Genomic DNA, 72,089 nt, shown 5'->3' with positions numbered 1-72,089 from the left:
TTAAGTAGTTCTAAGTTCTAGGGGACTGATGAACATAGATGTTAAGTCCCATAGTGCCCAGAGCCATTTTTTGAAAAAGCGCGTCACTGGATTCAGTGTTCTACCTCCAGCACATTCTAACTCTAGCACTTCCACTGAACAATATTTCCCCATCTAGGGATGCTGCGATACCCCCCCGTCTAGAGGGTTTTAAAAATACCGTTTTAAATGGTTTTACTGCACCTTCAGGCTGAACGTCAGAAGGGACCATGCAATATCAAGTGAGGTTATTACAGATTCTAAATGCAGATATATCTGTGTGAAACATCGTAATCAGATTCCTATAAAGACGATTGTCCTCAGCAGCTAGCGAGTCAGAATGCTTCATTAAAATTTTGGAGGACATCGTGCATGTATCACTTGATCTAAGTGACAGAGGAAAATTCCAGTTTACCAGCTATATAAGGAATCACGTGATTAAAAGAGGTGGAGCCTACTAGGGACCAGGGAATCGTCATAAATTGATTTAAGTAGTTTCTGAAAGTTATCTTGAGCTGTTTGGAAACTTACTGCTTATTTCACGGACCTTAGTTTTTCTACTCAAATCAGCTGGAATAGAAAATCAGCCACCATAACGGTGTTGCGTAGATGACTAAAATGTTGAGAAAGATAATAAAATATTTTTGCTTTACAAATGCAACAGCAAACAGATTACACACTATCTGAGCGGTCGCCAGCAAACACTCACATCTTGGCTCTTTCCACACATTTTCTCCTTGCGAATTTGCAGAGCCAATAGTTAGTGTAAATGACCAGATAACGCAACCTAAAAAATTTAGTAGAAGTAAGTCTACTTTCCACCAGATCGTACGAATGTATCATTGAATAATTTAGCTGTAAGATGTTTAAGTAAGCATTAAAGAGACATCATTCCAGTTCAGGTTGATTAAACATTAACAGCCTGTAGCCTTCAACAGTTATCAGAAGGGAACAGTGTTCACGTAGCAATAGGAGGCACCAGTACTGCTTGCAGGAAAAAATGGCTCAAATGGCTCTGAGCACTATGGGACTTAACTACTGAGAACTTAGAACTACTTAAACCTAACTAACCTAAGGACATCACACACATCCATGCCCGAGGCAGGATTCGAACCTTCGACCGTAGCGGTCTCGCGGGTCCAGACTGTAGGCTTGCAGGAAGGCTCTTACAAGCTTCTGAAAGACGACAAAACGCAACAGAATCAACTTCTTTCTATTAAAATCTGACGAGCAGAGTATCACAAATGAAAGAATAAATTTCGAACTCTCCGGCTGCCGTGCTCCGTTCAGTTAACGTCAAAAATGTGAAATCTTCCGTTTCCACCCTCATCCTCGTTTTAAATGGTATAATCCGATTTTCCGCAGTGAACAATGGCGACGAGGCCCTTTTAAAGGGCTGGAAAGATTATCCATTTCCAATACCTGGTGCCGTTCAGCTAACGGGTGGGGTCTCTATAGGAGGCCGCTTTGTGGGCGAATTTTATTGGATGTTTTGCGTCGAGGCCGGTGTGACGTGTAGCGTACACAAAGCCGGCGCCAGAGGCGCCGCGGCTGTCGACGGGAAGTGTCAGTTAAATTTTGTTTAAAAAAAAGGAGACAATGCCTCTCTTCACTACGACGAGCCCGTTCATTCATTTGGAAGGAAGGGAGATACATTCCGAAAAATCAGTAGCAGTTCCGAAAAACTGAGAAATGTTACTTTCATTGTGAACAGTATATGTAGCGGAATGTTAACTGAGTTCGCTCAATTCTTTTGACACTAGAGAAGAACAAGCCAGCACACTGTTCCACATACAAAATACGAGCGCACAGAGTATCAAACCAGGCTTGTGGTTGTATTGAAGTGAACAGACTTCGTCATTGTTAACGGAGAGAGAACCGATGAGTCGAAATATGATTACCAACTCCCACCGCGATACTGAAAGCCTCCTTTGGATGGCGGAGAGGCAAGGAAAGTATACGGGGTGTTTTTTCTACTATGTACAAACTCTAGGGATTGATCGATGAGAGGATACGGAACAAAAAAGATCTAATGAACTTATGTCCGGAAATGCATGTTCCCCATGCTTGAGACTATTTATTCAAAGAGAACTTCGTTGCGAAGACTGTCTAATACGCGCCGTACCACGCTGCCACAGTTACAGTATGCATGGTTTCCTCCTAGAAAGCCGGCCGCGGTGGCCGAGTGGTTCTAGGCGCTTCAGTCCGGAACCGCGTGACTGCTACGGTCGCAGGTTCGAATCCTGCCTCGGGCATGGATGTATGTGATGTCCTTAGGTAAGTTAAGTTTAAGTAGTTCTAAGTTCTAGAGGACTGATGACATCAGATGTTAAGTCCCATAGTGCTCAGAGCCATTTGAACCAGTTGAACCTCCTAGAGAGTGGTACTGTTCCTCATAATCCATGCCCTAGCGCCCTTTCCTGTCGTAGAAATTGGTAAATGTTGTGTCTGATTCACTCCTCTTGCTGTCTCACCTTGTAGTGGATGTGATACAGCGTTGTACACAGTGTTTTCGCGTCCGAAACGAAAGCTTGCCAACATGGTGTTCACTTACGAAAAGGCAAATGGCAACATGTTGTTGTTGTGGTCGTCAGTCGTGAGACTGGTTTGATGCAGCTCTCCATGCTACTCTATCCTGTGCAAGCTTCTTCATCTCCCAGTACCTACTGCAACCTACATCCTTCTGAATCTGCTTAGTGTATTCATCTCTTGGTCTCCCCCTACGATTTTTACCCTCCACGCTGCCCTCCAATACTAAATTGGTGATTCCTTGTTGCCTCAGAACATGTCCTACCAACCGATCCCTTCTTCTGCTCAAGTTGTGCCACAAACTTCTCTTCTCCCCAATCCTATTCAATACTTCCTCATTAGTTATGTGATCTACCCATCTAATCTTCAGCATTCTTCTGTAGCACCACATTTCGAAAGCTTCTATTCTCTTCTTCTCCAAACTATTTATCGCCCATGTTTCACTTCCATACATGGCTACACTCCATACAAATACTTTCAGAAATGACTTCTTGACACTTAAATCTATACTCGATGTTAACAAATTTCTCTTCTTCAGAAACGCTTTCCTTGCCATTGCCAGTCTACATTTTATATCCTCTCTACTTCGACCATCATCAGTTATTTTGCTCCCCAAATAGCAAAACTCCTTTACTACTTTAAGTGTCTCGTTTCCTAATGTAATACCCTCAACATCACCCGACTTAATTCGACTACATTCCATTATCCTCGTTTTGCTTTTGTTGATGTCCATCTTATATCCTCCCTTCAAGACACCATCCATTCCGTTCAACTCCTCTTCCAAGTCCTTTGCTGTCTCTGACAGAATTACAATTACAATGGCCTTGTAACAATAACCAACACGGCCTTGCTGTGCTGGTACTGCGAACGGCTGAAAGCAAGGGGAAACTACGGCCGTAATTTTTCCCGAGGGCATGCAGCTTTACTGTATGATTAAATGATGATGGCGTCCTCTTGGGTAAAATATTCCGGAGGTAAAATAGTCCCCCATTCGGATCTCCGTAATGAATAGGAAAATAGGAATGCGGGTAAGCTACTACAAACAGCATAGTGAACGTATTATTGTGGCCAAGATAGATACGAAGCCCACACCTACTACAGTAGTACAAGTTTATATGCCAACTAGCTCTGCAGATGACGAAGAAATTGAATAAATGTATGATGAAATAACAGAAATTATTCAGATAGTGAAGGGAGACGAAAATTTAATAGTCATGGGTGACTGGAATTCGAGTGTAGGAAAAGGGAGAGAAGGAAACTTAGTAGGTGAATATGGATTGGGGCTAAGAAATGAAAGAGGAAGCCGCCTGGTAGAATTTTGCACAGAGCACTACTTAATCATAGCTAACACTTGGTTTAAGAATCATGATAGAAGGCTGTATACATGGAAGAACCCTGGAGATGCTAAAAGGTATCAGATAGATTATATAATGGTAAGACAGAGATTTAGGAACCAGGTTTTTAATTGTAAGACATTTCCAGGGGCAGATGTGGACTCTGACCACAATCTATTGGTGATGACCTGTAGATTAAAACTGAAGAAACTGCAAAAAGGTGGGAACTTAAGGAGATGAGACCTGGATAAACTGAAAGAACCAGAGGTTGTACAGAGTTTCAGGGAGAGCATAAGGGAACAATTGACAGGAATGGGGGAAAGAAATACAGTAGAAGAAGAATGGGTAACTTTGAGGGATGAAGTAGTGAAGGCAGCAGAGGATCAAGTAGGTAAAAAGACAAGGGCTAGTAGAAATCGTATCAGGAGACATATCTCCACCGACAACAACCACAGCATTCAATGTTTGCAACACTGTTTCGCCATTTGTCTGAGACAGGGTCATTTCAGGAAGCAGGAAATCATGAAGGACGTACCCGAAATGTTCGGACACCGTACTTGGAGGAAAATGTGATTAACATTGTGGAAGGCGACCGCCGTGTCAGTACCACTCAGTTCGACCGCCAGTACGGACAAGCCAGACGACCGTGGGGAACAGTCTCGATGACAACTGTTACTACCCTTACCACTAACAGCGTGTGCAGGGCTTACTAGCGACAGACTTTCCACATCGGGAGCAGTTTTGTCACTGGTTTGTCACCAAGTAACAACGATTCTGGGATTTGTATCATCCGTTCTATTCATAGATGAGGCCACCTTTATGCGGAGTGGTATCTTCAACTTTCATCTGTGGTGTAGTATACAGAACCCTCATGGTACCTTGACAATGAGCCATCAGCGTTGGTGCAGTTGGGATGTGTGGGCCGGGATAATTGGGGTCTGTATTTTGGGACCAGTCTTCCTTACACGTGGCCTGTTCAACAATCCGGGACTACCGACGTTTCTTGCGACTGACATTTCCTCCCCCTTGCTGGAAGAAGTGCCATTGATAGTTCGAAGGGTTATGTGGCTGCTTCATGATGGTGCTCCAGCCCACTTCGCCGTCAACGTCCGGGCGCATCTGAATCGTGTCATCCCTGATCGATGGGAGAGACGAGGGAGCCCAGTTGCATGGCCTTCTCGTTCATCGGATCTCAACCCGTGCGATTTCTGGTTACCATTTCAAAAGTATCGTGTATGTGGAGCCCATTCCAGATGTAGAGACACTGGAGCAGAGTTTTAATGCTGCCTTTGACACTGTTCGGATGTAGTCTAGCCGATGTGGACGTGTGAGACAGAACATACTCGTATGATAAATCAGTGCATTGTGAACGTGACTGGATGGAGCTTCGTGGCTTCGTTTGGTATCGTCGGTTCAGAATTTTGTGAGAATATTAATCGCCGTGCAGTGATGGTTATTAGCGATCGCTACGTCCAAATTTGCAATGAGTTTCATCTTCCAAGGTTGAACAACGACATATCGTTCCAATAGGAGGAGGTAACAGCTCGGAGAACTCGCCAGTCCGTGAATTTATAGCGGCGTCATTTTGTCGGTCGATTGTTTCCAGATATGGACATTCACTGGCCAGCACGGTCGCCCGATTTAGCTTCCGCTGACTACTTCTTAGTCCGCAGCTCGTGGTCGTGCGGTAGCGTTCTCGCTTCCCACGCCCGGGTTCCCGGGTTCGATTCCCGGCTGGGTCAGGGATTTTCTCTGCCTCGTGATGACTGGGTGTTGTGTGATGTCCTTAGGTTAGTTATGTTTAAGTAGTTCTAAGTTCTAGGGGACTGATGACCATAGATGTTAAGTCCCATAGTGCTCAGAGCCATTTGAACCATTTGACTACTTCTTATGGGGATACTCGAACAGCCCAGTACACGCTACACGCCCACATAGCATGACTGATCCCTTGGGAAGGATACATACAGCTGTGGAGGAGATGGAACACGTTGAATCTGGTGATGGAAGCTTTTGTTCACACTCTGAAGGAATGCACGGAACTTGACGGCGTGTATAGAATTATATTCAAAATTAAGTAAAGAACGTATGTGATATGTAATGGCATGTATTTTTATTTGTCTGTAGCTTGTGTTTCTACAAATTTCCTAATTTGTTAATTGTTTCAAAGTTCTGTCCTCTTCCTTCTGGAGGAATAGTGGATTTCTTCCCCTACTGTCATTTTTCTGATCGTTATGGTAACAATAACATATCATTTTCTCAGATGGCTTTCTTGTTACAAACTTTTTAATGAACCTGTTGCTGGTGTTGATACACCGCTTTTATCAGTTTTAGCAAGTGTTCAAGTCGATAAATTCAAAGGCCATATTGATCAGCTATAACTAATTTATGTAAATTTTTTTGCAGTTATCCAGTTTCGCACTGGATATGTGCTACAACGAGAAAACAGAGGTTTCGTACACTGCACTGGAGTGCGCTTTAAACATAAATTTCTCCGTCGGACTTGTAATTTTGCGTGACTTAAAGAGGAAATGCTGACTTTTATTAAATGGTGGCACGGTAATTAGCATCCCCTGGTGAGTGGCCTCACGAACGGACTCTGCGGTCAGCCTCCATGCCGAGCAAACTTGCGGGCACCTAATTAGAGCCAAGTTTGATGCACCATAAGAAACGCCTGCAGAAACAGCGGTAGCGGACGCGGCAGGGTTCTGCTGTTTGTCGGCAACACTCGAAAAGTTTTAACGACCAAACAATTCCGGCTCAAGTTCTTCCCATGCCTCTGCTAAATGTTGTTCAACAGAAATATCCTGGTATCTAGAGGAACTCGAAAGTGATTTTTTCTGTGTTTTTCAAAAGCTTATACTTGTAAAACGAAGAAAAACAGTTGGTAGACGTCTTACTGCGTACTTTCTTGAGTTGAAGATAATTGTAAGTTAGAAACGTAAATACAACATAGCTCTCGGGTACTTTAGTGGACAGTGAACATTCGCATAACTAGAGACTGAGAGCGTATGGTTTTCCGAAGCGCGTACATAACTTCTAGTGAGCCATATATACTATCGCAGTGTCACAACGGTTAACTATCTGGATTTATACTCCGAAAGGGAGTGTTTTTCATACATTTTCATCCTTGTTCAGTCCGAGCTTCTCCTCCCCCTATAATAACCTCTACATCGACAGTTCAAAACATCCTTAACTTCCACTTTCCTGAATCACTTAACGGGTTTATGACACTAGATAGCTTTCTCGCAGTGGCTTAATTACTGCCCTTGCGACTTCAGAATTTGGTTGTACGGTGAAATCTCGGCAATACGGTTTCTGATTAAACATAAATCCCGAAGATAAATTATCGTATGTTTGCGACACGTTTTTGCTGCTCGGTCTGGTGACATTCGCTTTTCACTTGATCCCTTGTGAAGCATATGATGGAGCATTAACGTTTATTATTTGACTGGTGTTGTAAGTTTTCTAAAAAGGCTAATAATCAGAGTAAGTGTCTTAAGTATGATTTTTTAAGACAAATTTATTACTTTTATGTCTCTGACTTAAGTCTGTCTGTATATGTAATGTAACTTCATGTTTAGAAGTGACTGTATGTAACCATTATTCATACAGCATATGAAGCTTATGTGTTTGAAGTACCTACGTGCATTATTACTTTGTACGCAGTCCTCATGAACAATATGCATCTGGCCCATCACAAGTGATAACTATAGTGCTGTCTAAACTTTATGCATAATCGCAATGCTTAAATTTACAATGGAAAACAATGCCACAGCCACTGAGCTAAACAACATCAAAATGTGAATGTAACCTGAGTGGACAATCGCTGTCGGCTAAGTGCACGCCACAGTGTTCAGCTACGACTCTAGTAATCACCTTGGCGTATCTGTGCGGCGGCGGATAATTAAGCTACGCCACGCAACTGCTTGCCTAAAGCAAATCACACTGTTTTGTCGTCATTTAAATAATCCTGCTATGTGCAATGCAAGATACTGCGCCAGCTTAACGTACATTTAACAGTAGTACCCCGCTAACTGCAATACGAGTCCGAAATACTAAAAACTTTTGAATATCAAGCGGGATGTGGATACTTAATGTCGAACAGTTTGAAGAAAAAAACTAATTGAACTTTAGGTTTGTTTCAATCAGCGAAATGAAATAGGTGTGAACAAGGCTCCATTACTGATCATTGTTACTATAATGTGAACACCGAACCAAAGGTCTCCAATATAATACTTCAGGCAAAAACTTCAAACGCCCATTCAATTAACTCTTTAAACAGAATTTACATTCAGTATCTAAACATGAAAAGATTCATTATTGTGTGGTGTCACCGCCAGACACCACACTTGCTAGGTGGTAGCCTTTAAATCGGCCGCGGTTCGTTAGTATACGTCGGACCCGAATGTCGCCACTATCAGTGATTGCAGACCGAGCGCCGCCACACGGCAGGTCTAGAGAGACTTCCTAGCACTCGCCCCAGTTGTACAACCGACTTAACTAGCGATGGTTCACTGACAAAATACGCTCTCAGTTGCCGAGACGATAGTTAGCATAGCCTTCAGCTACGTCATTTGCTACGACCTAGCAAGACGCCATTACCAGTTACTATTGATACTGTAAAACATGTACCGTCAAGAGCGACGTTCATCATTAATGGATTAAAGTTAAGTATTCCGCCAGCTACGTCCGTTTTTCTAAAGTCTAAATTCCTTGTTCTGTTCCAGACCTCACGCCAGCCTGCGTGAGCTAAAACGCGTGCCTTTCGGCTTCCTCTAATAATACGGTGTTGGCTCTCCTGCCAATCCACAACATATTGCTTTCCTAATTTCGTATATTTTCCAGATAGTGAACAGTATCCTAATATCCAAACAATGCAAGTTACGAAAATTTACAAAGCGAAACTGAAAATCTTCCCTTAGGCGACACTTTCTGCAGAGCAGGCGCAGGCCGATGGATATTAATTTATTTAACAAATTCGAAACTACAAGTAACAGAATTCCGAAATTAAACCTCCACAGCAGGACATTTGTCTACTTTACTGCTGCAGCTGGAGTCTAGCACATGAGCCTTGCGTGGATCCCAGAGGCAGAGAGGACAGCGCAGTTGCAAGCTAAATGCATCAGCCGGTAAAGTAACGTGCGAGCTGCGAGGTTCTAATACATGCTAAACATTCCGTAATGTTAGTATGTACGCGACTGCATTAGACATGGTGTTTATTACGTTCCGTGGAAAAGAGTCTGCATTGAGATGTCTACAATCGCGGAGAGATATGTAGCGCATTATTTAATTCCGTGGTAAACGTACGGTGAGAAGATTATCGTCGGAATTGTGCACGCCTAGGCGCCAAAGCGGAAGCTGCATAGATCTGCATTACGCCGGATACTCGGCCCTCTGCTGTTGCAGTAGCAGTGAGATAACGCTTGGACAAGCGTTTCATCAGATAATAAGTGCCTAGAATCGTCGGTACTTAGCGCTGTGGTCGATTCAGGCGAACGTGAAGACCAACTGATAACTCCCGCACGTCATATCCAGCGAACGGGAAACAACGCATGCCTAGCCCCGAGCGACTAGTATGTCGGTTACGTATAGTGCTGTTTCCATCTAAGTCTGCATATTTCAAGTTTTCAAGTGGTACTTCCTCTAGGACAATTCGGTCAGAAAGTTTCCGATAACGATTAAGATTTCTTCAGTGAACTAAGGATGTATTACACAGTCTCCTGTACTCCCACATCAAACATTCATGCACTTTACTATCCGTGACGTCGAACCTACTACAGGCCAGTACGAATTATCAGTGGCGCAATAATGAAAATTTCTTAAATTCAAGTTTCGAAGATTTGTCGTGTTTTATTTTTTGGTGAAAGGAATTTTTTGAAGAAGAAAACTACGGTCTTGATATCTCATCGGAACGGAGCGACCGCATTCTATTCATCTCGGCAATCCCGCTGCCCAATCTGCTGATTAAAACGCACGTGATACGGGTGGAAGAACCCTTTTGTGCGGAAAAGGGAAACCATGCTGGACTGTCGTATTCTAGGTTTACTCACAGGATAACAAGTAGATTAGAATAAACGTCTGTCAAGATATTTGCCCTCTGCGTAGCATCCCAGTGCCTATTCGACAACACTTTTTATACATCGTGTCGAAAACCTTCTGCCGGGATACCAGAACCGTGCTCTTCCCCTCCTTACTGCAATCTGCCTAAAGAAATTGTTGTCGTGTTCTGTCCGAAGACTGGTCTCATGCAGTTCCTCATTTTAGTGTGCGCTGCGAAAACCTCTTCATTTCTTCGTAACTACTGCACCCTCAATCTTCTTGAGACTGCTTATTGAACTCGAGCCTTGCTCTTCCTCTAAACCCACACACACACACACACACACACACACACACACACACACACACACACACACATTCATTTCCTTCCATAACCAAACTAATGATTCGTCGATGCTTCAATGTGTCTTTCACCCGTCCCCTTCTTTTATTCACGTTGTGTCACAAATTTCTTTTCGCCCCACAATTCGATTCAGTTCCTGCCCGTTAGTTACGCTATCCACCCATTTGAGAAGCTTCTACTCTTTTCTTGCCTCATCTGTTTATCGCGCACGTTTCAGTTCCGTACAAGACTGCACTCCATACCAATACATTTAGAAAAGTCTTCCTAACACTTACAGTTTTGAAGTTCCAACATACAAATAGAGCATAGGACCAGAAACTTCTCTATAAAATATTTTTATTTTCTGTCAGTATCTGCCACAGTTGCAATGAAGTTAGGTCGTTGTGGTGACTAGTTTCGGACCACTACGTCTATTTTCACACCAAACTTGCGTTTAATTGGAAAGAAATCACGTTATATACTAAATATGAAGCTTAACATTTTGTATTCATGTAACGATTTCTAGCGACGTGTAATAATGAACATTTGGTTACCCACACGTTCATTGGTGGACTCTGTAATTATACTTGTGGTTCGAAACTAATCAGTACAGAGAAATGACTATTATAATATATCCTGTGCAAGCTTCTTCATCTCCCAGTACCTACTGCAACTTACATCCTCCTGAATCTGCTTACTGTATTCATCTCTTGGTCTCCCTCTACGATTTTTACTCTCCACACTGCCCTCCAGTAATAATCTGTTGATGTCTTGATGCCTCAGAACATGTCCTACCAACCGATCCCTCCTTCAAGTCAAGTTGTGCCACAAATTTCTCTTCTCCCCAATTCTATTCAATACCTCCTCATTAGTCATGTGATCTACCCATCTAATCTTCAGCATTCTTCTGCAGCACCACATTTCGAAAGCTTCTATTCTCTTTTTGTCCAAACTATTTATCGTCCACGTTTCACTTCCATACATGGCTACACTCCATACAAATACTTTCAGAAAAGACTTCCTGACACTTAAATCTATACTCGATGTTAACAAATTTCTCTTCTTCAGAAACGCTTTTCTTGCCATTGCCAGTCTACATTTTATATCCTCACTACTTCAGCCATCATTAGTAATTTATCTCCCCAAATAGCAAAGCTCCTTTACTACTTTAAGTGTCTCATTTCCTAATCTAATTCCCTCAGCATCACCCGGCTTAATTCGACTACATTCCACCGGCCGCGGTGGTCTAGCGGTTCAGGCGCTCAGTCCGGAGGCGCGCGACTGCTACGGTCGCAGGTTCGAATCCTGCCTCGGGCATGGATATGTGTGATGTCCTTAGGTTAGTTAGGTTTAAGTAGTTCTAAGTTCTAGGGGGCTGATGACCACAGATGTTAAGTCCCATAGTGCTCAGAGCCATTTGAACCATTTTTTTGACTACATTCCATTATCCTCGTTCTGCTTTTGTTGATGTTCACCTTATATCCTCCTTTCAAGACACTGTCTGTTCCATTCTGCTGCTTTTCCAAGTCTTTTGTTGTCTCTGTCTGTGACGGATATTGGAACAAAATAAAAATACCTGTATTTGTTTTGGATGTGAACAAATTTCTCTTTTTTTTTTCAGAAACACTTATCTTGCTATCGGAAGTGTGCGTCAGACGTGTCTCGGTGTGCGAAATATTTCTTTCCCCACGTAACCATCTTAACTATACAAACAGAATAAAAAGCTACAATTGTTCTTTACCGATGCGTGACGTATTTCCTTACTCGTTGTCGCAGAAAATTACTGCTATGGTGCACTGAAGACACTTTTGACGCTCGTTGGCTTGCGCCAGACGCTTAGTGAAGAGGCGGCAGCGCTGAGAGGGTGCCGGCTACCTGGTCGGTGCAAGTAATGCTGGGCGAGGCGGCGGCCATTGCATCGTGTTTGCGCCAGCAGTGTTTGAGCAAGACGTTATCCCGGCCGTGTTTGCCGCTCAGCCGCCGACGCCGTCTCGCGCCGCCGAGCACACGGCAAACAGCAAACGAACGGGAGGCGCCTCTCTCCGATCGCCCCCGCCGGCGCAAACAACACTGGATCCCGGCCGCCGCCGCCCTGTCACGTCGCGCAACCTGTCCAACGACGGGCCGCGCTGTTGAGAGTCTACCCATTCCTAGGCGCGAGTGTTCGTCAACAAACGCTCCAGGTAACTTCCTCCCTGAGATGGCACACCATGGCCCTTTTCGGAGAATGGAAATGTCCTTTTCTTTAAAAAAAAAATTAACATAGATTCGGTAAGCAGAGAATATGGCAAGATCGTCATACGATTCCTCCGTACTATCACAGCACGAACGCCGAAATGGCAGGTACTGAGATAAGAAAGAGAAAGAAAAGCAACTAAAACCGCTGAGTATTGGGAAGGCATCTAGCGCGGATGAGCTCCTACAGACACTGTGCGAAAGAGCGTGCGACTCCAGAAACAGTAGTATATCGTGGGTAGCTACAAGAACGGAGGGTACCAAGTTCAAATGGCTCTGAGCACTATGAGGACTTAACATCTATGGTCATCAGTCCCCTAGAACTTAGAACTACTTAAACCTAACTAACCTAAGGACATCACACACATCCATGCCCGAGGCAGGATTCGAACCTGCGACCGTAGCAGTCGCGTGGCTCCGGACTGAGCGCCTAGAACCGCTAGACCACCGCGGCCGGCTGTACCAAGTGATTGGCAAAAAAACAGTCATTCCAGTTTTAAAGAAGCATAATCGAACGGATGCAAATAATCAAAGGTATACTGGGTGTAACTAATTCCCTTTACAGGTTTTGAGGACAACAAAAGACGAAGAGAAAGTCTAGGAGACGCGTGTTCTAAAATGCGTACCTTAAGTGGTATAAGCACTTGTTCAACGTCGATACTGTAAATCACATCTCTTCTTCTGTAAGCTCTTAGGTCTTCTACTAGAGGCTCCACATTTTGGGAGGAAGTAATATGGACCAAAATAAGAAAAACGACCAGTAAAAATGGACTCTAAAGTGCATATTTTAAGAGCTATGAGCACTTCTTCAATAGAAGAGATGTCTCACAGTGGCGAAGATGAGAAAATGCTCACAGCTCTTAAGACATACATTTTAGAGCCCATATTTATCAGACTTTCTTTCTTGTTCTGGTGTAAGGAACCTGTCCTTGAAGTCTGTAAAGGGGATCTAGTTACACCCTGTAAATTGCTGACATCAGTCTATTGCAGAATCATGGAACATGCTGTGCGAGGGGGGCGGCAGGACCATAAAATTGACAAGTTTTGTATAAATGATACGATCAGTTTCGAAACATAAATGCCAGAAAAAGTTTCTGTTTATAGGTTAAACTTATCATATTCCAGATAACTGATGGTTATCCATTCACTTCTATAAATAAATGAAAAGTCTCTGTTCTCTAGATTCCAAGATGTGTGTGGGAGGGTAAGCGCCCCTATTGTCCTATCCCCTTGTGGACGGCTATGTATTTTGTTCAAAAATGGTTCAAATGGCTCTGAGCACTATGGGACTAAACATCTGTGGTCATCAGTCCCCTAGAACTTAGAACTACTTAAACCTAACTAACCTAAGGGCATCACACACATCCATGCCCGAGGCACGATTCGAACCTGCGATCGTAGCGGTCGCGCGGTTCCAGACTGCAACGCCTAGAACCGCTCGGCCACTCCAGCCGGCTGTATTTTGTTAATGGTGCAGCTACTGCTCCAGCTGTACTCTTCACGCAGTATTACTAGAAGTGTGCACTGCACTATCGCATTGACTAGTGCATTTTGATGGATCGTGTGGGAGAAGATTCAACACCAGTCCAAGAGTGCATCTGCTTTGTTCGCCGTTTAATGTTCGCATTAGTTCACAACGTATTAACGCCTACTGCATCTGCAAATGTCCTGTAAGGCCGAAATCGGTCAACCGCGTAAGCTTTAATAAAGTTAATACACGTCAATAACAGCCGAAGTCGAAACCTTTTGAAATGTCTTCATTCTGGGAACAAATGTATGTTTGAAGTACCCCTCATGCAGAAAATGATCTATCATTGACCGTTTCAGTTGCTTGTAGTTGTCACATCCTATCCGCTTCTCTATATTCTTCAAATACTTAAGGCTTTACAGCATTTTCCCTTCAAAAATATTAATCATGAAGGTGTTGTCTGAAGACACGTCTAGATAATTTTATTTTTTCATTTCCGTTTCCTGTAATAATCTTCTTTTCGTTTACTTCTCTTATGAATTCCACGTTGGTTTTTCTTTCCATCCAGCTCCTTCTTGTCATTTTACGTCACGTCTATATTTCAGCAGCTTAAATCCTATTCCTTTCCAATTTACCCAGAGTCAAGTTTCCACTTCCACAGAGCAGTATACTCCATAAAAACGATTTTTCAGAGGGTTTCCTGACATATCTATTCGTGTATTTGCTTAATTAGATGGTTTTCTTACTCATAAATGCCTATTCTGCCAATGCAGTCCTCCTCTTCATCTCCACTAAGCATGTACTGTCCTCTGTGATTATACTACCGACATAAAGAAATTATTTCGCCTGATCAATTCTGGAGTCATCAACTTTTATATTGGTTTCAATTCTCCCATATTTTTCCGTACTACCGTCACCTCTGTTTTCGGTTTGTTCACTTTTATTTTCCATAGCTTAAGAGTGTCTGGCAGGACTTGCAACATACTGTTCATGTCTTTTTCGGAGTCTGCAGCTATCACGACACTATCACAAAATTTTATGTGATGTATCCTTTCACACTGCCTTTAATTCTCTTATCCTTCTTTATGAATTGAGCAGCTTCCGCCGGCCGGTGTGGCCTAGCTGTTCTCGGCGCTTCAGTCTGAAACCGCGTGACCGCTACGGTCAAAGGTTCGAATCCTGCCTCGGGCGTGGATGTGTGTGATGTCCTTAAGTTAGTTAGGTTTAAGTAGTTCTAAATTCTAGGGGACTTATAACCTCAGATGTTAGGTCCCATCGTGCTCAGAGCCATTTGAACCATTTTTGAGCAGCTTCCTCATGAACACGTTACATAAATATGGAGAAATGGGACATTTTTGCCCAACTTCTCTCCTAATCCTGGCCGCTTCCTCTGCTTTACTGATGTTTACTTTTGTGTTTTAGTTCTGATACTATCAATTAATCAGTCTTCTTCCTTCCAGTTAAGTCCTATTCTTTTCATAGTTCTAAAGAGGAGCTCCCAGTTCACATTCCCAAAAGCTTTTGCTAGTTCAATGAAAAGATACGCTCTTCTATTCATATCCACCCTTCTCTCCACTAGCAGGTGCAAAGCCGAAATTACTTCTATTGGTCTTCTGCCTTATCTAAATACAAATTTGTCTTCCCCCAGCACAGTGATCTACCTTTCCTTTCATCCTGCTCTTAATTACAATAATAAGTATTTTGAAACTAAAAATAGGGAAAGATGCTCTAGCCACTGATATGCGTTTATTTTCGGTATGCCTTGCAGCTTTCACACAATGCTCTTCTGAAGCGCCTGAGTCATTTGAAATAACCCTGCATTACCGTATTGTTTATTACTATCTTAAAACTCGTAAACACTCTTGTTACGAAAATAGATGGAACAAATTGTTTTGAGAGATTCACAATATGATTTCTACTGTTTGAATTCTCATAAAGATCGGTTGTTCAAGCTCTTAACTCACCCTATGCTTTTAGCATATCACGTTTACAGATTATATGTTGTAGAAAAGTTATCACTAACTTTTCAAAGCTTAGAGTAAAATATTTCAGAAAGACCAACTAACTTCGTTCATAAAAAAGTGAGACCCTCTGTTAAAGCAGATAAAGGAAACAATATTTCAGATAGAGAACTGGCCCTGTCCGATTGCGCCCTCAATAATTGAGTCTTGCTCTGATTGGACTCGGCCAGGTTTTATTCACGCTTCTTCCACAGGCTTCTCATGCTGTTTGCTAGTACCGTATTTAGCTCATACGGCAACAAATGCTGATACCTATTTGTTATGCAAAGTCTGGTGATCTTTTTTCCTTGGAAAGTTAGGGCAGAAAAAAACTAAAAAACTGAATGTCTGTATATAACAGATACATCACATCGAGAAGAAAATACTTTTCTAATTCTCTGGCCGAAGATTAGGAGAGAGTTTCTTCTTTAATACCACTAACATACACCGTCGGAGATTTAAGATTACAAAGATGTATAGTTTGATTGTCGTTTACTTTACTTTTCCTTTACATAATCTTAGTTTCTGTAGAATCATCAGCCAGACAAAATGACATCGGAACCTAAAATACATGAAAACTACTTTTGCTGCGCTTGCTTAGTAAGATTTCTGTGTAAAGTGTACTGTCAATAACTTGTAGTCATTAATTAGTTTGTTGTTCTTCCGTTCTGGTAGATATTACAAATTTGTGACACTGGGCACAGCAGTCAAAAAATTGGCTCTGAGCACTATGGGACTTAACATCTGAGGTCATCAGTCCCCAAGAACTTAGAACTACTTAAACCTAACTAACCTAAGGACATCACACACATCCATGCCGGAGGCAGGATTCGAACCTGCGACCGTAGCGGTCGCGTGTGTCCAGACTGAAGCGCCAAGAACCGCTCGGCCACACCGGCCGGCGGTACAGCAGTCTATTTCGCACATGTGTATGATAACAAGGGCAGTAAACATTTATGAGAAAGATAGCACGCTAAACTGTACTCGTGGTCGGTCTCAACTTATTTTGAGATGACCACCACAGATACGTTCTCAACTAATTAGCACTGGTCATAAAATTTTAATTTCGCAGCTCGCTCGAAAATGCAGAAGGTTACCTGTACAGGAGGAAAGAAGAGAGACGGAGGTAGCCAACCAGACAATATCGAGAGAACATTCTTTCTGATTTATCTGTGGAATAAATCAGAATTTCGGCCATTTGGGCGTGGAACGTAGTTTATGCAGAAAAACGGCCCGCTTTTAAAAGGCTGTTTCTCGGTATTAAATGTGTGCATGATAAAGTATTGTCAGCTTCAGCGAACATTACTTAAGACGTACACATACAAGCTCTGAGCAACCAGTGTTTACACTTCAATGAAGCTTTCTCATTCTAATAAAATTGTTGCCATTGGGCAATGTAAAGAAATTCTATAGTTACCCGTCTGTTGATTGTACCCCAAATCCGAAGCCAAAAGGAGTGTCCTGATGGGAAGCAAAAAAAGTAGCAAATACTGATTCATAGATCTTATTGCTTATCTTTGTAGACTACTGAAATAAATGCATCAGTTGAAATGTACAAACAATCTTTGGGCGGTAGATAAAGTGATACCAGACTCAAGGAACAAAGGAGAACACTGAAAAACAAAACAATATGTTGGTTGCACAATTATCATCAGAAAGCTGGACCTGCCCTACCGACCAGCTTACAACTCTCATCTCTTCTGCTATTGTCGGCCATGCTTGTATACACTGTGCTTTTAGTCTTTTCTGTTTTGCTATTACGGGTCTTTTCTCCACTCGGATAGAAGGAACTATTTTTACTGTTACGGTATTACCCATGTATCGCGCGGCAGCGTGTCAGATATGGGAAAGTGCCTCTTACTGTGGTTGAACGCTGGGCGAGAAGGGATGCTTATCAGCTCTCTGGTCTACAGATTATGATTTCAAAGGTGCGATTTTTCCATTCCTACATAGTATTACAGTTAGATCAGATTTCTGGCTGACGTCACTAATTAGAGATGGACTATCTCATGAACAAGGGACTGGCGATATTGGTATTTAGTCCCTTAACCCCCTAACCAACCAGCAGAAAACTGGACAGCTTAGATACAATGCAGACACACAAACATAAAAGGCAACAACCTGATAATATTTTACGAGACCGTGTGAAAAGTAATTCTTCCGAAATTTTTATTCTGCTCTCAATATCCGTCGAGTTATTACATGTCAGGCATATTATTCTGTCGACTTTCCCGCTTGACTGACGCAATTTCCAAGTGGATTGTTGATGTCTGGAAACATGCTGCCTTGTCGGACGAGTCTTGTTTCAAATTGTATCGAGCGGATGGACGTGTACGGATATGGTGAAAACTTCATGAATCCATGGACCCTACATGTCGGCAAGGGACTGCTCGAGGTTGTGGAGGGTCTGTAATGGAGTCGAGCGTATGCGGTTGGAGTGATACGGGACCCCTGATACGTCTAGATACGACACTTGACAGGTGACACGTACGTAAGCATCCTGTCTGATCACCTGCATTCATCTCCATTGTGCATTTGGACGGACTTCGACAATTCCAGCAGGACAATGCGACACCCCACACGTCCAGAATTGCTGCAGACTGGCTCCAGGAGCACTCTTCTACGTTTAAGCACTTCCGCTGGCCATCAAACTACCCAAACATGAACATTATTAAGCATATCTGGGACGCCTTGCAACGTGCTCTTCAGATGAGATCTCTACTCCCTCGTACTCATGCGGATTTAGGGACAGCCCTGCAGGATTCATGATGTCAGTTCCCTCCAGCACTACTTCAGACATCAGTCGAGTCCATGCCACGTCGTGTTGCGGCACTTCTGCGTGCTCGCGGGGGCCCTGCACGATATTAGGCAGGTGTACCAGTTTCCTAGGCTCTTCATTGTATGTTATACGCTTCGGGCGTGATAAGTCATAAACTTATCCAGCTCTTCGAACTGACTTGCGAGACAGTTCATCTGGCATGTGAGTGTTGGCGGTCCACCCTACCTCAACACGGAAGCCCCAGTGGAGGCGTGCTGAGCCGTGAAGCAGCCTGAATCGCGAGCGCAGTGCCAGAAGACGCGGCGGCCCGCCAGCTGCGGTGCTGCCAGGAATACCAGCCTTGACCCACAGCCGTCCATTGGCGGGCTGAGTCACAGGCGTCCACGCGGCCGCTCATGTCTGCCCCGCAAGCCGCCAGGCTGGGAGGCTCGGTCGAACCGCCACGCTTCCAGGCAGGGAACAGCGAAACGCGGAAACGGGGCGGCGCCGGCGCTTCGCGCTAATTGGCGGAAAGTGCTCCATTGGCGTGGGACGGCGGCGTGGAGGCTGCGGGCGCGTCACCGCTCCACTACTGCCAACTCGGCACGAGAGTGGTGACGCGCACACGACCGCTCACTCCAGAGAATTAGCAACGTAATTTGGGGCACTTCTGACGTCAAGCTTGATACTGGAAGCAAGACTTCGACAAATCCACTGGAAGGCGTTCTGATTTTACTGACCTCGAAATAAAATCAAAGAAATAGAGAAACAAGAAAGGAAATTGTCAGGAAAATTTTTGGCCCGATACAAGAGCAAGGAATCTGGATGAAGAGACCAACATCAGAAATATACAAATACACAGACAAGATTACGGATACAATAAGGAAAAGAAGAATGCAGTTCTACGGACATATCCACAGGATGAATGAAAACAGAATTTCAAAGCGAATTCTTAAAGTCATCAACTCAGGCAGGGGAAAAACAAAAGGGATAAAAGAAGTTGAAGAGGACCTCAGACAAGCACACATAACAGTAAACGATGCAGAAAATAGAACTGAATTCAGGAACATCATCAAAAAACATAAATTTGACACCACAACACAGAAGAGAGCAGGATGCAAATGGACAGCGGAGCGAAAGTAACAACACAGTGAACACATGAAGAAAATTTGGGCTCAGAAAAAACATAAACAATCATCATAAAGGAATTCAAGTTCAAACGCTCTCTTAAATGGGAATAATCGAAAATAATAATTATATATATATATATATATATATATATATATATATATATATAATGTCAAACTTTTATGAATAAGTAATCTTTTTTTTAAATTCCCTACCTGCTGCCACCCACCATGAAATATATATATATGCTGACTTAAAAATGGCTATGAGATGAAAATTAAAACAAAAGAATTAATGACAGCTGCTAGTGGCACTAATTTTCGTCAGTGAGGAAAGCTGAAAATTTGTGCCGCACCGGGATTGGAAACCGGGTCTCGTACTTACTAGGCAGATGTTCTGAACACTAAGCCATCCGGACACAGTGGCCATCGCAACTTCATGGCCTACCCTAGCGCACGTCTCGTCAGACCCAAACTGTCAACCTATGCATACACTATTGACGTAGTTCTCCGTTTCGCCGGTTCCTGTAAGAGTTTGACCGTGATGTGCGTTTGCACTGAAGAGATCGCCGGCCAGTGGTATCTGTTCTTTCAGACATATCTGAAAAAAAGAAAAATACAGACAACACACATGTGAAAATTAAAACACCTTCAGGCGCCTCTTTCGCATTTAATTTATTTATGCATCCAGTTTCGGCGTTCCGTCACACCAGTGGCAGTCAACCTGGTCCCTACTGTACGCTAGGGAGAGTTCCAGTTTTCATGGTGGGTGGCAGCAGGTACGGATTTTAAAAAAAGATTACTTGTTCATAAAAGTTTGACATAAACTCTTTAGTAAGTAATTACTGCCATTAGGTTTAACTTACTGTAAATCTGCTTTACAAATTTAATAAAGTTACTTTCCAACTGTATAAATAACCATTACTGTGGAATGAGTGAAAAATTCAAATGCCTCTAACATCTGAGTTCATCAGTCCCCTAGGCATAGAACTACTTAAACCTAACTAACCTAAGGACATCACATGCCCGTGGTAGGAATCAAGCCTGCGACAGTATCAGCCGCGTGGTTCCGGACTGAGCCACTTATAACCGCTCGACCACAGCAGCCGGCAGGAATGGGTGAGCAGTCTGAAAATTTTACTACAAATAGAGATGCAAAAGTGGTCGGTAGGTAAAAACGGTAATCTACCGCTGCATTACACCATCTTCAGCACTTTTGATCAACATAAACTGGAAGGAGATCAATTTCGTGTGCAGTCAGAAGAGTAAGTAATAGGAAAACCCCCTTCCGAAGTGGCCTTTACATCTGCATCTACATACATACTCCGCAATCCACCATACGGTGCGTGGCGGAGGGTACCTCGTACCACAACGAGCATCTTCTCTCCCTGTTCCATTCCCAAACAGAACGAGGGAAAAATGACTGCTATGTGCCTCTGTAAGAGCCATAATCTCTCTTACCTTATCTTTGTGGTCTTTCCGCGAAATATAAGTCGGCGGCAGTAAAACTGTACTGCAGTCAGCCTCAAATGCTAGTTCTCTACATTTCCTCAGTAGCGATTCACGAAAAGAACGCCTCCTTTCCTCCAGAGACTCCCACCCGAGTCCCTGAAGCATTTCCGTAACACTCGCGTGATGATCAAACCTACCACTAACAAATCTAGCAGCCCGCCTCTGAATTGCTTCTATGCCCTCCCTCAATCCGACCTGATAGGGATCCCAAACGCTCGATCAGTACTCAAGAATAGATCGTATTAGACGACTATCCGCCTTCCCCACAACTACCATTACATGCTTGTCCCACTTCATATCACTCTGCAGTGTTACGCCTCGGGATGCCCAATGGTACTGACCGACCGCCGTGTCATCCTCAACTACGGGCGTCACCGGATGCCGATATGAAGAGGCATGTGGTCAGCACACCGCTGTCCTGGCCGCTGTCAGTTTACGAGACTGAATTCATAACAGTAACCAATATTAAATAATCAGGTCCGTAGATGTCTGGTTTACACGACCCCAAGTGACAATGACGTGTGAACCACATATCTACAGACACTAGTTATTTAATGTTGGCCCTTTTTGTGTCTGCGCACGACATTGGATTCCTCGTAATTTACGTTGCTCAATGAGCCAGAAGATGGTGCAACTGAACCCCGAAACTGGCTGCGCGAATAAATTAAATGCAAAAGAGACTTCTGCAGGCGTTTTCATTTCCTATTGATCTGTCACAAGGCTGTACATATAAAGGTTTATAAAATAATAGCGCCAACTGAAGTACGCCACATAGTAGTTAAAATGAAATCTTTCTCTCCCACTTCCTTCGTGCTATCAAGATTTTGATGGTCACTTCCATATGTAGAGTACACAGTTTTACAGGTAAGCAGAATTGCATCTTAGTCCTTCACCCATACATTTATAATATCATCGTTCACTTCTGATTAGGTGAGACAATATTTGTTGAACATCACAGCGAAAACTTGTCACAGTGGCAGTACCTCATAACAAAGTGCACAGGTAATTATCAAATAGAAAGATCACGTCCTAATGAAAGTAAACACGCTGTATGTTTCATAGATTTACATACTGCGTATTTATTACCGTGCCCGAGATTTTAAGATACGTACTCAAATATCAGCTACCAAAGCAGATCGGTTCAACTCTCAATAATTCTTGGGAAAATATAATTTGAAGTTTTCGAGGAACTTTGTGGCTTGGCTCCGTGGTAGGAATGCTCGTCTGGCACGAGGAGGCTCTGTGTTAGATTCGAAATGTTAAGAGTTGCGTGAGCATTTACGTAAAGCATAAAATACTCCAAGATGGAAAAAATTCAATAGCACTGGAGACGGGTAATCGCTGGATTGAGTCTCGTTTCGGTCATATTTTTAAATTTTTTTCCGTTCAGTTGGAATACCTACGTCATTTAAATATAACATTCAGTAACTACATCCTAATTAACATATATCTAATTGTGACTTTTATGAAAAACTCACGTCGTCTTGTTAGTAATTACGTATCACACACAGAAAGCCAGTTTTAATTGTAAATATACGAGCGCGTGCTGAAAAGCAATGCCTCACAATTTTTTTATTCTGTTCTCAATATCGATTGAGGTATTACATGTCACGCATATTACTCAGGCCGGCCGGTGTGACCGAGCGGTTCTAGGCGCTTCAGTCCGGAACCTCGCTGCTGCTACGGTCGTAGGTTTGAATCCTGCCTCGAGCATTCATGTGTGTGATGTCCTTAGGTTAGTTAGGTTTAAGTAGTTCTAAGTTTAGGGGACTGATGACCTCAGATGTTAAGTCCCATAGTGCTCAGAGCCATTTGAACTGTATTACTCGGTCGACTTACCCCCTTCGCTGACGGAAGTTGTAACCGTCTGGCACTTGAGGGTTCCGAGTTGTAGCGTGGCCGCCGTGTAACGTAATTACGTCGGTGCGTAACAAACAGCGTGCTATACGCGAGTTTCTAATTGCATATGGAGTACCGCCTCCTTCAACACGGCAATGCCAGATCACATTCGAACGCTGCGACATCTGCAACAATCCGACGACTTTGGTACATAGTCATCGATCATCCTCCATACAATCCCGACTTGACCCCATCCGATTCTCATTTGCTTCCAAAACTTAAAACACACCTTCACGGACTTCACTTTGTTAGCGATGAAGCGGTGCAAGCAGAGGTGAGGTTTTACTTCCGTCAACAGAGTCAACCATTCTGCAGTGACGGTATCATCAGACTGGTCTCTCGTTAGGAGAAATGTTTTCGTCGTCATGTAGACATCAACAAAAAAAGAGGTCGAATATTAATGAAGTTTCTTTTATCCAAAGTGATTTAATAGCTTTCGCCCAAGAAATTTGGAGACATTACTTTCCAGCACGCAACGGCCTTGCCGCAGTGGATACACCGGTTCCCGTGAGATCACCGAAATTAAGCGCTGTTGGGCGTGACCGGCACTTGGATGGGTGACCATCCAACCGCTATGCGCTGTTGACATTTTTCGGGGTGCACTCAGCTCGTGATGCCAATTGAGGAGCTACTCTACCGAATAGTAGCGGCTTCGGTCAAGAATACCATCATAACGACCGGGAGAGCGGTGTGCTGACCCCACGCCCCTCCTATCTGTATCCTTTTCTGAGGATGACACGGCGGTCGGATGGTCCCGGTGGGCCACTCGTGGCCTGAAGACAGGTTGCTTTACTTTTCAGCACGCCCTCGTAACTTCCAAATCACCGATCTTTCTCGAAATGTTGTTTAACTTTAAAAATATTAAAAGTAATTTTTTAACATTTATGCATTTTACTGTCGAAAAATCGATATCTCTCTAGGGTATTAAAGATGCTCGGAGAACTTCAAAGTCGATTTTGTCGAAGGCTTTCGACAGTTTCGAGAAACCAGACTTGAGTCCTGAAATTCACGTACTATAAATATAAAACTTTCCGAAGATCAGATAGCCATATGGTCGTCAACTGAAAAAGAATTAAATGAATAGAGAAATTTCCTTTCTTCAGCCCACAGCACGTTAAAAGGTAATGACAAAATAGCAGCAGACAAGGTAAGTACCATGCATTAGTAGGAGGGAAAAAAAAGATAGAGTTCGTATTTCAGATGCAGTCGGAGGTAACTGCTGAAGCAGAGCATGAGAGTTGTTGACTAGCCATGAGAGTTAAGAGATTCGTTGCCTCCGGCGGTACAGACCGTAACGCTTCCACGGGTAGCGGCAGCAAGTCGTTAGCTGTCGGAAGCTCGTAAGTTTTGCGGCAGGTTTGCGTGGCCTCAGCTGAGGCTTTCGTCGTTACCATATTCTGGCGATATGACTGAATTATTAGCAAGGCTGCATTCTGCAATTCTGACTCTGAGGTAATGGAGGTCAGAGCGTGCCGTTATCTAGTATGGCGGCAGACTGCTGCGTCGTCATTAACGATGACAAAGCACGAATAAGCCACGGCGATCGAACGAGAAGCAAATGAGACACGACTGATGGTTCAGATGGCTCTAAGCACTGTGGGAGTTAACATCTGAGGTCATCAGTCCCCTAGACTTAGAACTAATAAAACCTAACTAACCTAAGAACATCACACACATCCATGCCCGAGGCAGGGTTCGAACCTGCGACCGTAGCAGCAGCGCGGCTTCGGACTACAGCGCCTAGAACAACTCGGCCACCGCGGCCGGCTGAGACACGACTGAACAACGGATGAAACGGAGTGTAGTGTGTCCGGCAGATGCGATGCAAACCCTGAAGGGAGGCTGCACTCACTTACCCCTGTTACTTTTTTACGTTGAGGGCGACTGCTTTTTTAGCTCTAGGTTTGTCCCCCTCCAGGAGACGCCAACGCGAGGACTTGGCGATAAACATCTTCCTCTGTGAATGCTTGGGCTACGAATAAAATTTGAACGGGAATTGCTTCCCAATAGCCAAGGCTGTATTGCGATTTTTAATAGAAGTTATTTACAGTAATCGCAGCTATTCTGATATCACTGCCGAATACCCAATCCTTCCACCATACGTTCATAGTTTAGGACTTGTTCATAACAATTTTACAGGGAAAAAGTTAATACACTGATCAGGCAAAACACTGTAGTCACTCCCCACCGCGACGATGGATGCCGACTGGGGACGTGTAAGTCACGTGACGCGTATCAAAAGTATGTAAGTGGAACAGATACGGACGGGGAATCACCCCAGCGAAGCTATGAGCAGCAAATGGAGAAATCCATTTACATAACCGACTTTGACAAAGGGCAGATTATTATTACGTAGAGCCAGTGAATGAGTATCGAAAACGGCAAAGTTGGTCGAATGTTCACGTGCTACTGCCGTGAGCATCTACGGAAAGGTGTAGGAGGGCAGTGGAACTACCACTAGACGCTAAACAATTGGATGCTCACGGCTCTTCACAGAACACGGGCTTCGGAAGCTTGTTTTCTCTGTAAAGTGGAATAGATGGTGATGAGAGACTCCGTTCGGACGGAGTCTCTCTCCGTTGATGCATCGGCGACCAAATTCGGTGGAATCCATCTGGTTCACTGTAGGGCACCATCAGCGCGTTCGCAAATCACCAGCCCGTTATTTATGCAAATTTCATGACTTATGCGTAGTCATCTAATACCACATACCTCCACAAACCTACCAAAAAACCAGTGATGTATTCTGTTCCAAAGATGTCAAAGGTAGTCATAATGTTTCGGCTGATCAGTATATGTTCGGTTAATATACATGTAATCGATCCATGATGGCAATCATTGGGTTCGTAATTGGATCAGCAGTTGTAATCTCTAATCGAAATTCAGATGAATCGATTTATAAGATACTCTTTCTGTGCATAGGCTGTATTAATGGTTGACGACCTCGCCAACGCTAGCATGCATTGCTCTGGAAAAGTCTATGATATAAAATTTGTAGGGAAAGATTGGTAATAAAGAACCACTGAAATAAAAAGAAGTGCTCAAATTGAAAAAGGTATATGGAGAGGATGCAGACTCTCTCCCAGCTGGTTAATCCAAGACGCAGTGACGGAAATAAAAAGGAGGCAAAGAGGGTCAACGAAAATCAGTGATAACATCAGCTGATGACATTGATATCCTCAAGAGGGAAACCCCTTGATGTGCCATAAATTGACTTCTCAGTAACTCCGTTCAGTAGAAGAGAAGCCAAAATAAGCGAACACATCTCTCGGGTTATCCGTAGGTAATCGACCGTTTCTGAGAGAGCGAGGTAATTCAGGTGCCTTTTCGCGCGCGATAAGCTTACCGCAAATGGTGACACAGTTCCTGCACTGTATCGCCGCTTCGGCTGGATCATTCGCTCACTAAAAGGCACATAAATTATCTCGAAAACTTTAACCGTCGTTTTTTTCAGAAATAGTCGAATATCTAATGATAACACAAAACGCCGGCCGGGGTGGCCGAGCGGTTCTAGGCGCTTCAGTCTGGAACCGCGCGACCGCTACGGTCGCAGGTTCGGATCCTGCCTCGGGCATAGATGTGTGATGTCCTTAGATTAGTTAAGTTTAAGTAGTTCTAATTTTTAGAGGACTGATGACCTCAGATGTTAAGCCCCATAGTGCTCAGAGCCACTTGAACCATTTTTGAACTTCCTTCTGTACAATACCGTAACAGTTCTTTCTATATATGTTCCAAGTTTCATCGAAATACTTCCTTATTAATGATAAATGTGATAGCTACTTTCGTCTTCACGCTTTGCACATCACTGTATTTGTAACAGTGGAAGAAGACAGTAATCGATATCGCGGAAGCCTGGTAACAGTACAACATCTAATCATCAATGAGTAGCTTCAGCTGGATACGACAAACGTGATGAGAGTTGCGGACTCTCCTTTGTCCGAATAGAGGCCCTCATCAAGGCTAGGGTTGGTGTTACGTGGTACTACCATGATGTCTCGTGGACATGACCATTTTTTTGACCAGTTGCGGCTTCAGCAATAATGATACATAGGGGTCCAAAAAAAGTCCATAACTGACAAACTAATTGACGGAGACATCTCATCTTTGATAGTGTAATAGTTTGTAATTCCGGCATTCGCCACACAAGCGTTGTATTCCGTTGTTTTGTTTTGTCAGATGACAGTCGCGAGATAGTGTTTTGTTCTTAGTTGCACCTACTTATTCGAGTAAACATAGCTGGCGCAAGACTTAAATTCCATGAAAGGAAGTCAGTTTCGAAGTGGTATTTTAAGTAGGAAAACATTAATGAGGTTCAACGACAATGGCGAAATGAGTATCAAACAGAGCCACCGACACGTTTAACGATTCGTCACATTCGAGACAAATTTGAAGTCGAAGGCTGTGTTGAAGATGTACACTAACAACGATCTGGACGACCTGTAACAGTAACAAGTCCAGCTAACTCCCGTTGTGTGTTACAACAATTCACTCGCTCACTACAGAAGTCTGTGGGGCAGTGTGCCCGTGAAACTGGAGTGAGTCGCCCAAGTGTTTGGCAAATTTTGAAGACAGCAAAGTGGAAGTGCTACATCCCACAATTGCTACACGCAATGAACGAGGACGACCCAGATCATAAAATGGAGTACTACGAGTGGTTTACTAACATGATGTGCAACGCTGAAGAGTTTGCAGAGATGACTGTGTGGTCTGATGATGCACAGTTCAGACTCAATGGTACAGTAAATCGCCACAATTGCATCTACTGGCGCGCCGAAAATCCGAACGTCCATGTAGACAAAGCCGTGAATTTGCCAGGAGTAGATGTGTGGTGTGGGTTGTCTTACCGGGGCTTGATTGGGCCATTCTTCTTTGACGGCACAGTTACCAGTGAGGTGTACCTTCAGAAGCTTCAGACATCCATTTTTACCTGCCATCCGAGACTTGTATGGATACGGAAGAGTTTACTTTCAACAAGATGGTGCCCCAGCCCACTACCAAAATCATGTTAGGGTGTATCTCGACGAAAATCTAGCAGGAAGATGGATAAGCCGTAGAGGTGTTGTGGAGTATCCACCACGTTCGCCAAACCTAACTCCTCTGGACTTTTACCTGTGGGGAACAGTAAAGGAGCCGGCCGGAGTGGCCGAGCGGTTGTAGGCGCTTCAGTCTGGAACCGCGCGACCGCTACGGTCGGAGGTTCGAATCCTGCCTCGGGCATGGGTGTGCGTGATGTCTTTAGGTTAGTTAGGTTTAAGTAATTCTAAGTTCTAGGGGACTGATGACCTCAGAAATTAAATCCCATAGTGCTCAGAGCATTTTGAACCATTTTTGAACACTAAAGGACGTCGTTTATCGACAAAAGCCACGCAGATTGGATGAACTTCGATAATCCATCGTACATTCATGTGCAAATATCCAACTGAACACGTTGCAGTCAGTAGTTCGTGCTGCAGTTCGGCGGCTTCGTTTGTGTGTGGATGTTTGTGGTGACCATTTCGAACACCTACAGTGATATCTTTAAGCTTCACAAAAAATGAGACAACTCCGTCAATTTGTTTGCAAGTTATGGGCTTTTAAACAGTGGATAAATTTTTTTGGACCGCCCCCCCCCCCCCCCCTATAGTCTGAAAACTTCTTAACAGAAGTCGAAAATTGGACCTCCAGTAGTGTGCTGCGCATGAGTTCAATAACAACACTACAGTCGTCTCGAGAGAGAGTAAGACTGTGATCCAACCCGAGGCATTGACATTCTCTGAGTACCGACCTTTGCAGAGCGCCTCCGAGGAATGCTGCGAAGCACAGTGAGAGGTTGCACTGCTCTAGCTGTAGCAGCCGGAGCGCAGCGCCTTGCAGGCAATTCCAGGCGTCCGGTTCTCGATACTGGTCGCTCGTGCAGGCGGCGTAACGGGCCGGCTCCTGCATCTCGTTAGTTGCGCCGGCGATGGTCCGTTACAGCAGCTTCGTCGGCTGCTCCGCTACAATGACGGACGGTCCGGATGCTGAAAGGGGTCTGCACTTCCGTGATCGGCACGTGCGAAACGGCTGCGGAAGACGGCGTTTCTATGCAAAGTTACGATAGAAGACGTAGCCGACCTATTTTGGGCCGTACTATCACTGAACCACCTACTATCTGCATATACACACACCCATCTGAATCCGCTGCGAAGTGCATGGCAGAGAATAATTAGCATTCATCATGTCAGGGTTTTTCCCTTTCCAGTCACGGACAGAGCGCGGGAAGAACAACTGCTTTAATGAAACTTCCTGGCAAATTAAAACCGAGAACTTGCCCGCGAAAGGCAAAGGTCCCGAGTTCGAGTCTCGGTCCGGCACACAGTTTTTATCTGCCAGGAAGTTTCATATCACCGCACACTCCGCTGCAGAGTGAAAATTTCATTCTGGAAACTGCTTTAATGTCTGTGTTGGAGCGATATGCAGGAGGCTTTAGTAGACTCCGTTCCTTTCTTAATATTGTTGCATGGAACCTTGCAAGTAGACTTTCGCGTAGTAATTGGCGTTCATCTCCAATCTTCTACTAATTCAGGTTTTTTCAGCTCTTCCCTGAATGAAACAAACTTTTCATGAGTCGTGCTGCCCTTTTTCGATTACGTTCTTTATACGCAGTTAGTTCTCTTTGGCACGAGTCACACATACTTAAGCAATATTCTAAGATGGGTCGCAGCACTTTTTTGCAAACAGTCTCCTTTGTAGACTGACTGCAGTATTTGCTAGTGAACCGAAGTCTCCCTCCTCCTTTCCCAACGACTGAGCCAATACGATCATTCTGTTTCATATTCCAAATTTTTACGTCAAGGTATTTGGACGAGTTGATTGATTTCAGTGACGACTCACTCATCTTGTAATCGTAGGACATTACATTTCGCGTTTTGCGAAGACCACAATTTTGCATTTCTGAGCATTACAGTCAAGGTGCCAGCCTGTGCACCACTTTGAAATCTTACCTAGAACTGACCTGATAATTGTTCAGCTTTCTCGAAACAATATTTCAGTATAGACAACTGCAGCACCTCCAAGAACATTGAGGTCGCTATTAATCTGGTTTTCCATGTCATTAATACACTCCTGGAAATGGAAAAAAGAACACATTGACACCGGTGTGTCAGACCCACCATACTTGCTCCGGACACTGCGAGAGGGCTGTACAAGCAATGATCACACGCACGGCACAGCGGACACACCAGGAACCGCGGTGTTGGCCGTCGAATGGCGCTAGCTGCGCAGCATTTGTGCACCGCCGCCGTCAGTGTCAGCCAGTTTGCCGTGGCATACGGAGCTCCATCGCAGTCTTTAACACTGGTAGCATGCCGCGACAGCGTGGACGTGAACCGTATGTGCAGTTGACGGACTTTGAGCGAGGGCGTATAGTGGGCATGCGGGAGGCCGGGTGGACGTACCGCCGAATTGCTCAACACGTGGGGCGTGAGGTCTCCACAGTACATCGATGTTGTCGCCAGTGGTCGGCGGAAGGTGCACGTGCCCGTCGACACGGGACCGGACCGCAGCGACGCACGGATGCACGCCAAGACCGTAGGATCCTACGCAGTGCCGTAGGGGACCGCACCGCCACTCCCCAGCAAATTAGGGACACTGTTGCTCCTGGGGTATCGGCGAGGACCATTCGCAACCGTCTCCATGAAGCTGGGCTACGGTCCCGCACACCGTTAGGCCGTCTTCCGCTCACGCCCCAACATCGTGCAGCCCGCCTCCAGTGGTGTCGCGACAGGCGTGAATGGAGGGACGAATGGAGACGTGTCGTCTTCAGCGATGAGAGTCGCTCCTGCCTTGGTGCCAATGATGGTCGTATGCGTGTTTGGCGCCGTGCAGGTGAGCGCCACAATCAGGACTGCATACGACCGAGACACACAGGGCCAACACCTGGCATCATGGTGGGGGAGCGATCTCCTACACTGGCCGTACACCACTGGTGATCGTCGAGGGGACACTGAATAGTGCACGGTACATCCAAACCGTCATCGAACCCATCGTTCTACCATTCCTAGACCGGCAAGGGAACTTGCTGTTCCAACAGGACAATGCACGTCCGCATGTATCCCGTGCCACCCAACGTGCTCTAGAAGGTGTAAGTCAACTACCCTGGCCAGCAAGATCTCCGGATCTGTCCCCCATTGAGCCTGTTTGGGACTGGATGAAGCGTCGTCTCACGCGGTCTGCACGTCCAGCACGAACGCTGGTCTATCTGAGGCGCCAGGTGGAAATGGCATGGAAATCCGTTCCACAGGACTACATCCAGCATCTCTACGATCGTCTCCATGGGAGAATAGCAGCCTGCATTGCTGCGAAAGGTGGATATACACTGTACTAGTGCCGACATTGTGCATGCTCTGTTGCCTGTGTCTATGTGCCTGTGGTTCTGTCAGTGTGATCATGTGATGTATCTGACCCCAGGAATGTGTCAATAAAGTTTCCCCTTCCTGGGACAATGAATTCACGGTGTTCTTATTTCAATTTCCAGGAGTGTATACAAAATAAACAACAAATGTCCCATTACAGCCGGCCGCTGGTGGCCGAGCGGTTCTAGGCGCTTCAGTCTGGAACCGCGCAACCGCTACGGTCGCAGGTTCGAATCCTGTTCGGGCATGGATGTGTGTGATGTCCTTAGGTTGGCTAGGTTTAAGTAGTTCGAAGTTCTAGGGGACTGATGACCTGAGATGTTAAGTCCCATAGTGCTCAGAGCCATTTTTTTGCCCCAATACACTTATCTGGGGCACTCTTGAAGGCATTTCGACTTCTGTCGATGACTCTCCGTTAAAGATAACACGCTGTGATCTCCTTACCATCAAATCCTCAATCCACTCACAAGATTCCCGTAATACCGCATGTGATCATGCTTTCGGTAATAAGCTCTGGTACGGTACCAAGAATGAATATACTGTACATGAACAAAGTAACGCTATCGAGGTATTTATTCTTCAGCAGGTGGAGTAATAACGATAAAAAATTAGTCATCTTTGCAACTGACAAAGAACACAAATACTGAACAAGTGGGCTCAGTGGTTAACACATAGGATTATCATTCGTAAGAATACCGGTTCAAATCTTCGTACAGTCATGCAGACGTAGGATTTCCATGGATTTTCTAAATCGGTTAAGGCGGATGCTGGAGTGGTCTCTCAGAGAAGGGCATGGCAAATTGTTCTGCTTATCCTTCCAACAACCACAGTCATCGTTCCATCTATAATGATCTTGTCGACGAGACGTTAAACGCTAAGCTTCCTGCCTCCCTTGTTTCCATTCTTTCTTCAAAGAACAAACACTTCAGAGTTTAGCTAGTCTGAGGGGAAACAGAAGCAGATCTGTTGATCTATGATGGAGTGAACCTTCTGACGCTCACGATTTGTAAAGCTGAATCAGGGTTTTAATAGAGAAGCGTTATCGCTTAAGCTTCCTTTCCTACCTCTTTAATGTCGACGACATATGTAGGAAGACGATGGCAGCTAGTTTTCGTCGTAATTTCAAACTGCAGTGACTCGGCCGCCATATTGAACTCGTTTTGGAAAGGAAGACTGTACTGACATTCGTGGCTACTGAAAGTCACGGACTCCGCAAGTGCGCAACATGAATCCAGTGCTTACGTCTTCCACAAGAGTGACCCGATGTCAGAGAAATTATCTTATCGGAGTGAATTAAGTGTAGGTTTCAAGATGCGTGTGTGTGGTGAAATTAATCCTGAGATCATGTGTGTAAATCAGGAGCTAAAGCATCAGATAGTAGAACGATTTTCAAAGAAACTGAAAAGTCTTCGATTTTCCTAAAAGGTCGCATTATACGAGAGAAAAGTAAATGGTTCAAATGGCTCTGAGCGCTATGCGACTTAAACCGAGCGAGGTGCGCAGTGGTTAGACACTGGACTCGCATTCGGGAGGACGACGGTTCAATCCCGCGTCTGGCCATCCTGATTTAGGGTTTCCGTGATTTCCCTAAATCGTTCCAGGCAAATGCCGGGATGGTTCCTTTGAAAGGACACGGCCGACTTCATTCTCCATCCTTCCCTAATCCGACGAGACCGATGACCTCGCTGTCTGGTCTCCTTCCCCAAACAACCCAACCCACTATGCGACTTAACTTCTTAGGTCATCAGTCGCCTAGAACTTAGAATTAAACCTAACTAACCTAAGGACATCACACAAATCCATGCCCGAGGCAGGATTCGAACCTGCGACTGTAGCGGTCGCTCGGCTCCATACTGTAGCGCCTAGAACAGCACGGCCACTCCGGCCGGCGAGAAAAGTAGAGCCGGAACTATAAAACTCAAGAGGATCACACAAAATTCAAAAGAGGATGACACCTAAAACACTGGGTCCAGACGAAAGAAACAATGTATGGTACTACAGCAAATACGGACAACATACGTATTGATGATGATGAGGAAATGAACCCAGTTTCATGTGACACTTGTGCTCAGAATGGTAACGACGCCCAAAGTGTGACTTCTATTTTAATTTTAGAGCACAATATACTACCGTTTTCAAAAATATAGCTGTGACAGTGTTGGACAATGCCTAGATTGGTTCGCGTATAGAAATACATACGACAGATGTTTCTGTACGTTTACTAGGCCCGTCTAGAAACAGCCTGACGGTGACATGTACTATCACTGGTGAATTTTATCAGGTATACATTGTCGAAAAATAATCGTAACACTAAGAAATAATCAATGTAAAGTAACGAAATACATTTATCTAGGTAACATATTTCAATGATTAATGTTACAAGACAACAGGCTAATGGAAGTTCGATAAAAGTCATTGCAAATGTGAAATGTTGGTACATTAATCACCATTATATTCGCCAGAACGCTGGATACCGGCATGCAAACGTGCATGCATTGTTTCGTACAGGTGTCGCTTGACAGTTCGTGGGATGGAGTTCCACGCCCGTTGAACTTAGTCGGAGAATACAGGGACAGTTAATGACGGCTGTAGATGACACTGGAGTTCCGATGATGACCCTTACATGTTCGACTGGAGACAGATCTGGAGATCGAGCAGAGCAAGGCAGCAAGTCGACACTGTAGAACATATTGGAGTACAACAGCTATATGTGGGCGAAAGTTGTCCTGTTGGGAAACATACCCTAGAATGTTGTTCGTGAATGGCAGCACAGTAGGTCGAATCACCATAACTACGTCCAGATTTGCAGTGCGTGGAATAACCTCAAGAGTGATCCTGCTGTCATGCAAAATCGCAACCCAGACCATAACTGCAGGTGTAGTTCTAGTGTGTCTAGGTCGCAGACAGGTTGGTTACAGGCGATTACCTGGCCTCTTTCTAACCAACACAAGGCCATCACTCGCCCCGAGACAGAACTGGCTGTCATCGCAAAACACGAAGACCTGCAATCGCCCTGCAATGAACTGTCGCGTGACACAACTGAAGTAGCAAATGGCTGTGCTGCAAGTTCAGTGCAGCGCACATTACAGGACTCTGGCTCGAAGGTGACCTTGGGGCAACCGATTTGTAACAGTTCGTTCTGTCACTGTGATGCCAACCGCTGCTCTAATTGCTGCTGCGATGCATCACAGCCATACTCGAAAAACGACGGTCTGTCCCCTCGGTAGTGCCACGTGGCCGTCCGCAACTCCGTCTTCTTGCGATCATAGATTCCCGTCATCATTGTACCTAGCAACCACGTACAGTCGCTTCACTTCTGGCGGGTCTTTCTTCAATATGACTCAACACAGTGAGCTTTGATAATGGCGCCTTCGTCGTCTTAAAGGCCTTCTTGACTAACATCAACTCTCTAAGTCTAAACTCGAAGGTAACTAGTGCTCAAGACCGTTGCAGCAAGTACTAAAGCAAACATGATTTGCATCCTCATAGTAGTGCTGCTATCGCCACTGTTAAGGTTGTTGTTGTTGATGTGGTCTTGTCCTGAGACTGGTTTGATGCAGCTCTCCATCCTACTCTATTCAGTGCAAGCTTCCTCATCTCCCAGTACCTACTGCAGCCGACATCCTTCTAAATCTGCTTAGTGTGTTCATCTCTTGGTCTCCCTCTACGATTTTTACCCTCCACACTGCCCTCCACTACTAAATTGGTGATCCCTTGATGCCTCAGAACATGTCCTATCGACCGATCCCTTCCTCTAGTCAAGTTGTGCCACAAACTCTTCTTCTCCCCAATTCCATTCAATACCTCCTCATTAGTTATGTGATCTACCCATCTAATCTTCAGCATTCTTCTGTAGCACCACATTTCGAAAGCTTCTATTCTCTTCTTGTCCAAACTAGTTATCGTCCATGTTTCACTTCCATACATGGCTACACTCCATACAAATACTTTGAGAAAAGACTTCCTGACACTTTAATCTGTACCCGATTTCTCTTCTTCAGAAACGCTTTCCTTGCCATTGCCAGTCTACATTTTATATCCTCTCTACTTCGACCATCATCAGTTATTTTGCTCCCCAAATAGCACTACTCCTTTACTATTTTAAGGGTCCCATTTCCTAATCTAATTCCCTCAGCATCACCCGACTTAATTCGACTACATTCCATTATCCTTGTTTTGCTTTTGTTGATGTTCATCTTATACTCTCCTTTCAAGATACTGTCTATACCGTTCAACTGCTCTTCCAAGTCTGTCTCTGACAGAATTACAATGTCATCGGCGAACCTCAAAGTTTTTATTTCTTCTCCATAGATTTTAATACCTACTCCGAACTTTTCTTTTGTTTCCTTTACTGCTTGCTCAATATACAGATTGAATAGCATCGGGGAGAGGCTACACCCCTGTCTCACTCCCTTCCCAACCACTGCTTCCCTTTCATGTCCCTCGACTCTTACAACTGTCATCTGGTTTCTGTACAAATTGTAAATAGCCTTTAGCTCCCTGTATTTTACGCCTGTCACCTTCAGAATTTGAAAGAGAGTATTCCAGTCAACTGTTAAGGTACTGACGTGGAATCAGAAGAGACGTTATCTTTCAAATGTAGAAACACGCCTACAAACTTTGCTTTGGTGTTGCGATTTTTTTTTTCATCTGTGTAATTTGAGCTAATGTACTTTGAAAACAAGTGCAGTGTTATTTTCATATGTATCATCGATTCATGTAAACGCACCCTCGTCATTCAAATGATACTAGTCTTATGAAGGCCGTAGAAGAGTGATTTTGGAGCTCATTCATTTTGTTCCTTGTAAGAATTACTTTCTTTTCCAGCTTGCCCAGTGAAATTCACGATCAGCATTGCACTCTAGGCTGATTTATTCAATACGAACGAAGACTTGCAACGAGCGAAGTATGAAATATGGCACTCAATTCGGTTAGAACTTTGAAACTGCGTGAATCCGATTCGGACAGCTGCTCGGGAACGGACTTGAAAATGCTGGGACTCGGGAACAACCCCTGTTATAAACGGACGGCGCGCCGTTTGTCCATCTTGAAGTATAATTTCTCTCCCCTCAGCGAACAGCCGAGACCTGGACGTGACACATCCCACGTATTTAGAAAAGGTGTTGAAACATGGGGAAAACGGAAACATCAGTTTCAGTGCAGATTATGAAATCTTCCTCAAAGGCTCAAATGCTTCTTCGTATACGGAGCCATTGAAATAGAGAGAGACGTACAAAGGGGCAATTCACGGCTTTACCGAGCTGTTGCTTGTCGTGTGGTTTGCGGTCTGCAGACATTTCCGCCTCTCGTGGTGGAGCAAGAAGAGGAGTTACGGCCCTTCGCAAGGGAGGCCTTGAATGCAGAAGCGGAAAGCTCAATCGATTCACGTTACATTGGAACTTGTATGCTTAGAGTTTCCTCTTGGCTTCTTTGCAGTTATCGTGTAGCTTGTCAGGTGAATCACCGTTACTCGCTTTAGAGTCAAATGGGTACGGAAAGCAGGGAGCCGACTGGCCGCAGTAATGAGGGTCACCGCTTTGGTCTTCGCGTGCGGTTTTGGTACATATTGACAGTTTAGCTTAGTTATTTGCATCCCACTGTCATCGTTAGAGTACCCAGTCGTAAAGGGTTGTGTGTCTGACCACAGAGAAACCAGTGGTTACATGCGACGTAGATGGTTCGTTTATATGAGAAGGCTCTCTCACTTTTACCAACTGGTGCATCGAAATCACCGTATCCAATGTGTTCAGTTCTGTTTATTAACAAGGGTCAATTTAGCGTCAGTATTATAAATATTTTCCAGGTTAGTTTTATTTTTCCCAATGTATACTACGGTAGTCGTTAGTCTTTGTCCCAAAACAATTATACTCTCCAAATATGAATTGGACTCTTGCGTAACGACACCTATGCTCTGATGATAGGCTGCATTACTTAAGTGTCTGGGTCGCAAGACCACTAGCAAGAGCCCTTACTTACGCATTAGATTTTATTATTATTATTATTATTTATTCTAGTGCGAACAGAAGTCTGAGAAATGCTGTGTTCACTACAGCAAGACACCAGTCTACAGTAGCTGCATTAGAGAGTACGCTATAGATTTTACTTGCTGTTTTTTTTTTTTCTTTTTAGAAAGTTTATACAGTTTGTAATTCATTTACTACAACGATACTTCTAATTTTCCGGGTAGAATATTACTCATCTTTGTACCGGGTGTTGTGTGATGACCTTAGGTTAGGTTTAAGTAGTTCTAAGTTCTAGGGGACTGATGACCATAGATGTTAAGTCCCATAGTGCTCAGAGCCATTTGAACCTTTTTTTTTTTTGTACCAGGTGTTTCACTACTGTAGGTTACAGACGAAAGAAACTAATAAACGACAATGGAGCAAACAAATAATTCTCATGAGCTTAGATTCGAAAACCAATGGCTTCGCTGCTAAGAGGTATTATGACTGAGCACTTGAACACCACATAACAAAGTACCCGAGGATCCAAACTGCAGAGCTGCACTTCAGGATAAACACATTGCAACACGTATTCTATATGGCCACCATTCATGTGACCGTAGAATACAGTTCGTCTGTTCATCGATGCCCCTGCATTTTCAGAAATGTCAGACGTGTTCAGAATGCATTGACAACCATCTACAACACTTTTCTGGAGTCCATCAACACAAAAAGTAGCGTTGGAATGCAGCAAAGCTTTGAAATATCCGCACACAAAAAAATCCAACTGTCTAAAGTCGGGGGGACCCGTGAGGCCACAGTATTGGCGAGCTACACTTGATGTATAAGATTCGTCGTACGTGCTCCGGAACAGCCACCTTAAACTGTGCCGGTGTGCGATCATGCATGTACCACACACCCATCTTTTCACTACAAGTATCGTCATCCAAATAGTCGACTAGCTTTTGCATGGCTGAACTCGTGGACCATTAGTTTCCGGACCTACCTGTACGAGGATTATTTGTTTCATTGTCTCCTACTCGCCCACATTGTTTCCATGACAGTCAAACACTGTTAAGTTTATATGAGTATTCAATAATGTTTCATTTTTACTAAACATACTTTACAGACGAATGGAAAAACTAGTAGAAGCCGACCTCGGGGAAGATCAGTTTGGATTGCGTAGAAATATTGGAACACGTGAGGCAATACTGACCCTACGACTTAACTTACAAAATAGATTAAGGAAAGGCAAACCTACGTTTCTAGCATTTGTAGACTTAGAGAAAGCATTGGACAATGTTGACTAGAATTCTCTTTCAAATTCTGAAGGTGGCAGGGGTAAAATACAGGAAGTGAAAAGCTATTTACAATTTGTACAGAAACCAGATGGCAGTTAAAGAGTCGAGGGACATGAAAGGGAAGCAGTGGTTGGGAAGGGAGAGAGACAGGATTGTAGCCACTCTCCGATGCTATTCAATCTCTATATTTAGCAAGCAGTAAAGGAAACAAAGGAAAAATTCGGAGTAGGTATTAAAATCCATGGAGAAGAAATAAAAACTTTGAGGTTTGCTGATGACATTGTAATTCTGCCAGAGACAGCAAAGGACCTGGAAAAGGAGTTGAATGGAATGTACAGTGTCTTGAAAGGAGGATATAAGATGAACATCAACAAAATCAAAATGAGGATAATGGAATGTAGTCGAATTAAGTCGAGTGCTGCTGAGGGAATTAGATTAGGAAATGGGACACTAAAAGTAGTAAAGGAGTTTTGCTATTTGGGGAGCAAAATAACTGATGATGGTCGAAGTAGAGAGGATATAAAATGTAGACTGGCAATGGCAAGGAAAGCGTTTCTGAAGAAGAGAAATTTGTCAACATCGGGTACATATTAAAGTGTCAGGAAGTCGTTTCTGAAAGTATTTGTATGGAGTGTAGCCATGTATGCAAGTTAAACATGGACGATAAATAGTCTGGACAAGAAGAGAATAGAATCTTTCGAAATGGGGGCTACAGAAGAATGCTGAAGATTAGATGGGTAGATCACATAACTAATGAGGAGGTATTGAACAGAATTGGGGAGAAGAGAAGTTTGTGGCACAACTTGACAAGAAGGAGGGACCGGTTGGTAGGACATGTTCTGAGGCATCAATGGATCACAAATTTAGCATTGGAGGGCAGCGTGGAGGGTAAAAATTGTAGAGGGAGACCAAGAGATGAATACACTAAGCAGATTCAGAAGGATGTAGGTTGCAGTAGGTACTGGGAGATGAAGAAGCTTGCACAGGATAGAGTAGCATGGAGAGCTGCATCAAACCAGTCTCAGGACTGAAGACCACAACAACAACAACAACAACAACAACAACAACAACAACAACTTAACAGATTATAAAATCTGCTAAACTTGCCTGGAAAAAAAGTAGAAATGTGGTTTTAAGGGGGAGGAGACGGAGTGCAGGGGAGGGATGGAACGCGGCTTTGGCATTTCTGTGAGAGGGGTAGCATCACCTCGGTACGGTTCTGCCCCTAAGGCGTTCAGTAAAGACGCGCCACTTTCGTAAAGAGAGAGCAGACAGCGTACAAGCGTCAAAGGACGCGGAATCCTTATTTTCGCCAGGATTCCGCGTTGAAATATGTATGAAAAGGCAGTCGTGTGGTGGTAAGCCTTAAACTGTACACACAGCACTGCGCGGTCCCCCGGGCCTGTTTGACGGCGCTCGTCGCCGGTGGCGTTGACGTGGTCTGGGGTGAGGTGAGGTGTGCTGGGCCTTGTGTGGCGCCGGCTGAAGACTGATGGTCGCAGCGGCGTCACAGCGAGATAAGGCGCCGCCGGCGCTGGCGCCGGAAATGGTGCGTCGCGACGCCCTCTCGTTTCCCGTCCCTTCCCGGTATTCTATTTGCGCATCCGCCGCCCCTGCTGGCTACAGGCGACGGATGCGGGGCACAGCTCTCGCAACGCGGGCTTTGTTCGAGGAAATATGCGCGAAATGTCACCGGTACACCACGTGGTACAGCAGATGCCGCTCCTCTCGCTGCTTTTGAAGGCAGCGCTTCCTATCTCCATCCATCCCTTCTCTCTCTCTCTCTCTCTCTCTCTCTCTCTCTCTCTCTCTCTCTCTCTCTCTCTCCCCTCTCTGTTTTCCTCCCCCCCTCTCTCTCTCTTTCTCCCTCCTTCCCTCCCCCCTCTCTCTCTCCCTCCCTCCCTCCCTCCCTCTCTCTCTCTCTCTCTCTCTCTCTCTCTCTCTCTCTCTCTCTCTCTCTCCCTCCTTCCTCTCTCCAGATTCTACAACCCGTTCCGTAGCACCACAAATGACGGCTACGCCGCAGCGCTCACCGGCGCGAGATAGATGATTAAAAATTCAAATACGTTTATTTAAGTTCACTATTCTTATATGCATATCATTCTTCTTATTAATGGGTCTTGGACAGCCTCAGAGTGATTTATTTTAAAATTTAAATGTACAACAACCAGAAACCGTTGAAGGGAAACGTGGGACGGATGGACCATTATAACAACTACTATCATTTACATTCACTTTACCTAAGGCGTAAGAAAATGAAAGTACATTCGTTAATATACGCTTCCTAAAAGAATTAAAGGGTCACATTTTTTTAATCCCATCGTTTTCTCCCAGCGCGAAGCAAAATGTTCAAATTTGGATCTAAGGTGCCTACAGTATTCCTCTTTTGTGATGCAAAAACGTGGCCCCCAGCCTCACCCTCAGGGTTGGCGACGCTTCACAGCAAGCTGTCAACCGACGCGAAATGAAGCTCAGAGCCCAGAAATTTAAGTGGGGCATAAGAAGGGTCAGTGCCACATTGCCACAAAATTTCATCAGAGTTCTGCCCATCGTCACCGTGGATATGTCCCACGATGGTAAGGTCGTCACCAGCACCCTTATCCATATCGCCGCCCGGGATTAGCCGAGCGTTCTGAGGCGCTGCAGTCATGGACTGTGCGGCTGGTCCCGGCAGAGGTTCGAGTCCTCCCTTGGGTATGAGTTTGTGTGTTTGTCCTTAGGATAATTTAGGTTAAGTAGTGTGTAAGCTTAGGGACTGATGACCTTAGCAGTTAAGTCCCATAAGATTTCACACACATTTGAACATTTCTTTTATCCACATCTTTCCCCCTTTCCCTGACGCCTCTGCGATGGAAGTCAAAGCCGGGTCCTCTACTGTTGAAATCGTGGTTCTGTTATTGGTGGCGGAGGACAGCATTCAGACACTCTACCGCTCAGAATCGACACGAAAAGGTCTCAGGAGTTGGCATAAACGGTGTCAATGAAACCGCCTACTCCCTTTCACAGTGAAAAGCGACCGTTTACGGTGGGATGCTGGCCAATTCCTAGGCGCCTGCAGGCAGGCAACCCCTCGACGCCTGCCAGCTGAGTGGCAGTACAGTGCTGCTTTGGTGCCTGATTCTGGGCATGCGGAGTCTTAGTGTTGACGAAGGGGCCGTACGATTGTGCATGCTCAAGTGAACAATGTCTATCGAGCTCTAGACAAGCAGGCCTTAGATGTCCTACGAGGCATAGATTATGGCTCTGTGGGACACATTGACCCCATAATTGCTTGTGATAGTGGAAGGATTTCAACCAAGGCGAGCAGCACTGTTGTAGAACTATAAAATTCCTTTTAGACAGGTCACGGTCCAGTTGGTATTGATTTCCGACAGGCGGTGGTAGACACCAGCGACATTCAACTGCGATTTCTGAGTCAGAAGTCGCAATGTAATGTTTCCTTATACACAGGAAACAAATGGAAAAATTCCTGCCTAATCTGTGTGGTTCCGCAGCAGTGCTGATCATTTGCATATCGAAGCACGTAGTACACTTACTGACAATTTGACGGTTGTTAAGTGTCGCTTCATGGCATTTCTGTTTTAATAGTGTGCAATGTACAGGGGGTCCGACAAAATATGAAAACGCCGAGAGACGTGGATGCTTGAACATGAACAGATGGCACTCAAGCCTCCATGTTGCGCTGATGTATTTGACAACGAATGGCACAGTTCTCAGTACTTTGCAAATGTCGTGTTGTCAACAGAACAGTGTTCTACGTAGTTTGAGTGCATTATGATGGTACGCATTTCTCCTCCTTACACGAGGCATCACAACAACGTTTCACCAGGCAACGCCGGTCAACTGCTGTTTGTGTATGAGAAATCGGTTGGAAACTTTCCTCATGTCAGCACGTTGTAGGTGTCGCCACCGGCGCCAACCTTGTGTGAATGCTCTGCAAAGGTAATCATTTGCATATCACAGCATCTTCTTCCTATCGGTTAAATTTCGCGTCTGTAGCACGTCACCTTAGTGGTGTAGCAATTTTAATAGCCAGTAGTGTATTATTGAGCGTTTGTGGTCTACTTTGAAGAGAATAGTGTGTAATCGCTATCCACCTCCATGACCGTTACCCGAAGTTGCCAAACTATCTTGTAGCAAGAATGGTATAAGGTTCCCTTGAAAACCTTGTAGGACATGCTTTTATCAGTTCCGAGGCGACTGGGAGCTATTCTGAATGTCAAAGATTTTCCTACAACATATTAAGTATGGTAATGTGTTGTGTCTTCGTTGTTTTCGTATTTTAGGCCACCCCTGTACATCCCAGTCGCCGGTCGTCAGCAAATACGTGCGCTTCTGGAATGACATATGTTTCATTGGTCTGGACTTCCGTTCATCTGTCTTAACTTGACCGGTAAAACCTTAGCTGTACAGGGCAGGCCGGCGTCCGCCGGAGCGTTGCAAGTCTTTTTATAGCAGCCGGTCGTGCAGCGCAGCCGGCGCGACCGCCAGGCGTAAAGATCGGAGACCTACTTTCACCAGCTCGCCCCGCGCCTGCAACCGGTTACTTCTCTTCAGCGCCGCTGCAAGGTCAAGTCCAGTCTATTAGTTCTGCTCGCTGGAGAAATGCGCTCTAGGCGCCGCTCGGCGTCTCGGCTTTCAGTGGCCTACCTGCAACGAGCAGCAGGCTGGCGGCGAGCCACCTGCGGAAGTGGAAACTGCACGCTACCTGCACCTGCACTCATTGACTCATTCTCGGTGTCTCACTCCATTACGATCGTCGCTTTTCTCTCGTCGTCCAGCCAAAATGGCAGGTAGCGTCTGAGAACTTACACTCGATTATTGTGGTTCTGTACAACACGGACGTTCTAACGCCTTGCAGGCAGTCACGCTTCATACGCTTTACGGGTACCTACTAAACAGGCAACATTGCGAACATGTGGCGCTAAAAATAGAACCAAGGTTGCCTGATGACGGGCCCTCAGCACTCCACTGCCTAAAAATTTCAGTCACAAAGCTAACACAATCCAAGTATAGTGAAGATGGTGCTGGGTTGTCGTGGTTTTGTCTTGACTGTAGATATTTTGATATGTGGCTCTCTTGGGATGTGGCGTCGCCGTGTGTACGGATCTCGGCGTAAATCGTTCGTAGTGTTGCTCTTATTTTATTTTAATAACGCGGCGACGAAACTTCAGTTTGGTTACTATACTATATGTGTGTGTGTGTGTGTGTGTGTGTGTGTGTGTGTGTGTGTGTGTGTGTGTATCGAACCGGGCCCTAGAAACGACGGAGAGGCTTTGTCCCCGCCGTAACCCTCAATGGTACGCAACCCCACAACAGCTACAGCAGTCCACTCACACCACAGCCGCCCCACAACGAACGTAGGGTTCTTGTGCAGTTCGGCCCTCCGTGAAGCTCCCCCCACCCCTCCTCCCCGGGAACGGCTCATTCCAGACGAGTGTAACCCCAATGTTTGTGCGGTGGGCGGATTTGTGCCCGGACCTGCATGCCTCCCCGCACGGGAAGCAGTGCGTTATACCGCACGGCTAGCCAGGCGGGCACTACTATACTTCGGTCACCTAAAAGAACGCAGACTAAGAACCAACACCTCGCTTCAAGAAGATACAGTCCGTTTAAATTTAAATAGTTTATAGTCACTGCGTGCGATACAAATGAACCGTTTATTACACACTCTACACAGCAGGTTGCATCGACGTAATTATCTGGCCTTCATTATTGGTTCTGATTTTTAATTATAGGTTTTCAAAGTTGTTTTTTTCGGTTTTTTTTCTTTCTTTTGCGAGACCAATAAATATTAACCAGAATGATGTTCCATCTACCTCAAAGTTCACGTCCGACCAGAGATTGTAACCGTCTGCAATACTGAAATTTTATACCAACACCTGAATGCCCATCTCTTTTGCAAATATTCACACTAAAATGCAGTTAATTTCAACTTTTACTTTTCGCTTGATAATTCCATTTAACGCCAGGTATCACGAATCTTCAGTTCTAATCAGTAAAGAATCTATCTTTCTCTTTAAATAAATTCATTACTCTGAAACTATCTTTATGGATGATGAAAATTATACCGACTTCGCTCAAGTAAAATGATCGGTACACTTTTTTAAATGACTTGCTATACTTTCAGTACTTCACTCTACACGACACGCATTATTAGCAATCGCGACAACAGCAGTAACAGCAATCACAGGACAGGAATCGGTATAGTAATCAGAAAGGTAATGAGGTAACAGTGATGGTTACGTGCTTGTATAGACAAAAACAAACAACGGTATTACAACTTTGTTCTCTCATAACTTTCTGTTCTTAGCCATTTTACTTCCCTTTAATTAAAATTTTTACTCGAATATTTCAAATAAAATTGCTCAACAATTCTTGTGAAAGAATTACTGAAATATTTCCCTAACACCGACGAAAATGCGAGAGAGATTACAATAGCTCTGCTAAAGAAACTGACTGACTGGCACACGAAGAATTTCCAAGGATAGGAAAGTGAAGAAAACTAATGGAAATAACATGAATGAGGAGAACATCTTGGTTGCGACAACATACTGCAAATAACTGCCTGAACGAAGAAGCATCGAAATATAGATCGTAAGGAAATGAGGGAGAAGAACAAAACACCTTGCAATGCTGGATGATTCTCGAAAGAGGCGAAGTTAGCAGTGGATTAAAGAAGAGGTACAGGACAGGGAGAGGTGGAGCATCTCTTATCGATGCCTGTTGTAAGACAGATCTGTTTTACTAAATTTCTCAAACAACGGTCACGTGATCCCAGGTTGTCTAACGGCTTCCAAGTGCAATAAAAATTTGTTTTTCAGTATTTCATCCAGTTACTGACGGAATTTAAAAATTTTAAATGCTGTCATAATCTACTCATTAAGAGTTATAATCTTATGTTAAAGGTTTCACATAGTGAGTCAAGAATTAAAAATGGAAATTACGTGTATGTCTCGAGCCAGCACACCTCGCGGCATTGAAATTACGCAGACTACATTCCTCCTGTGTTTGAGAATGAGAGCGCTTGGCGACTTCCAACAAACTTCAAACATAATTTCAGACCTTTCAGAAAATTTTTTCTCTCTGTAAGACCTACAAAATAATGGAACAAAAAACTTTTATTGTTACATTTTCGCTGTTCATGCAGGGGTATTTCATCATGAGACATTACGTTTTTAATTGCGACTTCTGTGTTACTAACTATTCGCAACACATTTTGCAGACAGTATCCACACGTAATACTGAATGTACTGCAAAATTAGATCGTTGTATGATACATGGTACAGGAAATATGACGTCATGAACACTGAGACGCAAGAAAACTGCTAAAACGTTTGAAGCTGGTTTGTACTTGGGAGTTTGATTCTCTAAAGAATCAAAAGAGGGGGGGGGCGGGGGGAGCGGGTGGCACAGATTCCTTAGAAGAAGAAAAATAGCTCAGTGGATAAGTTCCACACAGTACGTCCAAAGGTACAGGGCTCTCTCTCGAGTCAGTCGTAGGATTTGTTCTGTCAATTATCTCTTTCCCTCTTTGGCAGTGACCTGTTATCAAAAATTGCAAGCAGGACAATAACTCGCAATACTATGTAGGTCACTCTCTAGCTGGCTGTATAAATCGATTGAAATGTATGGATCGAGAGCGATCTCGCTGAAGTAAGACGTCGTTTAAAATCCTGCCATCCGTAAGTAGAACTTTCTGCGGTTTCCTTAAATTGCAGATGGAAAATTCCGCAATAGTTCATTACAAAAATAAGACAGCTTTCCTTCACTATCTTCCTCAAACGAAAATTTGACCGTGTCGTCGATAAGACCCTGAAACCTAGTCTTCTTTCTTCCAGCGTTGGGAAGAAGGCAAAGGCTTGCAACCTCAGTAGAACCGTGTGTATTAATGCACTTGTTGTTGAGAACAGTCATAGATACATTCTTCCTCACATCAAACGTTGCTCCAAAATGCGACGTTACTCAGGAATTTATTGTTTTCCTAACAGCCACCTAATTGGCGTAGCGTGCTGCGGATTTCGCGTTCTCTCTCCAGTGGTGGCCTTCGGGCAATTGCCAGCGGCCTAACGGCGAATGATACGCACCTGTGTTCCGCTAGCGACAAGCCGTTAAACCAAGCGGCATAGCTCTTTCTCGCAAACAAGTGTTCGTACGCTAAGGGTACTTCGTAGGGGGTACCAGTTACCTCAAAGGGTACTTCTTATCTTCCATGTCATTTCATTGGACAAAGTAAATAATCGCTCGTTTATAAGAGTAAACAGGTAGCATTATAGTGCTGTACACGGCGTATTACTAGTGTCAGGCGTTCATACGACTTTCCACCGCAGACGAAGTCGTGTGAGTGTAGTGCTGTGTTTGGCAGACTCGGTTGCATGGAAAGCACATACAGCGTGTCAACGCGGAATCGCGGCAAAAAGAAACCGTCGTCATGGGGCGCACCCATTAACACACAGTGAATGGAGTTGCCTTGATTAGTGTACCAACACGAACTGTACAAAGTGTATACAAGGAATGGTGTACCATTCGCGACACCGGGTAGGATAACGTGTCGTAAAAAGATCCGAACCGACAGGGACCCGAGATGAATGTCACGCCATGTCAGCTTCAGATGCGAGAAGAATTGCTTCTGTCTGTGAATGCAGGCGCAACTCGGCCTGTTTATAAGCGAAGGTGACTGAATGCAACGGACGTCTGTGGACTGGTACATCACAACAGACCATTGTTCACAACGTACAGGGTTATTACAAATGATTGAAGCGATTTCACAACTCTACAATAACTTTATTATTTGAGATATTTTCACAATGCTTTGCACACACATACAAAAACTCAAAAAGTTTTTTTAGGCATTCACAAATGTTCGATATGTGCCCCTTTAGTGATTCGGCAGACATCAAGCCGATAATCAAGTTCCTCCCACACTCGGCGCAGCATGACCCCATCAATGAGTTCGAAAGCATCGTTGATGCCAGCTCGCCGCTCTGGCACGTTTCTTGGTAGAGGAGGTTTAAACACTGAATCTTTCACATAACCCCACAGAAAGAAATCGCAGGGGGTTAAGTCGGGAGAGCGTGGAGGCCATGACATGAATTGCTGATCATGATCTCCACCACGACCGATCCATCGGTTTTCCAATGTCCTGTTTAAGAAATGCCGAACATCATGATAGAAGTGCGGTGGAGCACCATCCTGTTGAAAGATGAAGTCGGCGCTGTCGGTCTCCAGTTGTGGCATGAGCCAATTTTCCAGCATGTCCAGATACACGTGTCCTGTAACGTTTTTTTCGCAGAAGAAAAAGGGGCCGTAAACTTTAAACCGTGAGATTGCACAAAACACGTTAACTTTTGGTGAACTGCGAATTTGCTGCATGAATGCGTGAGGATTCTCTACCGCCCAGATTCGCACATTGTGTCTGTTCACTTCACCATTAAGAAAAAATGTTGCTTCGCCATTGAAAACAAGTTTCGCACTGAACGCATCCTCTTCCATGAGCTGTTGCAACCGCGCCGAAAATTCAAAGCGTTTGACTTTGTCATCGGGGGTCAGGGCTTGTAGCAATTGTAAACGGTAAGGCTTCTGCTTTAGCCTTTTCCGTAAGATTTTCCAAACCGTCGGCTGTGGTACGTTTAGCTCCCTGGTTTCTTTATTCGTCGACTTCCGCGGGCTACGCGTGAAACTTGCCCGCACGCGTTCAACCGTTTCTTCACTCACTGCAGGCCGACCCGTTGATTTCCCCTTACAGAGGCATCCAGAAGCTTTAAATTGCCCATACCATCGCCGAATGGAGTTAGCAGTTGGTGGATCTTTGTTGAACTTCGTCCTGAAGTGTCGTTGCACTGTTATGACTGACTGATGTGAGTGCATTTCAAACACGACATACGCTTTCTCGGCTCCTGTCGCCATTTTGTCTCACTGCGCTTTCGAGCGCTCTGGCGGCAGAAACCTGAAGTGCGGCTTCAGCCGAACAAAACTTTATGAGTTTTTTACGTATCTGTAATGTGTCGTGACTATATGTCAATGAATGGAGGTACAGTGAATTTATGAAATCGTTTCAATCATTTGTAATAGCCCTGTATATAAGGCTCAAAGTCTTCAGTGGACCGGACGTAATAGATATCGCACAGTAATTGTCTTCGGGCATGTACTGTGGTCCGACAACTCGTGGTTTTTTTCTGCAAAGCGATGTGACGCATTTGTTGCCACAAAGGACTCGTATTTGGGAGATGACACTTCAAACCCGAGTCCGGGCATCCAGATTTAGATTTCCGCGATTTCCCTGAATCGTTCCCCATACATGTTGGGATGGTTGCTTTGAAACGGTGCAGCACATTTCCTATTCCCCATCCTCGAGTGTGTGCTCCACCTCGATGTCGATCGGACATTAAATCATAATCTTCCTTCACTACTTCCGTGGTTTTTCCTGTTCATCAGTTGATTCAAGGCGTCCAGAGCACACACCACACAATGAGCCGTTTAATCCGCAGTGTGTGAAGTGTGTAGTTCGCACCGGAGATGGATCTCTGGTTTCGTGGTTGTTTGCCGTTTGACTATGTGGGCTCACTGACTGAGTTTACTCTGGGCGTTAACCATGATCTCGGTTTCAAGAGTTTCGGTGACCAAGTGCCGCCCTTTCTTTGACACATTCATTATGAGTATACTGTAGACACTCCCGTCTTCGAAGATGTCAGCGGCAGGGCTCATAGGGCTGCAAATATACGTTCTTGGTCTTACGAACACTCACCACCGTATCACACTTGGACAAACCCTATAAATCACCCGATCAAACACTGAGGCGCCAAAGAAACTGGTATAGGCATGGGTATTCAAATACAGAGATGCGTAAACAGGTGGATATGGCGCTGAGGTCGACAACGCCTATATAAGTCACAAGTGTCTGGCGCAGTTGTTACATCGGTTACTGCTGCTACAATGCCATGTTATCAAGATCTAAGAGAGTTTCAACGTGGTATTATAGACGGCGGACAAGCGATGGGACACAGCATCTCCGAGGTAGCGACGAAGTGGGGATTTTCCCGTACAATCATTTCCCTTGCCGGCCGGAGTGGCCGAGTGGTTAAAGGCGCTACAGTCTGGAACCGCACGACCGCTACGGTCGCAGGTTCGAATCCTGCCTCGGGCATGGATGTGTGTGATGTCCTTAGGTTAGTTAGGTTTAAGTAGTTCTAAGTTCTAGGGGACTTATGACCACAGTAGTTGAGTCCCATAGTGCTCAGAGCCATTTGAACCATTTGATCATTTCCCGAGTGTCCGCCCCCGGTAGCTGAGTGGTCAGCGCGAAAGAATGTCAATCCTAAGGCCCCGGGTGCGATTCCCGGCTGGGTCGGATTCTTTCTCTGCTTAGGGACTGGGTGTTGTGTTGTCCTAATCATCATCATATCATCCCCATCGATACGCAAGTCGTCGAGGTGGCGTCAAATCGAAAGACTCGCACCTGGGGAACGGCCTACTCGATGGGAGGCCCTACTCACACAACATTTATGTTTACATTTCACGAGTGTACCGTGAATATGAGGAATCCGCTAAACTTAAAATCTCCGACATCGCTGCGACCGGAGAAAGACTCTTCAAGAACGCGTCCAACGACAACTGAAGAGAATCGTTCAACACGACAGAAGTGTAACACTTCCGTAAATTGCTGCAGATTTTTCAGTGCTCGGCCCTCGAGTGTTAGCGTGCGAACTATTCACCGGAACATCATCAATATGGGCTTTCAGAACCGAAGGCCCACTCGTGTATCCTTGATGGCTGGACTACAGAAAACTTTACGCCTCGCCTGGGCCCGTCAACACCGACATTGTTCTGTTGATGACTGGAAACATGTTGCCTGGTCAGACGAGTCTCGTTTCAAATTATATCGAGTGGATGGACGTGTACGGGTATGGCGACAACGTTATGAACCCATGGACCTTGCATGTCGGCAGGGGACTGTTCGAGGTTCTGGAGGCTCTGTATTGGTGTCGGGCGTGTGAAAAAAAAAAAAAAAAAAGAAGAAGGTTCAAATGCCTCTGAGCACTATGGGACTTATCAGAGGTCATCAGTCCCCTAGAACTTAGAACTTCTTAAACCTAACCAACCTAAGGACATCACACACATCCATGCCCGAGGCAGGATTCGAACCTGCGACAGTAGCGGTCGCGCGGTTTCCGACTTGAAGTACCTAGAACCGCTCGGTCACTCCGGCCGCCTGCGCGTGTGCAGTTGGAGTGATACGGGACCCCTGATACATCTAGATACGACTGTGACAGGTGACACATACGTAAGCACCCTGTTTAATCACCTGCTTCCATTCACGCCCATTGTGCATTCCGACGGACTTGGGCAATTCCATCAGCACAGTGCGACACCCCACAGGACCAGAAATGCTACAGAGTTGCTCCAGGAACACTCTTCTGAGTTTAAACACTTCCGCTGTCCACCAAACTCCCCAAACATGAACATTATTGAGCATATCTGGGATGCCTTGAAACGTGCTCTTCATAAGAGATCTCCACCCCCTCGTACTCTTACAGAACCGGCCGTTGTGACCGAGCGGTTCTAGGCGCTTCAGTCCGGAACCGCACTGCTGCTGTTCGAATCCTGCCTCGGGCACGGATGTTTGTCATGTCCTTACGTTAGTTAGGTTTAAATAGTTCTAAGTTCTAGGAGACTGATGACCTTAGAAGTTAAGTCCCATAGTGCTCAGAGCCATTTGAACAATTTGCACTCTTACGGATTTATGGGCAGATCTGCAGGATTCACTGTGTCAATTCCCTCCAGCACTACTTCAGACATTAGTCGATTTCACACCACGTCGTGTTGTAGCACTCCTGCGTACTCGCGGGCTCCCTACACGACGTAAGGTAGGTGTATCTTTTTTTGGAGATAGTCGGGGAGTATAACGAGAGGAAGTGAAATGTAACGATTAACATTTCCACTGCTTGGTCGCTCTGCGGGAGCTAATGTGCAACGTGTGACTGCACACGGATATCTCATTGCTGAACAAACCTGTGAGATCTTCGCCCCCGAGTCACAGATCGGTTTGGTATTAAATGGTGATAGTCCGTTGTCTCCTGGGGGCGACCAGTTTTTTGTCCAGAGTGCTTACGTCTATCGCTTGTCCATAGGAATGTAGTCAGAACAAAATAAGCAAACGTGACAGTTTCAGCGTATACCCGACGGCGATTATAGCACAAGCGCCGCCAGACTGTGAGCGCGGTGCGGCTAGCCGGGCGCGGGAGGAGGATGTGACGAGCGGGACCGCAGCCTTCATTAGCGGCTCGACTGCTGCGAGCGGGCAGCCGCAGCTGACGAAACCCGCGGCTGAGTCACCGGGGGGGAACGCGCGGCCGCGCCAGTGCGTGCCGAGCCTCACGACTGCTCGGGCTGTGTGCGGCTCTGTGCCGGCCTGCCACCATCAGCTCAGCACAGTCGCAAGGGCTCTGTTCTGTGGGGGACGGCGTCGATTCATATTAGTTTACCGCCCATCCCTCCCCCCCCCCCCCCGCCCAAAAAAGAAATAAACTTTTGTCGCACCAAAATCTAACGTATATCAATAATTCAAGAACAGTCTTAATCGCATTTATTGTTTTTATAATGCCGCCAACCGGTTTCAACCCGACATAGGGGTCATCTGGGCGTTTACACCATTGGTCGACTGCTGGTGGTGTCACTCCTGTCTAAATAATGGCAGGAAACTATGATATGTAGACAGGAGTGACACCACCAGCAGTCTACCATCTACATCTACATTTATACTCCGCAAGCCACCCAACGGTGTGTGGCGGAGGGCACTTTACGTGCCACTGTCATTACCTCCATTTTCTGTTCCAGTCGCGTATGGCTCGCGGGAAGAACGACTGTCTGAAAGCCTCCGTGCGCGCTCGAATCTCTCTAATTTTACATTCGTGATCTCCTCGGGAGGTATAAGTAGGGGGAAGCAATATATTCGATACCTCATCCAGAAACGCACCCTCTCGAAACCTGGCGAGCAAGCTACACCGCGATGCAGAGCGCTTCTCTTGCAGAGTCTGCCACTTGAGTTTGCTAAACATCTCCGTAACGCTATCACTGTTACCAAATAACCCTGTGACTAAACGCGCCGCTCTTCTTTGGATCTTCTCTATCTCCTCCGTCAACCCGATCTGGTACGGATCCCACACTGATGAGCAATACTCAAGTATAGGTCGAACGAGTGTTTTCTAAGCCACCTCCTTTGTTGATGGACTACATTTTCTAAGGACTCTCCCAATGAATCTCAACCTGGTACCCGCCTTGCCAACAATTAATTTTATATGATCATTCCACTTGAAATCGTTTCGCACGCATACTCCCAGATATTCTACAGAAGTGACTCCTACCAGTGTTTGTTCCGCTATCATATAATCATAAAATAAAGGATCCTTTATTCTATGTATTCGCAATACATTACATTTGTCTATGTTAAGGGTCAGTTGCCACTCCCTGCACCAAGCGCCTATCCGCTGCAGATCTTCCTGCATTTCGCTACAACTTTCTAATGCTGCAACTTCTCTGTATACTACAGCATCATCCGCGAAAAGCCGCATGGAACTTCCGACACTATCTACTAGGTCATTTATATATATTGTGAAAAGCAATGCTCCCATAACACTCCCCTGTGGCACGCCAGAGGTTACCTTAACGTCTGCAGACGTCTCTCCATTGATAACAACATGCTGTGTTCTGTTTGCTAAAAACTCTTCAATCCAGCCACACAGATCTTACTTTGTTTATCAGGCGACAGTGCGGAACTGTATCGAATGCCTTCCGGAAGTCAAGGAAAATAGCATCTACCTGGGAGCCTGTATCTAATATTTTCTGGGCCTCATGAACAAGTAAAGCGAGTTGGGTCTCACACGATTGCTGTTTCCGGAATCCATGTTGATTCCTACAGAGTAGATTCTGGGTTTCCAAAAACGACATGATACGCCACTGGTGTAAACGCCCAGAAGATGACCCCTACGTCGGGTTGAAACCGGTTGGCGGCATTATAACAATAATAAATGCGATTAAGACTGTTCTTGAATTATTGATTAATCATATTAATCGCTGCTTCTCTCCACAACCATGTTGTCCAAAAATCTAACGTGCCAGAAACGCCTAACCCTTTCGCTGCTACAACACGTGGTCTCTCAAATTCGAGCCGAGGGCGGTTTTTATTGTGGCTGTATTACTCGCCAAATGCTGGTGCCTGTGCTGACAAGGGAAACTCCCAAACGCTCCCTCCCCCCCCCCCTTCAAATTTAGTGGTAAAAAAGACCCAGTTGATAGCCCATAAAAAGCTGAACCGATCAAACATGAAAACAGGAATAATTGTGAAAAAAAGAAGCAAAATAGAAGCTCGAGATGTGCAACACCGAGTGAATCGCAGGAACCACGGCGTCTTGGTTGTGTGGTCGCGGTGTTAGTCTGCAAGGCGGGAGTTCCATGTACAAACCTCCCTCGTGCCCCTTCTTTTTCGCGAAATTATGAACTTCCCTTCCGAACATTAAAGTATCTGTTCTCCTTCTGTAGGCGTGGCAGTTGTCATAATACACATTGGTTAGCCGGCCGGAGTGGCCGTGCGGTTCTAGGCGCTACAGTCTGGAGCCGAGTGACGGCTACGGTCGCAGGTTCGAATCCTGCCTCGGGCATGGATGTGTGTGATGTCCTTAGGTTAGTTAGGTTTATTTAGTTCTAAGTTCTAGGCGACTGATGACCTCAGAAGTTAAGTCGCATAGTGCTCGGAGTCATTTGAGCCACATTGGTTATAGAATATGAGTCGTGTGGTAGGAACATTACCGTAGCAAGTAAATGGGCTGAATATGTAAGTAGGCTGTTTAGGTTTTTACGTTAGTAACGCCACGTATCGCTCTGTATGAAAATCACTAACTGTGCTGTGTCCAGTCTGTGGCTGGTTGTTCGAATATTCGCTTGTGTGGTGTTGGGCAGTTAGATGTGAACAGCGGGTAGCGTAGTGCAGTTGGAGGTGAGCCGCCAGCAGTGGTGGACGTGGGGAGAGAGATGGCAGAGTTTTGAGAACGGACGATCTGGACGTGTGTCCGTCAGTAAAAGGAAATTTGTAACACTGGATGTCATGAACTTTATATATGACTTTTGAACACTATTAACGTAAATACATTGTTTGTTCTCTATCAAAATCTTTCATTTGCTAACTATGCCTATCAGTAGTTAGTGCCTTCAGTAGTTAGAATCTTTTATTTAGATGGCAGTAATGGCGCTCGCTGTATTGCAGTAGTTCGAGCAACGAAGATTTTTGTGAGGTGAGTGATTCGTGAAAGGTAAAGGATATTGTTAGTCAAGGTCATTCTTTTGAGGGATTATTGAAAGTCATATTGCGTAGCGTAAAAAAAAAAGTATTGTGTGTCGGTTTAGTGTTGATCAGAATAAGTAAAGGGAGAAATGTCTGAGTACGTTCAGTTTTGCTCAGCTGTTTGAAACTCAAGTAACGTAGAGGTTTTCCAGCGCTGTCATTTATAAATTTTTCTAAGGGGATGTTTGGAATAGTGAGAGCAGGCGAGAGACCTCTCACAGAAATGAAAAACGGGTGTGAACTATGTTACAACAGCACGTGGTACTTGTGTAGAAAAGAATAGTGTGTACGTACGTGTGGCGGTCCATTCGCTGTTGCAAACGAACGTTACACCACGAGACAGACACAAATTTGAATGTAGCGAACAGACACGTCAATGACCGGACAGACATTTCATAACTTTGAGAAAAATAATGGCTCACGAGGGAGATTTGACCACGGATTTCCCCCTTCGCAGTCCATCACCGTGACCACACACCCACAACGCCGTGGCTATTCAAATGCGCTCGATGTTGCACATCTTGAGCTTGGAACGTTCACTGTTTTCATTTTGCTTCTTTTTTCACAGTTCAGTACACCTTCTTCCTGTTTTTATGCCTGATCTGTGTTCAGTTTTTGACGAGCAGTCCACTGGGTCATCTTACCACTAAATCTGAGGGAGATGCGACGGGAAGTTTCCCTCGTGAGAGGAGGCGTTGTGGACGATATGAAATACTTATCATCCAATTTGTCGAAAACCATTAGGTGGAAAAAAAATTTGATTTTTCCACGTCTTACTTTCTGGTATTTTCACTTGAGAAAAAACTGAATTTATTTTCGTTATCCATCATACTTACCACATTGCATTAAATTAAGTAAAATACTGCACGAAATTTTAAAGAGTTTGCGGAGTTAAAAAGGCATTACGTAAACTGTGCGTATGTTTGATTTCAGCTCATACACTGCAATGAATGAAATGTTGATAACATATCGAAATATTATTTAAAGCCGGCCGTTGTGGCCGAGCGGTTCTAGGCGCATCAGTCTGGAACCGCGCGAACGCTAAGGTCGCATGTTCGAATCCAGCCTCGGGCATGGATGTGTGTGATGTCCTTAGGTTAGTTGGGTTTAAGTAGTTCTAAGTTCTAGGGGACTGATGACCTCAGATGTTAAGTCCCATAGTGCTCAGAACCATTTGAACCATATAGTTTAAAATTGAGACCAGAACCCATGATTGGGTTTTATATTCGACGAACGGTCCCGCGCAACGCGCCCATTCACGTCCTGGCGCATTACGAATCATGTAGTTACATCAGTCTTCATATCCTATAGTCAATTCAAGATATCGAAATGACGTTTTTTTTGCAAATGGCAGCACGTAATGCGCCATTTATGTTGTATGTTAAATAATATAAACTTTTTTATTCAGCGACATATGAAAGTAACTTGGCCGCAGCAGTGAGACATCGGTGGCTCAGAACGCTTACATAGCACTGTAGGAAAAACCAAAGCGGCAAGCGTATACAAGTCTACAACATCTGGGAACGGCGAAGCAGGATGTGCATACATGTCCACAGCATTTTAATAGTGACAAAAATAGATGGTGTAAAGTTTCACTTATGTACCAGTAAACCCATTAACACCGATTTCTTAATGAAGAGAGCTCGCATGAATTAATGTGTTAAACATATTATATAAAGCGTGCAGGTGAATAAAAGCTTAGAAGAGCTTTGAAATTACGTTAAAATTTGTCAGAAATCGCAATGTGCTCTCGTTATCAAACACTGGATGAATATAGCGAAGGTAATTTGCGCCCTGCTTCAAGCAAAAGCTAGTTTTTTCAGCGTTTATGACGCCGTATCTCCAATACTATGAGTCGTACGTTGATGCAATTGTGCAGGTACGTCACCGGAATATGTAGATACAGCATCAATAATGTTCTGCGATTAGAGATAGTAGTAAAGAAGTAATAAATTAAAACGTTATGCCTGATGCTGGAATTTTACTACATGAACAGCGAGAATGTAGAAATCGATAAACATTTTTCAGTTCATCATTTTGTGGAATCTGTCAGCGAGAAAAAGCATCGTAAAAGTCTGAAGTTATGCGTAGTCTGTTGGAAGTTGCTAAGTGATCTAATTCTCAAATTACTGGATGGAAATAGTCTCGGCAATCCGTGCGTTGTAAGTTACACTGCCTCAAGACAGACATACATAAATACATACATAGATACATACATACATACATATACATACAAGGTGAGTCAGGAGGAAAGGAACATGCTTTCATGAGTGGCGGTGTTTTTAATTCTGGACAAAAAGACTTCAAATGCACAATTCTCTTCTCTTAACCGTATACGACATACAACCATTTGAAAATGTCTGGCGTCAATCGTGCTGAAAGTACACGCGACGTCGTGTTACCAGAGAAATAGCCTCAAAATACGCATTTTGAGGGATAATAGCATACCGTACTCCATTAAGACGGGTCTCGGAAAAAAAATAGACCTATGAGTTGGTCATCACTAACACCGCACCACACGTTCGCTGAGGAACGTTGAAAATTTGTTTCCACAGCATCGTGCAGATTTTCAGCTGCCCAGACGCGAGTGTTGCGCGTGTTACTGACGGCGCTGCGGTTAAATGACGACTCATCAGTGAACAGAATACGTGGAATACAGCGTTCCGTACGACTGAGCTCAGATCAGCAATACAACAGCTGCAAAATGTATTGCCGTTGACGGTGGACTTTTGAACATCTTCTGTGCGAAAATATACAGTTATACAAAACATTAGATTACAACGTTTCGTGACTACTACCTGCATTTCTGCTTTTTCCCCATTGTTTTCAATACATTCCTCGGAAACTGCTAAGAACAGGACATTTGTAAATCTGACTTTTTTTTTATTCAGAATCACTAATACTGCAATCCCTCAAAGCACATACTTTTCCTCCAGATGTGTGCTTAGTTTTTTACTGTAATTCTTGACTTACTATGTTAAACCTTTAACATAAGATTGTACTTCTCAATGAGTACAGCCTGCAGCTCGTGGTCGTGCGGTAGCGTTCTCGGTTCTCGGTTCCCGGGTTCGATTCCCGGCGGGGTCAGGGATTTTCTCTGCCTCGTGATGGCTGGGTGTTGTGTGACGTCCTTAGGTTAGTTAGGTTTAAGTAGTTCTAAGTTCTAGGGGACAGATGACCATAGATGTTAAGTCCCATAGTGCTCAGAGCCATTTGAACCATCAATGAGTACACATGTCAGCATTTTAAATTTTTAATTTCGGCTAATACTTAAATGAAACGCTGAAAGTCAAACACTTTTTTTTTTTCATGGAAGCCGTTAGAAACACAGCCTACAACTGAGACTTAGCACAGTGCACTGGATTAGTAATGTAGATACTATGATTCAGCTTTGGTTTTACCTTCTCTCATACTTCGTTCATCCTTTCATTCGTGAGTCCACATTCTTCCATTCGCTGATCTCATTCTTTCCCGAAACCCTGCCTTTTTTTTCCTTCTCTAGAAAATGTTCTATTCTTCTCCACTAAGCCAATTCTATTTCCAGTATTTTTCGTATCCCTGTCATTTTTAGTAAACCATTTAAATTTTTAGCTGTTAAGTAAGTTGAAGGTTGTGTTTGTTTGTCTGTTACTATACTTTCGGTATGTGTGTTCATAAAACTGTAGCCTTAATAATTACTTCAGTAAGCCTTTCCATTTTCAAATATACCTCCCTGTTTGATCTGAATTTGTATTCAGAGTTACAAATCCTTTTAGGTCCCAGTATTTTTGTTAGAATTCTTCTTTCAACTTTTTTCAGTTACTCAAGATCCCTGAATCTTGTTCAAGCGTATCTGCTGCATACAGCGTCTCACGCCTTACCATTGTTTCGCGCGACTGCTACGGTCGCAGGTTCGAATCCTGCCTCGGGCATGGATGTGTGTGACGTCCTTAGGTTAGTTAGGTTTAAGTAGTTCTAAATTCTAGGGGACTGATGACCACAGATGTTAAGTCCCATAGTGCTCAGAACCATTTGAACCATTTTTGAACCTTACCATTGTTTAATATGGTCTTAGTTTTGTGTTCCAGGACAAAGACTTTTTTGTTGAGTGTTATTTGTAATATGGAATCTCTCCTGGATTACATGTACTTTTCTTTTTAGCACTTTCTTTTCTATGGCCCCCTATCCATTCTCCCAGATATGTAACACAATTTGTCGTAGGAATGTTACAATAAAAGAGTAATAATTTTCTTACACCAGAGCACCAGAGGTTAGTTGCCATTTGGAGGGATGGGATGCGGCTCATGAACCCCACGAGAACCTTGCCTCGCCGCCCCCCCCCCCTACCCCCGCCTGTGTAAACATTTGAATCGTTCAAGCACCTTGAGGATTGAATGACTTTAAATTCTGAAAGTACTATCGTATTTCTGTCTTTGAACCAAATCTGCGAATGCTTATACAAGTAAAAATCAGTTCAGAATTACCTGTCGTGGCTCCCGAAGCAATCGCAAACAAATCAGTACTGGTGTGGTCGAAGACATTCAGTGAGTAAATCCGTGATGAGTATATCTGTGGTGAATACAGTAGGACTAGCGTCCCGGTAAGATCAAACGCGCTGCAAATTACGCTGTTCCACTGTTAAGCAGGCGATCCGACCTCCAACAAAGACACCAACTTACAAATAAATGTGTCCTTGCTCCCCAAAATACTACCCTACCTTTTTATTAGAGTACAAGGCGTTTCAAATTCTGTAAGCTCAGATTCTTGTATTGATGACAATCGCGATCCTTTTTATACATAAATACATATTAATAAAATAATTCAGAATACCATATTTATCACGTTAACATGGATCACAACGTGTAAACTCTGTTTATAGTATCAACGTTGAATTCAGTAAAAAACAAGAACAAAAAAGTTCTAGAACTTTTGGAGTATTTTGACTCTATTTACCGTTACTAAAACAATCAGAAGGCATTCTTAATTGAATAAATTACTTCACGTGCCAGTGTTTTCATGAACTTGGTATATAGCCTAATTACATTTTACAATCATCATCGGTAATCAGCATATTTAAGAATCAAAATATCCACGGGTATGCTGCCGGTCTATAGTGTCCAACGATTCGTACCGTCGAGGATCGATGCCGTGAACACCAGAGGCATACTCGACTGATGTATCCGAGCAAGTCGGCGGTCGCTGAACATTGTTTGTCGGAAAATCACGCCATGGAGTATGACCGCACGAGGATTCTGGTACAGACGTCGAGATACTGGGACAGCGTTGTTAGAGAGGCCATCGAAATTCGCACCAATGACGACCTCATAAACCGGGACTGTGGCTATAATCTTAGCAAGGCTTGGGAACCAGCGATCGGGTTAATCAAGAGTAAATCGAGCAGACGTATAGTTGTGACGACCACGGCGGACAGAGCCATCACACCGACGTCATCTCAGACGCCGTCGCAATCTGTTCCACCGCGCGACCGTGGCGCTGGGCGCGGACGGCGGAGGGAGCGCGCCGCGGGCGGAGGGTATTTAAATCGGCCGCCGCCGCGACCGAACCCAGTTCCCTCTGAGCAGCCATAGCGTACGGATCTCCGTGCCGGCACGTTCACAGGAGCTCAGTCCGTCAGTTCACCTGATGATGGCGACATGTTTGATCGCCGAAATATTAGTGCCCGTTGGACACTATAGACCGGCAGCATACCCGTGGATATTTTGATTATCAAATACGCCGGGAGAAACTCAAGAATCACAGCATATTTAAGAATGACATGAATGATGTAGACACATTCCTCATCAGAATCTTCGCGAACTTAAAAAATTGCGGGAAACTTGACTCCATTAATGAACTTAAACATCTAGATATGTCTTGAAACGTGATATGTCACCTCTGGAATATACACTGGAATAAAGTATGTGTTGCAGCTTGCTTTGCCCAATATCTTTGATATGTTTACGCTCCGTAGCAACCGCGAACAAGGACAAAAAATGTGAAGCGATGTGTCGCTAAGGAGAGGCATGTAACCATTCGCAGTAAGTATCTTGGCATTTGTAAACAGTACCTTTAAATTGTGTCTGTAGATTGTTCCAAGAAAAATGTTTCTAAACAAAGAAACAGTCAAGGTGAGCGTAAGCGGTAACCACAGAGTTACAAACGCTCTGTGTACCAACAATGACATGTTTTTGGAACAAAAAGTGACATTTAGTTTTTACGGAATTTACTAAACTTTTTTATTGATTTAGCTGTGGAGGAAACCTTCGCCAATGTTTCATTGGCATTAATGATACATAAATTAAGTTTCGTCCTAAGTTCATTTCCTACATTACTATCGCTTAGAACCCGAAAAGTAATAAATGTTCGCGAAGTATGGGCCGAAGAGTGTTGCTGTGAACGAATTTATCTTGTCTACTATGACGAGAGCCAGCTAGATTACTCACAGACGTTATAACGTCTACCCCGTTTGTTTAGACGCTACACTCACAATAAATTAACGAACCCATTTAGTTCATATATTTACCGCAAGAGGCGTTTCATCTACTGCGATCAGAATTAGTTCGTAGATTATCCGGAAGAGGCGCTGCTGCTTAAAGGATCATTGTTTATCGAACGCTGGCGACTTGCTTCCTTCCGAACTTCTACTGAGCTTCAGCCAAAGATATATTCGTCATGTAATCGACAGCTTAGTAATCATTTCAGGGAGCCCCATTCAGCGATAATGAAACAGTTTTTTCGTCGATAAAGCGATGTGAATTTCAGATCATACGTTACACGTTTTTTCTCTTGATCATCGAATCGGATCCCTTTTCCCATAATTTTATGTGACGTGAGTCATCTTTTTCGCGAGTTCGTTGGCCCTACTGTCGCGTATACTGCCTTCGTTGGTAGATGAAACAGCGTGACGGCATAGAGGCTATTAATGCTGAATACACAGGACGTGAGTCCAGTCCCTGTGCGTCATGCCTGCTGTAGAAGACACACACACACACACACACAGGATGCCGCGTCCGAAAAAGGAGGCGTGCGCGACAGGAATACGGCGCCACGTGGTGTACGTATGCTGCCGGGGGAATGGGAACCTCTCAACACTTGTCGCGCCGGCATGAAAATCACCGATCTTCATATATTGCTGGACTCATAGCTCCATTTCTATTACAGTAACACTCCATTGAACGTATTTAATCCCATTCCTAGTTTCTATTAATTCTGGATAGCCCTACTCATCACCTGTTGTCACAATTACCGTGGAAGCCAACTTACACGTCTTTAAAAGTAGTGAAGACGTTTTTGTTCGATGACGCACTTGGTTCGATGACGCACTAAGCAGACTAAGCGCGAGGAACTTTCTAGAATAAGTCGTAACTGGTAACAGCTATACACAACGTATGTGGACTTTCACTCTGTTTAGTAAGTTCGTGGTCGCGTTTATGAGTACAAAAATGAATTTGACCACAAATTACAACATAAAAACATCATATATAAACAAAAGAAGAATGAAATTACAGTTAATAATACGTCCAGTCACCCACAGCTGCCGGCCGGAGTGGCCGTGCGATTCTAGTCTGGAACCGAGCGACCGCTACGGCCGCAGGTTCGAATCCTGCCTCGGGCATGGATATGTGTGATGTCCTTAGGTTAGTTAGGTTTAATTAGTTCTAAGTTCTAGGCGACTGATGACCTCAGAAGTTAAGTCGCATAGTGCTCAGAGCCATTTGAGCCATTTGAACCACCCACAGCTTCTGTAATTACTTGACATCTCCGAGATATGCTTGAAACAAAGTTTTCCGCGTATTCGCGTGGAAGAGACCTTCAATTGTGTAGAATTTGCATTGACAGATATTTCAGAGTGAATTCTGTTTTCGCTTGACGCAGTGTTAAGAATGGTTTTCCCAAAAGAAAGGTAATTTTTGGAGTCACTTTACCGACTGAGCCAAGTTTTTCAAAGTCGTTGATGTTTTTAACTAATTTGTAACGTGTTTTCCGCTTTGTACAAACCGTTTTGATTTCCCATATATTTAGACGCCCTAGCATGACTTATTTTCGGACCTTAGGGGTGGCTACAGAGTCACAGCCTCAAAACGCGACGCGTAAGCTGCACTCGTCTCTTCTTGGGTACCTCGGTCAAGATTTCAAAGTATACTAACGCTTAATGGACATTGCATGAAGGACGAAGGTTCCCTTTGTTGGGCTGTGAACGAACTAAGGCGACATCTTATACCATCTACGTGTAATGGCGACTATACTCTTACTTAACAGACTGTACGTCCACGGCTATCTGCTGGATGTATTCCTGTCTCTGTCTTCCCCTACAGTTTTCATCCTCTACACCTTCCTCTAGTATCACTGAAGCTATTCCCTGATTCCTTACCTTACCTGTCCACCTAATCTTCAACGTTTTTCTATAGAGGCACGTCTCAAATGGTTCTATTCTTTTCTGCTCCGACTTTCCTACAGTCCATGTTTCACTGCCATGGTCCGCAGCTCGTGGTCGTGCGGTAGCGTTCTCGCTTCCCGCGCCCGGGTTCCCGGATTCGATTCCCGGCGGGGTCAGGGATTTTCTCTGCCTCGTGATGACTGGGTGTTGTGTGATGTCCTTAGGTTACTTAGATTTAAGTAGTTGTAAATTGTAGGGCACTGATGAGCATAGATGTTAAGTCCCATAGTGCTCAGAGCCATTTTTTTCACTGCCATGCAATGCTGTGCTCCAAGCGCCCTGCCCATTTAGGTAAGACCAACTGGCCAAGAAATCCACTACGCTGATTCTTTCAAGAATCGAAGTCATATGTATAAAACACATCTCAGTTTTTATGATGTCATATCTCCTAAACTGTGTGTTGTACGATATCATTTTGCATGTACGTTCAGTCGTGTATGTGGACACTGTCAGTACAACATGTTGCGAATAGAGTTAGTAGCAAGGAAATAATAGATTAAAATGTCATGCGTGATGTTGAAGTTTTACTGCGTTAAAAGCGGAAATATAGCAAGCGATAACCTTTTCTCCTTTAACTATTTTGTAAGGCTGTCAGCGAGAAGAGTTTCGACAGAGTTTGAAATTGTGTGTACAGTTTGTGGAAAGTCGTTGACTGCTCACTTTCTCAAATACTGGATGAATATACTCTGGGTAATTTTCCTGCCTGGAGTTACACTGCATCAAGAAGAATACGCACTTTCTAACTGTAACACTTGACTTACTGTGTTAAACCTTTAACGTGAGATTATATATCTTAATGAGTAGATCATGACAGCATTTTAAATTTTTTAATTCGGTCAACAATTGATTGAAATACATTAAATCAAATTTTTATTTCCCCTGGAGGCCTTCAGGTTAGAAACCTGAGGCTTAGATTTACGTCCCTGTGACAGTGTCAACTGTTTAGTAATATAGATTGATAGCATTTACAATGGAGTCCTGAGTTCTTTCTGTATCATTACTGTCATGGTTAATCCTTACATTGGGGATGAATGCTGCATAATATTTTTGTTTACTCTTCCTCCCATTGCTACGTTCAAGATCAGAAGATTTCCAGAGCTCACATTTTGTGTTCCCCTGGTTCGCTAGCGTGACTTGTCCAACCGTCACTTGCGGGGGAGGGGGGGGGGGGGGAGGTGGATCAGCAGGCTAAGCTTGTGTTACGGAGACGTCCAAGCGCTGCGCCCGAGGTAACCGCAGTCACCAGCTGTTGGGAGGCTCCTGTTTCTCTCGGCCGCAGGGTTCGGTTACGTTACGTGCAGCCGTTCTAAACGTCGCTAATCTCTGCTCAGCCCGTCGTATCTAGTACCCGCTCTCTACCTCTTGCAGATATCACGTTGCAGCGACATCTAATGAGGACAGTGGTAATTAGCTTGGCAGCACCGGAAACCTTCCCTTGCTATACGCGTAACTACACTAGGCTTTCCTTTGTCTATATTCGCATCTACCGAGTGAGGCAGAAAGCGATAAGGAACCTCTTGCCGGAGAATACAATTTTCAGTACAAGCAATAACGTTTGGTAATGTCTAAAATATCTCTTTTTCTTTTGTATATTGTAGTAATCCACATCATTCTGTACACGCTCATATCTATTTGAATGTTGTTTGAATCCAACAGATTAATATCATTAAAAGCAACTGATACTAGCCCTCCGGAGAAGGAGCTCTTGTCATTATGGCGATATAACATTGGCCCGAGAAGGGGCCCTTTTCTGTATCTTGCAGATGCGGATGCAGTGCTTCACACAACAGTACCTTCCAAATTTTATAGGCATTTTGTGCAGCACACGTTTTGTGAATACAAAAATGTCAAGAGGGGCAAGTGTTCCCTTTTTACGAGAGTTATAAATGCCTACAGATGTTAACAAGCCAAAGAAGAAGAGACGAAAACGCTGTTAGTGAATGATCTTTAACCCCTTCAGACGCAAATATTTAAGAAGTAGAAAATCAAATCCTTTGGTCAATATAAAATATGGCATCTCACTATGCTGTTTTTTTTTTTTTCAAGGAGTTGTGTGAATTCATAATTTTAGGTGATTTTGGGCTCATTAATGGCTTCAGAATAAAAATTTGGTCTAAAAGATGCTGTTATACAGAGTACAAATAGCCTTGCAGGGTACGCTAGTTTTCCTCAATTTGGAACCAATAAAACAAAATTAAAATTTTTATACACTGTAATGTGCTCTAGAGCAGTAGGTGTTAACCACATAATGTATAATATTAACTCAAAGTCTGTACCATTTGGAAAAGACGTTTTAATATGCAGAATTCGTCCCTTGAATATGTCAAATTAAACAGTAGAAAAAACGTGAAACTTTAAAACGCATTATCTCAAAACACGTATTTTCAATCAGCAATGTTCAACTTGTCATAACTGACTCAACTTTAGAGACACATCTTTTTTACAAATTGTTCAGAATTTAATGCTAAACGTAAAAATTACAATATCTCGATATCCAAAATTTTTGACAAGAGCCTCCTTTTCGCTTTCGATCTGACAGATGTTGAGAAACTTTACCTTACGTGAAGATGACATTATTCTGTTGAGAAATATAACGTTTCGCTCCCTGTCTTATCCCTGACAGTCTCGGAAATTGAGGGAATATATTTCTGTCACCATTGCCAAAAGTTTTATTCAAAATCTGTTAAGTACTATAAACAACGGGTTAAACAAGGTTATTTGAAACTCGTACAGAAACCAGACCTCAGTGCTAAGAGCCGAAGGACATCAAAAAAAATTCAAATGTGTGTGAAATCTTAACTGCTAAGGTCATCAGTCCCGAAGCTTACATACTACTTAACCTAAACTATCCTAAGAACAAAAACACACACCCATGCCCGAGGGAGGACTCTAACCTCCGCCATGACCAGCCGGAAGGACATCAAAGGGAGGCAGTAAATAAGGAAGTGAGACAAGTTTTCAGCATCTCCTCAATGTCATTAATTTTATACAGTGAGCAAGGGTCACAGGAAGCCAAAAAATGTGTAAATTGAATAAAACTTTAGGGAGTAGGTTCAAATACTTACAGGTTTACCCATAAATTCGTAATTGTCAGAGACAGCAAAAACTTGCAATACCGGAACACATGTATTCAAGAACCTGTCAGAGAATATCAATTTCCTTGTGAGTAAAATAGTGGATTCTCAGACCGAGTGAAAGAAATATACTCTGGACAGTTCACTCTATTCCTTTTCAGAGATTCTTAACAGGAACTCTTAAAATTGTTGTTCATGTATTATCAGCGCAATATAATAGTATCTTATTGTGTCAAGTAATCTCATTTTATTGCACTCAAATAAGATTTACACACTTAATTTCCATCCACACTCTAGATACACATTTCCACGGGTTTCATGAAATGCGACTAACACTATGTAACGTGGAAGTACTATGACAGGTTGGTAAGAATTGGTACAGTCCGTTACGTGGCCAGTAAAATTCATTAATTCACGTGGTTAGTAATTTTAAGGATAAAAGAGCATTTCTTTAACAAAATGATCCTTGTATGTGCTGCATCGTCCCTTAAAACTTGTTTGTTACGGTCTGAATCATATTTCACACTCCGGAATATCAGAGATTAAGCAACAGGAGTTGAATCACTTCAAGTAATTGGCCTAAGTTGGCTGATTATCTTCAAAACAGTTCCGTTTCCGAGTTGAAACGGCTTCGAGTTCATGAAATTGGGAAAATCACGCTCTGTTGTCAACACGGCGATACAGCCACTCAACGTTAATTAACTGGTAACGGGCACGACGGCATTTCGATGTCCTAATTGTGAGGTATGTTCAGTTTTATGGACACTTAAGGGAAAGCCATTCGCACCTTGGCACCTACTACCGTTGAGGTCCCATCGTCAAATACAGACCAATCAATGCTGGAGAGAGATACGGTACAAGCACTTGGCAGGACTGTATCGGATAGCTGCAGAGAAATGGTTTCGTGAGCCCAGGGAGACGTCCTTCTGACGTTATTGCCGAAGCAATAATTCAGCGTTCCATTAGCTCTTAATTTAACAGCTCCCCGAGGAAAGATTACCTTCTGTGATGGAGCGATTTAACCGTCGTATTCTCTTATTGGACCCAGCGGGCAGGTCGGTAAGACTTATGGTCTGGTAGCGCTTTCGTTATAGCATCAAGAATTTTGACAGGGCGAGACAGTTAACTGCTGTTACAACTGCGATATTTTTGAAAGCTTTATGAAAATGTGGGAACAAACAAAATGTATGGAAGATTTTATAGTGTTAAAAAGGCAACGCACTTTGTTTTTTAATGAAATGCGCATTTTGTTACTTTATTCTGATACTAATGTTCGTATTTAAGTGAAATGGTTCTGTCTTACCTGAACTGCGACATTAATTTTCATATATCGTTGATGTGGTTGGTTTTGCGAAAAACTAGCTCTCTTTTACAACTCTCACTTGGTTTTCTAAACTAGACGCGCTTGTTCTGTTCATGTCGCGCATTCAGTATTTTGTGAAAACTGTGGAACTGTCAAAAATGAATCTTCTAGTTATAAGAAAATGTTTTAACGAAATCATCAAATTTCATTTGCAGAAGACAACAAGATATTTAGAAGCATCCGAATCATGAGTAGATAAGCATTAATGTGCTTATTTTAAGATGGCATGGCATGGTTGTTGTTTTCCTCTTCTTTTTAAAACCTCGACCATGGTTTTCTATTACCTGTGCCACAGGAGACTATTTTGTGCTTCGCTATTGTGGAGATATTTGGTTGGTTGGACTTGATAGCGTCGTCAACAGCGCATTTCCCTAAAGCCTTGAAACCATTATTAAAAAATATGGTATCTCAGGTCTTCTCGGCGCCATTAACTAATTCTGTGCTTCCGGGTGTTCTGCCGAGCTGTTGTTTCCATTTTATGCACAATATTTCGACGACGAGCCAGCTGACTTCTTCAGGTGTTGCGAGTTATGTGTACTCGGTGCCTGGCCGCCAACCAGACTGTGATTTAATGTTGGTCTCACGCAGCTACTCATAGCAGAGTTCGATTCCTGACGCCCACAACGCACTTTAATGTTCTTTTGTTTTTCAATGCTCGCACTGATATTCCACGAAATGCAGATTCTCTCAGCAACTAAGAGAATTTGCAGCGGGTACAGATAACAGCAAAACTCACAGCACCTGAATAAGACTGGTGGGTCGATCACCAAAATATTGGTCAGAAAATGGAAACAATAGCTTGGCAGAACACCCGTAAGCTCACTATTACTTACTGGTCAAAAAGTTGACAGAGGAAAGAAAAGAAGGAAAATTAGAGTTTAACGCCCCATCGGTAGTGAGATCGTTACAGATTGAGTACAGGCTCGGATTAGGGAAGGATGGGGAAAGAACTCGACAGAGCCCTTTCAAAGGAACCGTCTCGATCTTTGCCTTTAACGAATGGTTCAAATGGCTCTGAGCACTACTGGACTCAACATCTGAGGTCATCAGTCCCCTAGAACTTAGAACTACTTAAACCTAACTAACCTAAGGACATCACACACATCCATACCCGAGGCAGGATTCGAACCTGCGACCGTTCCAGACTGAAGCGCCTAAAATCGCTCGGCCACACCGGCCGGCTGCCTTTAACGATTTAGAGAAATCAAGGAAAACCAAAATCTGTATGACCGGGCGGGGATTTGAACCGTCGTCCTCCTGAATGCCAGTCCAGATTGCTAACCACCGCACCAACTCGCTCGGTCTGAAAATAGAAAGGGAAAAATAGGTCAACAAAAATGAGGGCTCGAAGTGTCGATAATATGAAACTACGCCCAACTGAGGTAAAAGGTGGCTAACAGTACTGGAGTAGGCCTACTTAAAATTAGCTTGAAGGACACAAAGCTCATCTATAAGCCTGGCTCTCTTATAGAAAACTGGGCCACCCAGTTGGCAGTTCCGTTGTCTGAAATGGCGCACTAGTATTCTGTACGCCGAGCAGTTTGCATATAGTGATAGTAATCAGCATTCTGTCGAGATGTGGCGCTGTTATGGTGACGCTATGCACGGTAGTCCACATTGATGGACAAGAATGCCAAGCGTTATGGGGCAGTGTGATGTACGCAGGCAAGCTACGCACAACTGACGAAAGAAAATGGTCACCCTAGCAGACATCGCGATTACACATCCTCTAGCCTTGATAATCGCCTCAATGTGGCGATTAAATGTCCACCAGTTTCTTCAGGGTGAAGCCATACAATGGTGATTATAACCCATTGGACTACGAAATTGTGGGGACGCTGACAGCTGCGCTTCTCCTAGCCCCAGACATTTTCTGTGGGATTAGGATCGGTTGATTTAAGAGGACCAGTCGTACGATAGGATGCCTGAATGATCGTCAGTCCAGGAATGTATGGATGTAGATCAGTGAGCGCTGGTGTCATATTGGAAACTGGAGTGCCCATAGATCACTCACCATGAAGATGTATAAGAAAGAGCAACACTTGCTTATGGAAAATGACATAAAGATCCTGGTTCACGTTCATTGCAACAAGGCCGAAATTACGGTACGAAAACCAGCCGCAAAACACCGCAGAAACACTGTAGTTAAACACTTTAACATGTGGCTTTGTTAAGTTCGGCGAGCTTATATATCTTGATTGTTTCCCTTTCCCTGGTCACAGATCTCTGATTTTGAAATGAAAAGATTGCAGTACTTTCGTACCGAACTTACAGAATTAGGCTGTTGATCTGTCAAATATATGTAAGTTAGGTGTTGTTTCTTTTAAGTGTCTGACGTAATTTTTTTCTTGTTACAGGTAAGAAGTCAATCGAGCAGCAACGTTGCACGGAAGATGCGGTAGTAATGTAATGGCCACGAAAAGGTAAAAACCACCTAAAACATCTGTTACTTTGGTACCTACTTATATTTTCCGTTGTCCCACAACATTAAAATATTTCAAGACTTTGGAGGGCCTTCAAGTGACAACCACCCAAGGACAAAACAAAAATTAACGAATCCAAAATAATTACTGGTAGGAGTTGTAGAAATATTAAATGCGTCCTCACTGAAACAGGCATATTGTAGGTTATTTACGAATACAGTTTGACGGTCGAATATAAAGTTGGCAGCGGTGCGCGAGTTATTGATATCGTCGTTCGTTACAATAACAGCAGCCTACATACAGACCACCTGGAGAAAATCAATACGTATTCGTGCTGTGTCCTCGGAGTTTGCACTGCACCTACGACAAGTAGATAGTAAGTTACGATACAAAGATAGTAAGTACGATACAAAAGCAAAGCAAAAAGTAAGTAGGTAAGTAAAAGGGTGCTGAACTCCGGTAAAATGCAAATACATACATCCACTCGATTTTTACCCAAATGACAAACAGTTAATAAAGTGCTCGATTTGTTTTTCAGTTGAACTCTGCTGCCGGTAACGAAGACCAGCTACTGAATTGCTATCATGATGATAGGGGAAAATGACATGAAACGCTGACATAGGCTCAATTGTGCGTAAACATTCCGGTAAACTCTGATTGATCCTAAAACTGCAGTTTCTTTACAATTTTGTACGCAACAGATGTGTAGTGTACTTGAGAATACTAATGGAGCGCTACCGTTCCTTTTCTGCCGAAACGAGTACAGACAAAGGCTGCACTAATGTTCATAGTTTGGATTTAGCTTATAGGGAGTCAAAGCTGCAATTCGGAAAACACTGTAGCGATTTTAAGGACAAGCTGCGTCTTGATGCAGGGACTGGCTGGTGACGCACAAGACAAACGAATGTAACGTATTGCGCCCTGTTGGAAAAAATACGAATTACTATTTTATTATACGATGAATATCAAGGACTATGCCCCTAAACGACTTACATAGTGGAACGAACGCACACAACTTGTTTTAGTAGGAGTAGATAATACTATTATCTGTTGGAAGAGTTGTAAAGACACGTAATTCATCCAAGATAGAGGTTGCTTACAAATCATTAGATGGACCGATGTTTCAGTAGACCTATTGCCCACCAATCTAGGACCTTTACCAGACAGTATCGATTATCAGCAGAAGAGACAGGGAAGACCTAAGGAGGAGATGAGCGTTTCCTCGCAGTTTCGTTTAGTGAGTACCATAGCGTTACAAAGATTCTCTTCAAATTTCAGGTGCGGACTCTGGCGTAATGCCTCATGGTCAGGTTTTCTGGTTTTCTGTTACAACTGGAAGAGATTACGTTTGGAAAAAGAGTTGGGCAATCTATCACTTCATCTGTCATGTGGCAGAATGGCATAACAAGACAGTAAGAGAAATTTAAGCTCATACGTAAATTTTTCCGACAGTGAATGCTTCCGCGTACCATTCGCGAATGGAACAGGGAAACACACTATAGTGTCTTGTAAATAATAGATTTCAGCTATCAGTCGTCCTTTTTAAATTTTATTGGTAGATCTAGATTTCAGCTAGAAACTAGCCATTCTCAATGCACTATCATTG

This window comes from Schistocerca cancellata, chromosome 8 (assembly GCF_023864275.1).
Source record: "Schistocerca cancellata isolate TAMUIC-IGC-003103 chromosome 8, iqSchCanc2.1, whole genome shotgun sequence".
In the NCBI taxonomy this organism is placed as follows: Eukaryota; Metazoa; Arthropoda; class Insecta; order Orthoptera; family Acrididae; genus Schistocerca; species Schistocerca cancellata.
Note: the sequence above shows the minus strand (reverse complement) of the source record.